The following is a 71,040-nucleotide window of genomic DNA, read 5'->3' on the forward strand; positions in this document are numbered from 1 at the left end:
ATAATGGAAGTGATAAAAAAAACAGTACAGAAACCAGTGTATACTTACCTTTTAGGCATTTTGGTGGCATCCCTCACCCCTTGCCAGGGCTCAGCAGGCTCAGCTGGCTGCGGGGCAGCAAACCTCAACGGTCCCAAAGATGGATGATGCCTAAAAACTCCTCCACCTGCTGCTCTGAACCTGTCCTGAAATGTCCTCGCACATTGCCTTTTTTTAGCGTTACCACAGGTCCAGACCTCTCTAACTAACAGAATCACAGATTTGATCAATCCCACATTTTCCTCTAATATAACCAAAGATCTAAATTAATGAATTAGCAGTTCAGTTCAGTGACATTCCTTTTTGCGTTTTGTTGAGATTGTGTTGTATACTCGCCTGCTTGAGCCAAGAAACAGTGCAGGAGTGCAACGTTCAAGAACAGCTGGGGAAGACGTTTTCCCATAATAAACAGATATCTGGTTCTTTTAGCAATAGCAATATTTCCATACAGGAAATACAGCTGAAGGTATAATGAGTTACAGATAATCTTACAACCGTGTCCCAGTAATCAAAGTATATAAGTTTGCTGTACCTTTAAGGTGGGCAGACCACGCCTCTTCCATAGCTACACTGCCCTTTGAACTCCAACACTTCAGTCTTTAGTAAATTCATATTTGGTATACCTCAGTCACTGTAATCACTACAAACAAGTGCAGACTAAGTCTTGTAGGACTAATATGAGGGTTAGAATAAAACACGCAGAGCTGTGGAGGCGTATTTTGAAGGAATTTATTGGCACAGTTATAGCAGCAATGTGTTCTTGTTTATTTTCAACAATGATCCCAAAAGAGTTTGTTTCTCTTTGACAGTTAAAGTTCTCCGGCTATTAGTCACTTCTAAAGAACAGCTAATTCAGTTGGCAAAATGACAACACTTGGAGCTCAGTTGTGGGTGATTGTCAGAACAATTGCATAAAGTGCATTTGCACACAGCGTAAAGAAAGTGAAAGAGAATATCTTAACTTCGATCTGCTTTAACGGCTGCTTTGTCGCTACATTCTTAGTGGTTTAGTCTGAAGATACTTGCTGTTTATAAATAGATGTAGTAATGCATATTAAGTAAGGTTCTTAGGGTGATGATATTTAAAATAACATTTATTATGATTATTTTAAATGCTGACACAGCTGTACCAAGTTCTCAGTGCTGTACCATGATGTTACATTGTAAGTTGTGGTGTTGGAAAGGGTAATATACTGCAATACTGCGCTTCTCTGCCTTTTTACAGATAAATATGTTAAATACATTCTATGGAAGTATTTTCAAAGGACAGCGTTAACAGCCACCAAGCGGATTTAAAGAGAAAAATTCTGGCCAGTATTGCACACCAGTTTTTAAAACCAGTTCTGCCACATCGGCCGCTGAATTCTGCCAACTCCATCGCAGGACTATTACAACATCCACTTGTCAGAGGACCAGTCGAGGAACTCCCGCCTCAGTAGAAAGCAGGGTTTGTGTGCTCGATGACGCAGCGCCGGCAGTGGCGTCTGACGAACCGCAGAGCGTCCGGCGACACCTCGCAGTCTTGCACGTTGAGGAGCTGCAGCTCGCAGCAGTTTGCTGCCAGAGCTTTGAGTCCTCTGCCAGTCACGCTCTCGCAGGCTCTGAGGCTCACTCGCCTCAGGCCTTGGCAGTACATCGCCAGCTGCTCCAGCCCGCTGTCCGACACGAGCGGGCACTTACCAACGTCAAGGGATTTCAATTTGGGGCAGCTCCTGGCTAAGTGACTCAGGCCGTGGTCTGTCAGCCCCTCGCAGCCCCTCGCGTTCAAGTAGCGCAGTCTTGGGCAGTAGCGCGCCACGTAGCGCATGCCCACATCTGTGATGCGCGTACAGTGAGCCACGCTTAGGTAGCGCAGGCAGCCTTCAAGGCGAGCAACCTCGCGCAGGCCGAAATCCCCAACCAGGCGGCAGTCACTGAGGCTAAGCTCCCGTATTGAAGGGCAGTGGAGAGCCAGGTGGCGCATGGACTCATCCGTCAGTCTGGTGCAGCGCCGCAGATACAGATGTGTCAGACGGGGACAGTGGGAGGCGATAGTTCGCAAGCCCTCGTCCTCGAGGGAAAAACAATCGGTCATGTCCAGGAAGTGGATGGAGATCTGCTGGCCGTGCAGAGGGGACAGCTGGAGTGAGGCCTCCTGGGTGAGGCTGATACATGTGACCTTGGAGCAGCCTGGAGGAAGAGGAAGCGGAAGAGGTGTCAGCTTTAAATAATTATCCTTTCCAAAGTAGTTCCAATTTGTTTAACTCTGTCTTACAACAAAAGTCGGAATGCATTATTGAACAAATTAACAGACAGCTGCCTTTATCATTTTGGCCATTGATAAATCTATTCCTTGTCTGCTTCAAATTTATAGTTGGGATAAATCCAACACAACCATATGCTCCATGGAAACCAAGCTTACCTGAAGCCTCAGCAGAGAAACTTACAGCCTTTTTTGATTACCGTCACCCCAACACAACCCGGCAGAGAGTTTGGCATTTGATTATTGATTTAAGACAGACTTACTGATTAATATATCCTTAAAGAAAATTAGAAGAATAAGCTCAATTATGTGAGCTGCCACTTGAGGGCGCCAGTGTAACCTACTGTATGTGTATTTGAGCGCAAACAACTCCAAAAAAACTGAATTGGGGTTCATTTTAAGGGGCAGAAATCAGAGGCTGATGGCTCTACCAGTTAAAAAAATATACTTGAATTCATTATTTTGTTGCCACAAGTTTTTTTTAGACGTTATTTTTACAGAAAAGGTCTCATTCCTTGGTGCTTATTATGCAGACCTTGCTCTGCCACTGGACTCCTGTCCAAGTCAATGTTATTTGTGTCACTTCCTTAATGAAAGCAGCAGACCGCTGTCCTTACTCACGTTGAGGTAAGTTCTGCTCTCAGCTAAAGAAAGCCTTTCTTCTCCCACATGGGAGCTTAAGGTTGGCAGAGCTTCTCCTGCTCCTCTAATGATTTCACCAGCTTTAGTAGAAATGACTGAGAGGAGGAATTCTTTGAGGTAAATCCAGGGCTGTAGACCCTCCTTAATAAAACTGAGTGAGCCAACCGTCAGCATACAATTAAGGTAAGATGGCTTTGAGTTTTTGTAATAGATTATGTGTATTTCTTCTTACCTGAGAGGTTCAGGTGCTCCAGGTTGGGGCAGCGAGACACCACCTCAAACACAGCGTCGTTAGAGATGTTATAACAGCCAGAAACCTCCAGGCGACGCAGCTCCGGGCAGCACTGAGCCACTACATGCAGCCCACGGTCGGTGAGCCTCTTGCAGCCGTTCACCATCACCGTCTCCAGGGTGAGACACACATTCGGGGTGTCCTGGCACAGGCGGTGGGTCAGCACCCTGATGGCACGGTCGGCATGAAGCAGCTCTCCCGTTAGCCGCACGGTGCTCCAAAGCCGCGGGTCCCACGCCAGGTTGTACCAGCGGCGGCATACTCGAGCACAGCGGCACAGCTGATTGGTGGGGAGGTGGGAGAAGATCTGAAGGAGGGTGTGGTCTGGGAGGAGGTCGATAGGGGCGAGGTGGTGGGTTTTGGACTGGCGAGAGCGCGTGTGGGTGCCAGGTTGAGGGTGGACGACTGCGACGGTTTCGGCGGGGGCGGAGGAGGAGGAAGAAGAGTTGGTCTCATGGCCGTTGCTGGAGAGAGCAGGTGAGGAGAGGGAGGAGGACTTGGATGGCAGGATAAGACCGGGGCTGGGGGTGCTAAGGGTCCGTGTGCTGGAGTCTAAACCTGAAGGAAAGGAGGACAAGACAGATGCCTTAAATGTTTTGTCGAGTCTACTGATATAAGACCTGCTCTAAAGTCATCTATTCAGACACAATGTTTTTTAGTATCATCAGTGATGTTGAATGCATTCCAGGAATAACTTTGCAATGAAAAATTGCTATTTCCCTCTCTGCTGTACTTTCCTTAAATCTGACTCATGCACTTTTCATTCCCTACGTTTCCCTGAATTACTTCTGACAACTTGCCCTCAATGACTGTAATATCATCCATGAACAGCTGATGGTGATTCTGTTAGTAAGTTACCGAGATGGAAAAAGTTTCCATGCAAAGAAAAAAGTAGTTTTGCATCTTAAAGTCGTACTACAGTGATGGGGCATTGCACTTCTATTTGTCAGAGTGTCAAAGGGCTGCGCATGGACATGTACCCCGAGCAGTTGGGAGATTCGGTGCATTGCGCAAGGGCGTCGTGTCAGTGCCCAGGAAAGGAACTGGCACCTCTGTCCGTGCCGGGACTTAAGCCAACTACTCTCCGGTCCCCAAGCCAAATCCCTACGGACTAAGCTACCTTCTACCCCCAATGTTAGTACAAGTACTAGTTCCTAGCACCTACAGAGGCCACAATCCATACAAACCACCTATCTGAAATGTAGGTGTGTTATGCTAGTAGCGGCTAAAGTAGCTTCAAGCAGCTAGACTCAAGAAGAGATGGAAGCGGGCTGCAGAATTCTGGTAAACCCGCTTCTTTCAAACTCAACACCGTCACTTTTTTTGTTATCAAATTTGAAGTCTTCAGCCCCAACCGAAGCTGACTCCAGTGAAGATTTTTAAAACAATTTATCCGTTGACACAAAGCTCCTTTTGAAGCCGCAAAAACTTTAAACATTTAAACTACTTTTTTTTCCACATTCAGCAGAATTCCCAAAGACTTGTAAACAGCCTTTGATGTGTTAAATTGGTGGAGTTCCCCTTTCACCAGTTAACCAACTTTAGTGTGATAAATTGGTGGAATACCCCTTTAAAAAAAGTTTTTTTGGCTGCTCTCCTTTACTTTGCAGTGATGAATTTCTTGCTCAAACTCAAATAGGTCTATCAAATGCTGCACTTTACAAAAGTTGTGTTAGATCCCTTTACTTTGCTGTCTTTTGGGAAAACACATAAAGTCATTTGTCTGATATTTCTGGGGAAAAGAAAAAGCGACAAAAAGAAATTGGGTTCATCCTACAGCCACACCGGGTTTTATCATCAATGAAGATGGGTTTCCGTGGCCCTCGTTATCATGTCTTCAGACGTCGGGGAAAAATCGAGTCACATTAATCTCCCCGGTATTCAGGCAGCAGCCTCCTCATCAGATGAACTCTGAGGCTTCAAAGCGACCAGCTGAGGAGTTTGGAGCTGGAGCTGACAATGCACGCTTTGCACTGTGTAAACACTGAGGCCCGTCTGACAGATGTGTCCTGATTGCTGCCACTTTTCAACACGCAGCTGTGAGAAGCGCTGGCTTGATCCCATCACTGTGGCGTGAGACCATTCTTCAATAAGCCGGGTGCGTTGGATCTGTTTCGCTGAGGTCGACCCCTCACACTGGGACACTGAGTGCTCTCTGATGCTATCTGTGTCTCCTCGTCACCTCTGAAATCTGTCTTGTCCATGCTTGAGGATTTTAGCTGGATTGAGTCATCACTAAAAGCATTTCAAGATAATGTCACGTGCAGCTATCAAAATAAAGGTCATAGCTATGAGCTGATAGGCGAGAGGCGGGGTTACACCCTGGATTGATCGCCGGTCAATCACAGGGCAGCGTTTAGATCAAAGGAAATAATTTTGGTTATTCTTGTTAAAACTCTTGTGACCAAAAAAATCCCCCAAAAATCCCCAAGTGAGGCGCTTTTCCACACCAACAATTAACTTGAATTTATTTACCTAACCTGCTCCATGGCTGTTAGAGTCTGCTTCTGGTCTTTGTTCCTGCGCTGTCGTTTCGAAGCCTTCTAATCTTCCTGTAGTACCTGTTTGATGTCCAAAAAACTTCCAGGAGAGTTCTGAATATGAGACTTTTTTTGTATGTTTTTGAAATTTAACCAAAGTATAGGGAAGTAAAAATGAATCCTTTTGTTTTCAATCTTTTTAAGATGATTCTTTTGGCCTTTTTCATAGAGAGGACAATGGCTAGTGTTGGAAACAGGGGACGTGAGAATGGGGGATGGCATGCGGCAAAGGGCCGATGGATGGAGTTCAACCCGGGGCCGTCACATCGAGGAATGTTTCTGGTTCCTTCCCCTCAAAGTGTTTGATCTGAATACTTTATATCGTTAGGTGGACTCGTACTTTTGTTGCCCAGCATTCCCTTATGATTCTTTATACATTTAATGTATCCACGATGTGGCACTAGCCCCGGTCATGTAGATTGAACCATGATGGTTAATGATAACTTCAGGAGCGATGGTCAGCTGGTTCCACACGGTGCACGTCAGCATCTCCATGACAAATGTACAGCATCCTGCCTGTCATGTGGATTTGTGTGCAGGGACTGACAGCTGGACGGTGACAGCGTCCTTACGACTGTCCTGCGGATCTGTATTCCAGACTTTGGCTCGGCAGTCCGCCTCTGATGACATCCACAGACCCGTCGTCTTGGGAGCATGTCCACCGATTCACGGCTACTTTAAAACTCTCTCTCGTGTGCCTTAAACTTCTCACTCATTCGAGGAAACGACAAGTCCTGCTGTCAAAACTCGGCACCAAACTCATTTAATGTAGCTTAAAAGAGGATATTGGCTTTTAATTGTTTTAATTGTGGGATATGATTGATCTTAGTTTGGGTTTAATGCATCAAATGCTTCCGGGTGGTCCGCCTATGATTAGCAAAACATGAAATATGTAGGATAATTTCCTTGTGGTCACCTAGCTTATCTTGGCCTTCATATTTGCAGCCTAATACAAAGGCTTTAATGATCCGAGGTCATTATAAACACATCATCTATTATGAATTTCACACACCTGTCCAAATATGTCATGACAACAGCGGTGCAGTTGTTGATTCAAGCACTCTGCAAATATTGCAAGATTCCTGAGTTAAGACCAAGTAAATGTGGATTTATCCATCATGGCTGAACCACACACATCGCAACACAGAGCTAGACAAACAAGTGGAAATCATCGCTCTGTTTCCAGCTGATTCTTTCAACTTTTCCATGAAATAATAAGAATAATACCGCTCAAATATTCATGGTTACACATCTGCATTTAAGGATCATTTCTGTTGCACCCCTACAAAAATGCAAAAATCACAACATCCAGGACAAGATCACATTTTCCATCGAGCCGTGTGCAGCCATGACACAGACACATTTCTTGAGTCGTTAGTTTTGACGGACGAATGAAGCATTTCTTTATCCTTCAAGTCCGAGCCACGTAATCTGCATGAGGAGACAAACTCTTCTGCCACTGGCTCAGGAGCGACTTCCAAACAGTGCTTCTACATGTGTCCCTGATCAGAAGAGCGCTTTAAGCCAGCAGAAACACGGTGCTAATAATCACACAACACCCACCTACTTCCCCTCTCACACGTCCACAGCTGTTGGGAAACTTTAAATGAAGACAGCTCTACGGTTAGGATTTCGATAGATGGCACCTGGATCTCTTTAAGAGCATCCAGGTGCTATCAATAAGGCATCTGTTTACCCAATCACCATTGACTATAAACACAATAACACTGTTGACGTTGATTACAGTGATCCTACGACCAAAGTATTCACCTTTCTTTCACTGTGTTAACACTTTGGCTTGGTTCAGACTGCAGGCAAATCAGATGTCTTTCCTTTAAGTTGGTTATCCACATTGTTCCAAGTGATCAAATCAGATGTGTGTGTTTAGACATCACCACCATCTGCATGGGTTGCTAACGACTAACTACGTCTGCAGGCATGAAAGCATAAGAAATGGACATCCATCATCGCCAAGTTGTGGGGCAGAAGGCCTCTGTTGCAGAGGAGGCCGACCTCCATCACTCTGGATTTGAATCTGTTCTTGTATTGCAGGGGTACTCAATTAAACTTGAAAGAGGTCCAGTTAGAGATTTTTTTTCTCAAGCGAAGGTCCAGAACATCATAATGTCTGCCTTCGTTATGATTCAGTACCATACATTTATACATTTTGAACGTCTGTCAAATCAAATAAAGAAAGTACAACAAGGCTAAATAGTTTTTACAACAATGCTAATAACTTTAACACAGAGCTCTCATAATTTAACAATAATAATAATGAACACTTCAATATTGGTAAGGAAATATAGTGCGTGTTTGTATGTTGGGGGGTCTGGGGTGACAGAATTGATTGGCTAAGTAGCGTCACGTATGATGATTTACAACGAATTCATTGGTCTGCGAGTTTCTTGGACCCCCAACTCACTACCACAAAAACAAAAAAGCTGCACAGGTTAAATAGATGCGCTTGTCAAACTGTAAATAGGTCCGGGTCCTGAGACGACGGCAGTTGGGTCCGGATCTGGACCGCGGTCCGCCGTTTGGGGAACGCTGTTGTATTGCATTGCAAATCTGTTTGAGCAGCCATAGCGTCCCAGCTAAGGAGCATCTGTAGATGTCCGATTGAATTCATTTCAAGCAACTTCCTAGTTTGTAAAAATCACATTTCATTTTGTTCAAACTTCCTGAAAATAATTCTGGATACAATCTGTATATGCCAAAAAGTGGATATTGGCAAAAAAGTATGAAGGCCTTTTCACTTCTACATATAACCCTAACAATAACCTTTGAGCCTCTGATGTTTGCAGTAAGACACTCTTACCCTGACCCAAACCCAGGACCTGCACAAACACCTTCTAAATCCGACTTCTTTAATCCGACTTCTTTAAAAATTAAAAATAACTTACGACTACAAATATTGTTCTGTCTATAACCTAAAATTCAAACTAATTCTGGGAAACAAAAACTGCCAATAGCCTCAACTATTACCTTTTAGCAGAAAGGTTCCCCCTTGGAAGCCCAACTTCAGGTCCACTTACTGTACTAGTTTTTTCCAGAGCGTTTAACTGTATTGCAAGTAATTTGGCCGTAGTTGGGTTTTAAAGACTTGAAACTTTTAAAACTTCCAAGGTCAAGAATGAATTTTCTGCTTTACTTTTAAGCCAACAGACATGAGAAATCCAAGATGTAATCATCTACGGATGAAATCATAACTGCTATGGAGCATGAAAGTCAATAAAAATATCTCCTAGACAACCAAGAAATCTCTGTCCACTAATAAGGTCCATCTGATGCAACGGAAAACCTCAGATAAAGCTAGTTAATAGATCTAGAGTTCGGATTGTTGGGAATATGGACAAGTGCAGATATGGGTCTACCTGCAGTAGGAATGAATACACTTTGCTGTACCTCTCAGTTACTTCTGAAGCTGTTTAGGTTTACCAGCGGTGTCGTGTTTTATATCTCTGTATCATTAACAGAACAAATACCATGCAGCTGTTAAAGTGCTCTTGGAGAAACTGTAAGTGCAGATGGTGAAGGATTCAGTTGGGTTTAGGAAATCAAAGGAGAAACAGTGGAACATCTGGTCCGTACCCTGGACAAAGAACAACGAGCAGTGGTGAAATGAAAGAGAAACTCATGCATTTTGAATGTGCATATAGCCACAGCAAGGCATACTTGGCTGAAATCATTTGCCACTAATACCCAAATCTATGCTGATCCACAGCAACGCCGCAGCAGGAACCTATTAACATCGACTTAGCTGTACTTCTGAGACACATCTGGATCGTGCTTTGATACCAGAGCGTAAATCAATCGAAGTGATCACTGAGAAGACGAGATGCCTGCGGGATGAAGAGGCGCAGCTGGAAGTTCGGAGCGATGTTGCCTTAATGACAAAAACCTGATGAACTTTGTAAAAAAGCAACCGCACAAAAACAGATCCGAGGGAGTCATTCAAGGGCCTCTGAAAGAAAATAGGGGCAAGAGGAGAAGAAAGAGGGAAGATAAATTGGCAAAGGAGTCTGCAGACTTTACCAGAGACGGAGACAAGTGCACCGGCAGGGTCAATCCGGACTTTAACGCAGACTGGTCGTAAACTAAAGCTATAGGGATTCTTTTCAAGACCTTGCAGTGCCGTGAAGCTCTGCTAAGACCCTGTCTGGAACTCGTAGGATTATTACCGCTGCATCTGGCAGAACAGACCAATCCATTACCTCAACGCTATTAGCCGTGTGACATGTTCCTTTCTCTGCAAGCTTCGCTGTGCTCCTCCCTGCCAAGGCAATGACAGGGCGGTGTGGAGAATATGAGGGAATTACCGATGCTCATTTTCTACTCATAAGTAGGAAAATCAACTCCAGATCAATACAAGAGGAGTGAGAATGAAAAAAGAAGCAGTTGCCTCTAAAAAGCGACCAGGCAGCAGCAACTGAGAGAGAATCAAATTGATTTATCAGGACTGAACGGTTACGTGCTCCAGATTTTTAAAGGGAAACATCCGACTGAGAAAGAACTCTAGGGATAAGAAACATCTGTCTGTCCTGGGTTTTATTGAATACATGGAAGTTGATATTACCGTACAGTGTGGCGGCTGGGCTATCAGCAAAGCCTTCACTACAGGAAGGTGTTACGTCACCGGACAACTGGAAGACAATAGGGCCTTCTGGTTCCTTTACAATGTGCACACTTGGACAGGAAACAGGCTCCTTAGCGCCACACAACCCCCATAGCTCCACTACTTCTGGACTGCAGTTACTCTCACACTTACTTAGTTTGGAGATTCATTTTTGACGCTTGTGCAGCTACAGATTCGGCCATGCATGCGCCAGGAACCACAACACGACTGATTTCCTCAAGGGAGTTTTTGGTCTCTTAAAGCCGTTCTGTCAGTTCAAAAGAAACAAAACGTCTCCACACTCTGCCCTCGTCACTTTATAAATCCTCCCCTGAGGAGGACAGCAGACGCTCGGATGTCTTAAAGCCAAATCTAAAGGCGTGATCTCCTCAAAGGCCTTCAAATGTGAGCATTTGTGTGCGTCCATTCATAACAGCACCAGTTATCCAGAGTACAGATGACAGTTGAGACCACAAAGGCATCAAGAAAAACCGACCCAGCCTTTGGCAAATCGGAGTAATTCATGATGATGTAATTTTTTACAGGTTGTTAAACCAGGATGTCAGATAGAGCGACAATCACGAGAATCATATGCATGAAATACCTTCTCTGTACCGTCGATGCTTCCTGGCAGCAGCTAGAGAGTGAAGTGACAGTCACGTTGAATGACAGGGGAGGGTAACACACAACACCGCGAAGAGCACGTCAGACAGGAGCGGAAAAGCCACCGCTGGCCTGGACGGTTGATTTGGGTTGTGATGAGGAGCAAATGTAATGAGATCATGTGGTTGAAGAAACAGAGCAGAGGGAACTTTTGTGGTTACAAACTGACAAAGAAAACGGTAACTCCCAAAAGAGGTTGTTTTGTCTCGAATGGTAGAAGTACCTTCAGAGAGAGGAACAGCTCCTCACTCAGGCGACATTCTGATAAAAGTATGAAATTTGAGTAAATATGCTCTTTGGTTTCTTGCCAAGTGTTAGATGAGAAGATTTATACCACTCTCATGTCTGTAAGCTACAGCCAGCAACTGGTGAGCTTGTTAGCATAGGACTTGAAGCAGAAAGAGACAGCTAGCTTCAACAAATGACTCATAAAACCACAATTTGTCATTTATAATTTCTGTTTGTATACAGCTGAAGGAAAGTGGTTAAGACTCAAACTTTTGAGGCACTGGTAGGCAATGTTTTTAAAACGTAGCATGTTTCTTCTACCTAGCCTTCCTCCTACTTCCAGTAGTTATGCTAAGCTAACTGGGTGCTGGCATTTGGACATTAGAGTGGTATAAAACTTGTGATCTTGGCAAGAATAAGCAAGATAGCGACAATTTGTGACCCCAATCCTTTCATGGAAGCTTTTCTCTGTGTCAGAATCAGGCATGTGTCTTTGTTACAGTCTTCCTCCTGTCACACGGTCGAACAGCAAACTCTCTAATAATGAGCTAAGCTAAGCTCTGTTAGCTTGGAGAACTTTTTTTACTTGAAAGAAATGCTGTACGATCCCGAGGACAAAACACCTACAGATAGTAGACTGTAACCTAACACTAAGAAAAGCTGTTGCAAGTACCGCTAGCATATTTTCAGTGGGCTAGTTAGCAGTTAGCCTTTCAGTGGCACCGAAAAAAAACACCTGATAAAAACCTGCTAGAACCAAATATTTCAGAGAGACACAAAATAATTTTGCTAGTCCACTTTCAAACTTCAAAAGTTGATAAGAAGATTGACTTAAACTCTGTACCAATTAAAGTTCGAAGGGGGCTAGCTAGGGCCTGACATGTTTGGTGGAGGTAATTAACTATAAATGATTAAGTCTCGCTTTAAAAGAGCCAGGTATTATATGCAACCACAAATTCAAAGTTTAGTTCTGGTTGTTTGAAACACATGGCTCAGTTTATAACCCTTCAAGAACACTGTCTAGATTTTCCTCTCATTTTTCAACCATTGCAGCTTCAGCAACGACTGACACTTCCCTGCTTACGTAATGAAACCAAACCACAGAGTGAAAAGAGGGGAGGGGAAGTCCAATGTGTCAGTTCAGCTGGTTCACAATTGTGGTCATATTGCCACATGAAAGCCCAGAGACCCAGGTGTATCGGAGTAAAAACATCACGCTCGAGCCAAAAGCGTACAGGAAGCAAGCGTACGTTACGGGCCAGGTGGCGTCTTTCCCAACTCCTGTCAAACATGCTGCTGTAGTAGAGCTGAAAAATGTGACCCTGTTGAAGAAAATGGCACACGCATTCAAAACAACAGGCCCGGCGCTTCCTCCCTCAGAGAGAGGACGAGAAGACGGAGCGGTAATCAGAGAAGAGTTATGAGATGGAGCTCGCTCAACTTCCCCTCCTCCTCTTCATCCTTCGCTAAACTGCTTTCACTTGTTTTCTGTTTTCTTTCGCCGCCTTGTTCTGTGCTTTTTCGCTCAGATTTCCTGGCTGCAGGAGCGGTAGAGAAAAGGACGGGGGGGAGGAGCGAGGACAGCTGATGGAGAAAATCTGGGGGGAAATAGCACTGGCATTCTTTGCCTCTCTGTCTTCTCTCTTTACAAAGACAGTTTCCAATGAGGATTAAAAGAAAAGCACTGATATTTCTCATTTCAAGTGCTTTAGGCTACTTGAAAGAGTCTTGGATTAAGTGCTGGCTGCAACTTTGCGTCCAAATTGAAAGTAAAATGGTTAACAGATTTTTCTTTTGAGCACAAACTTCTTTTTAGTGTAAAACGAGAAGTATCAACAACACTATTTCCTCTAATCCTCCAAAAGATAGGCAATCACCTGCCTGACATCTCCCTCCAAAAACAACGGCTTCTTCTTCCCAAAAAACGTCTATGCCTGTGTGAGAACTTCCAAATCGGCCGTAAGGCAGCAGAACAAATGCAGCGTTAAGTTCCACAAAGATAAATTTGTCACACGAGCTTGAAGTTTGCCCAGAGTGGTTTGGCTTAAAAGAAATACCGCTGAAACGGCCGCTGATGTATGATAAAAGCCACATTTACAACACAAGTGGAGGATAACAACGTAAATCTTCTCCGTGCGCCGTAAATGTCCCGATGGTAATGACACACACAAACACCTCGATGTAGCCTCTCGGTTTTTTGGCACGGCAAAAATCAACAGTGAAACACTATATATCTGCCTGGGTAAACAGAAGTAAATGGGTCATCAGCGCGCCGGTTTGCAGATGAAGTGAGAGGAATTTGTTGCCTTTGGGAGGGTGAAAGTATTAACATGCTGGAGACAGCAGCTTTCTGGAGAGGCTGTTTAGACTGCACAGCTGACCCTCACACAGATAGGTGGGAATACTGATGAATATTAGCAGAGTGTAATGCCATAATTTTATTAAATTAGGGTCGGTGACTCCATCATTATCAGGCAATAAAAGGTTGTTATGAGGTAGAGATTGAAAACATGTGTGGGTGTGTAGAGCATTTAATTTGTAAAGTAAGTTAAAATGACCGATTATGGTATTTTTTGTCATTGGTCAATGTTACAATAATAAACTTGTGAGCACCTTATTAACTGTAAAAAAATGGGGGCTTCAAGAAAAAATCAGTCATGATACATTCACAATGTAAACTTTTAGGATAAAGACAAAAAGTTGCAAAGAAGTCATAAATGTTAATAAAATATTAGAGGTAGGGATGCATGATATTGGATTTTTTGCCGATATCCAATATGCCGATATTTTACAACTAATTTAGCCGATTACCGATATTTTTTCCCCGCACACTTTATTGCAGAGATCATCAACTCTCTTCTGTATTGGAATTAGCGTACAGTATAATGGTGATACCCTTATCACATTTGTTACAACGGTCGGGGTGACGCTTTACGCCGGCATGGCCTGGTCCGATTTAAAATGACAAAGGCAGCATGACGGTGGAGTTTCGTTACGGCACTGTGGTGGAAACACAGTGTAAAACAGGCTACTGTCACCTCAGAGCTAGAAGGTTCCTGGTTCGCATCTTGGTTCGGAAATGAAAGAAGTTGAAAAAACGGAACAAGATAATTCTGTGGCCACTGAACTGTGATTAAAAGTCAAGTAAACCAAAAAATTCAAATACGACTTAATTTGACTTGGAAAGTTTATTTGTCTGAATCAATACAAATTCATCTCAACTCATCTATTCAAATTCAGTTAACATAAAATGTCATTCATAACTTCTCAAGCCCCTTTTACAGTTTGAGGTGGGATTATTACGCCTGAATCTTGGGGTGAAGTCATTCCGCCTCTGAGCCGGCATCGAAGGTGGTATCAGAGGCATAACAGAAGTGAAACGTTGTCTGTGCAAATGGCAGAGCTGGCAGGGCGGAACAGCGCCGTGTGTGTGTATGTGAAGGACGCGCTGTTTCTTTACACCTCGTGCACGTTTTGCTTGCGCAACGCGGAATTGCTTGCTCCAGTGTAAAATGGCAAAGGCTGCCTGTGGGCGGAGCTTCGTTACGGCGCTGAGGTGGAACCGCAGTGTAAAAAGGGCTTCTGATAACCACCGATGGGTTCCAGGATTGCAATCCGCCTCTTTTGCCCTCCACATGGACTGTTTTCCTGAATTCAACCAATTTCCACAGGACGCTAGTGGATGGTACCAGGAGAACAAACTCAAACTATAAAACTTCTGGCATAAACAATCATGTTACATACCTACAGAATCTCCATTTAGATGTCTGTTTGTAGCCTACATATTATTCCTACACAGGGTATGTGTCCCCCTCTCCCTTTTGGAACTTTAGACCTCAGTGTAAGCCTTCTGAAGCTCTATCGCCTGACGCCCGGAAACTTATCTCATACAAACTGTTGCACCCTGCTAAATGGAAGCGGCATCAATGTCTTTAAAAGGTCTTCAAAATGTTGTTCCTCTTCAACATAGAGAAACCAAGCATATATCATGGCTAGCTAGCTAAATGTGACACAAAATGTCAAAGTCGATGGAGGTTCTGCTGGGTACCAAGCTTGCTTGTCTGTTATTGGCGCACAGAGCCAAAAGGGGCGGGACAGGAAATGTCAATTGAGGCCATGCTTTAAGAAAAACACCACAAACAGCAGTCTCCCAACTGCAGTCAACCTGCCTGGCATGCAAAGCTGAATGGACAGGAGCTTATAGCCATGTTTACATTGGTGCTCCAGAGACCTGACCTTGTACAACACTAACAGAGAAGCAAAAAGCATGCTAATCTTTGTGTAAGGGACTTCCTACATGTACAACTGGTTGTTTCTATATGATTAAGCGACAAATTTACGTGCCTGATGCTTATTTTCACTCCAGACGCCCCATGACCGTCTGATTGACTTGATATTTTTGGTATGATCCAAGAATTAACATCTTGTGACTAACACATTAATTGGTGTAGAAAAAATCGAAATGTTTTACTGCTTTTGACAAACATAAAGAAATGCATTAAAATCATGAGATGTTTTGAGTGTAGTTTTTTCCTACTGTGTTTTCTGGTGTGAAAGAACAGAGTAAGCTTTTCCCCTTCACTGTTATCACTGCTTCTTTGTACCCTGGCAGACAGAGAGGAAGTCTGCTTGTTCATTGTTTCCACCATTCCCTGTTTCTCAGCTACCTTCCTGGTGCCTTTATAAAGCTAACTTCTTCGACATTATCAACGCCCCTGTGAATCTGTGTTACATCACTGGCTAAAGCTCGGCTCAGGTTCCAGCTGATACGGTCGAAACAATACGGCCTTGAAAAGTAACAACAGTTGTCAGTTTAGCTCCTGCCATGTCTGAGCCACATTCCTGTTGTACCCTGAGTCCGGCTGTGCCAAAGCAAACCCCTGAGGCCCCGACGGGGTCACAGTGAAACCCCCCGCTGGGAGATACTCAGCTTCATCCCGCAGGAAGGATTTACAGTCCAGGATTGTGCCGTTCAGTCTGCAGCTAATAAGCAACTGGGTCAGTCCACCACAAGCCCGTCTAAATAATAAATGAAAACAGAGACACGTTGTAAAAAGTTGCCAGAAGACTGCCCGACCAGGTTTGTTTTCAGGAGGAGAACGAGTGTAACTTCCTAAAGCGGATTTTGCGGGAACACATATTGGATGGGTGAAAGACGACAGGCTGTGGCCTACTTTCCATCTGTATGCTGATATTAGGGCCGGACAATCATTCAATAATATGATTTATTGACTTCAGGGCCGTTATTTGAAGGGTTTTGAAATGATTACAGCGTCTTTCAGATTCTTCTGTTGGCATAAATATTGATTTTTAAGAAAACAATATTGGTTAGGATTCATGCAGTCTCCAGTCTGTCTGGCTTGGATTTTGGATCTCTGGTTTGGAGGATTATTTAACTTTTGTAAGAGGAAATAACTTTTTTTTTTCTAACAGATGAAAAGTTGAATCACCGAGCATTAAAGGGCACTCTTTGTCAAGTCAATACACTTACTACTTTTGCCAATACAACCTCATTTGGCCTTGGATGACCAGCAGCTTATGGTGGCTAATGTTAGTTAGCCTAAGGGGGTTATTTATTGACATCGCCGAGACAGTTTGCCGATGATGACTTTTCTCTTCTTGGGCTACTATGTTTTTAACATTCAACATTATCTAATTGTTACTCACCGGCAGCTTTATTTTATTGGTAAGTGGTCTAGTCTTGCGACCACTCATTCACACACGGATTCACACACTGATGGAAGAAGCTGCTACCTAAAGTGCACAATTGTCAATCAGTTATCACATTCACACATCAATGGCTATGCCACCGGAAGCAATTTGGGGTTCAGCGTCTTGTCCAAGGACCGTTTAGACTGAGGGAGGTGGGAATTGAACCACCAACCTTCCAATTATAGGACGACCGACTCTACCACTGAGCCACAGCGCCCCATTATCTGTTCTGATGTCCAAAATATAACTTCAAGCAAGCTGTGTTTATTAGTTTTGAAAGTTTTCATCTGATTTTGGATTTGTGTTTTATAGCCTGAAGAGGAACAAAACAGAGAGAAACTAAACAGCTCTTTTTGGGTTTGGTTTTTATTGCCTTGCTCTATCTAAAAGACAAAAGTAATTTTCTCAACAATACAGACAGGATTTTGTTTTCTCTTTCTTTTTGTTTAGTCAGATAAAAATAGAGATAAAACTGGAAAATTCACAAACCCACAATTCATGTTAGCTATTAAAATCCCAAGACAACTGACAAAGAAAGACGCCATGATGAAGGCTTGGTGCCCAATTGTTACACTTTTAAAGGTCTAAGATGACCACGCTCTGACAATAAAAGTTTTTAATAGAGCCTTGGAGATTTTCTTGTGATTTTATTTGCCTTATATGTGTATCTCTATTTAAAAGCACCCCAAGCTAGGGGCGCTAGTTTAGCTCAGTTGGTACAGAAGCTACAGCCTTCGACGCACCGATCGCAGGTTTGACTCCTGGTCTGCTGATCAGTTGGTGCATGTCATCCCCCACTCTCTACTCCCAGCATTTCCTGTCTCTCTTCGGCTGTCTTATAAATAAAGCCAAAAACATAGAAGCACCTCAAACTAACCCAGTTTGAGTCAAAGATGTGCAATTTTTGCATAAGCGTTAGCCACATGCTAAGACACAAATCTTGGTCTTGTAGCATACTTCTTCTGTTATGTGATCAATTTATGTAAATTGTGCATAATAGCATGTTACTTCCAAGTAGCTGTATGCTCTGCTAGTTTTTCTTAAGCGTATGTGTTAGCAGAAAATGTCTTGTTATACCTCCATGTTTGATAAAGTGGTGTCTTGACATTAAAAGGATAAAAACTAAATGAACTCACTAACTAATGCAGCCGGACATTACTGCAGCATGAGGAAGCTGTATAGGACCCCCTAATATGAATACTCCCAGTGTGTGGTGGGGAAACAGCCCAGACTGCTTCCTGATTAGTTTAGTGGACCACAGGACGAGGTGGGGAAGGTCTGTGTGATCTGCAACTATGTGTGTGTGTGTGTGTGTGAACGCGGGTATGCATGTGTGTGTGTTTGCGTAAGTGTCTTTTTAAGGAGGGGGGATTTGACTGTGGCCGTGGCGGTTCCAGACCATGTAATTTACTCCCACTTAGCGTGGAGAAAAAACTAACAATTTCAGTCATAACACGGGAGAGAAATTATGGTGGGGAAGCTGCTGGTCTTGGTCCATACTCTGTCTATATATTTCTACGTGCACAGGTTGTTCTCCAAGCTGACACATTCGGGGCAATTATCAATTTCACAAAAATAGTCTTGGTGCGGGAACGAATGTGAGTGAGTCAGCGTTTCCAGGGAACTCGAATGAGTCGCATTAATCTGCCTCTTCCCAATGCACACTCACAGGAAGGCAGTACATCCCACTCTCTAATTACTGAGGTTAATCAGTGAATTAACCTCCCTCAAACAAACTAATTGACTGCATCTTGCACGAAACCGAACGTGCGTCTGATGTCTCGTCACCAGTTCTTTTCTTCTTGTCTTCTCTCTCTGAGAAACACCTTGAAATCTCCGGCTGACTGACAGCCATAAACACAGGCTGGAGCTCGGATCTGTTTTCTTGTGGGCAGCTCAAAACCACAAGAATACTACATTCATCATGCCAGAGCAAATTTAAGATTGGTGATGACAATGCATGAGAGGAACAGGGTTGGAAGTATATATGAGTACGAGCGTGCAAAACAGACGGTGAGTCACTGGTCAACTCAGAGAGACCGCAGCATAAAGACAGGGAGATAAGAGATTAATGAGCTGTAGGATGCTGTTTGTTGTCATTTTACTGATAATTAGCATTAGCTGAAGAATATATACAAGGGGCTATAAAAGCTAATGATGAGTTAGCAACACTAAAATCCTTCAAGCTCACAGCTCAACATTAATAATTGCTAATATTATAATGAATAAAAGGAGTGGCTTGTAGCAACATAAAAAGACAATTAGCATCCAAATCAACAATCATCCTTCGATTCACTCTGATGGATCTCTTCAACCGCGCTTTCAGGCGCAACAAGCAACCATTCTCAGAAGAAAAAGCTCTGATAAACCAATAGTACACTACCAACCCAGCACCAACCAGCAGACAGAACAAGTTAGCGACTAGCTAGCAAACAGAACAGAGCATAAGCAGCTACAGACACAGCTAGAGCCGCACATATCGTCCTCTAGAGCTGGTGGAGACCAAACACAGTGCTAAAAGACAATTTAGGATTAAACTTAGAGATGGACTGAAAGTTTTTGAGGCTGCACAGTGGTGCAGTGGTTAGCTGCACAGTTAGAAGGTTCCTAGTTCAAATCCCCGTTTGAAGGAAGTGGGCCTTTCTGTGTGGAGTTTACATGTTCTCCCTGTGCATGCATGGGTCCCTCCGGGTACTCCGGCTTCCTCCCACAGTCCATGCTCATTAGGTTCATTGGTGACTTTAAATTGTCTGTCTCTATGTGTCAGCCCTGTGATTGACTGGCGCCCTGTCAAGGGTGTACCCCGCCTCTTGCCCAATGACAGCTGGGATCAGCTCCAGCCCCCCAATCCAGGGGCTGCAGCCTTCGAAGGACGCGGTCTACAGAGGATGCTCCATTCAGAGCCTGCGTAGACCGCTAAAACCAAACTGAAATGAGACAGAGGATTTCCTGTTATTGTCACCAGCTGTTCCCGCCATTACCCTTGCATAACCCAATGACACTACTGTCGCCTAGCAACAGGTAGCTAAAGTCACATAACTTAACCTATTATTTTAAAGATCATTTATTTCAAGGGCCCTTTCGTTGTGTTTAACATGTGTAACGCTAGCTATTCTAACTGTTCGTGCCATCCCCTCAAATGGCAACAAATTTGATGAATTCAGGTTTAAATTTAGAATACCTGTAGTGATATCCTACAACAAGTACAAATGTTTACCGTAAGGATTGTTGTTGTTTTTTAAGTTTGGGAATGAAGGTATGCACACACAGTCTTACAAGAAACAAACCAAAAAAGTGAACCACTTCCAAAAAGAAGGTCAAGGTGTGGTAGGTTTGTTTGAGTTAACATTATGTTCAATGATTTTGTTAAGTAAACTTAAGGTTAAAGGATAACGATCATGGTTAGTCCTGTGGGCGGGTTTCGCTCGGTAAGCAAGTTTATCGTAAACACAGAAGAATGGATGTTTTTACAAATACACAAACGTCATAACAAACTAGGATTTCCCAGAGAGCACAGGCTGAAATATAATAAAACAATGGGGATGAAGCGCTTGGCATTGCTCTGCTTTTTGATCTGTTCTTTTGGAATTACAAACTTTGCTTTGACTGACAGGTTGTTAAAAATGTATCGGACCTTTCCACCTTTAAGACAACTGCTGACAAGAGGCTTCAAAAAGACATTCGAGAGGATCCCTACAGTCCGTGTGACAGGCTTGAAAGACGAGAGGGAGCCACGGAGTAACAACAGCTCCTGAGCAGAAGGTGAACCTCTTCTCTCCCTACACCTTCTCCAGCTAAATCCCTCTCACCCTCCTCTCCCGAGCCCACGTACTCTACCTCCCTCCCTGGCAGCGCTTTGAGCCTGATACGACCACAGTTTAGATAAGCATTCTTCCACAATGAGAAGCCAGAAGTGTGTTTTTTTTTCTCCTCAAACAAAGCCTTAGAAATTCCTTTGGTTTCTGCGTTCTGATGGGAGCCGTGAGTTTGTTTTCAATTTAGGGGTTATCCCAGGAACACGCAGGTTTTGTCTCCAAAAATAGGCAGCACAGAGAGTGGATGAGGACGGAAGAAAGGGAGGAGGAGGAGGAGACGAAGAAGGGAGGGGAGTTTGGTTAATGAGCACCAGATGCATTACCTTCGGTGGTAGCCACATTCTTTGGAGCTTTAGTTGGTGTGTGATCTGTGCTCGAACTTATGTCAGAGGAGATGCTGGAGCTCCCTTTACCTGCAGGGACGAAAAACAGAATAAAGCAAGTTTATCACGACAAACTGTAGTTACGATTTGTTGCTTTTACCCTTTAACCTTTTAAAAATACTCTTGCTAGTAGAATTTTAATGCTTAATTCCTGAAGAGTGTGTCAGAAATACGTTGGAATCTCACCCTGATGATGCATTCAATGACGTGTAAGGGAATATAAACCCCATTTCTCTGTGCTTTCCTCACTTTTGTGCCTTTATTTTGCATTAGCCTTTGCACAAGTGGAAAGTCTCCGCTGGTTTGTGAGAGTAAGTGTGCATTTTTGATACGTGGAGGAAGAAAAAAATTCCCCTCAGCCTTCAAATAAGTGAGGAAACCCTCCTGTGCAAGACACAAGGAATCTGCCTCTAATGAATCATTAGAGTACTTCTCAGGGCGTACAGTCCGTTCAGCTGCCACATCACTATTAAATTAACATGAATTTACAGCTCTAACTTTATGAGCTATCCTTGTTTTCTTTGATTCAGAGATATTCTTTGAATGTGCTCCTCCTCTGCTGGAGTACAACAGGCCACACTGCCATGCTGCCTGCAGGCGGCCTGTGGAGTCGTTGTTTATGGCATTTTCATTCCTCAGTCGGATCATAAATGCAGCTTTGTGGCTTTCCTGAGACTTAAGTATGCGCCTTTTTCCCAGCACGACAGGCCGGAGAGGTATTCCCGAACAGTCACGGCAACATGCAAATCAAGTGCAGCCTCCTAAACAGACCAGACAGTTCTCAAAATAGGTAGTAAATGGTAAAGTAGTAAAGGGCAGGGATTAGAAAAGCAATCTGTGACTCCGAAGCCAGTCTCACTCCTAACGTCTGAAAACAGCAGCTTGGTCAGAGGCCCAACACGTCGAAATATGACGGAGCAGGTACCGCTCTATTATCAATCTGTGAAGCTATCCTCGAGCTTCGGTGTTCGAGTCCTGCATTAAAAGAGGGTATTATGCTGTTTCACATTTTAAGACATATATATAATGTTACAATGCTGGATGTTCAGACTGAACGTGGGCGAAGTTTCAAATCTGTAGGTAAAAGTATGTTGGAGTAATCCCCAGGCTTCTCAGCTCAGTCTGCTGTGAACGCCAGGTTTCACACAGTTTTTTCTACACGCTCCAATTTGTGACGTCACAAAGTGCAGCATCAGCAGGCTTTGGAGAGCTGGCCAATCAGAAGAAAGTGGGCTTTTAGGGGCGGGGTTTCTTAAACCGAGTCGTTTCAGGCAGAGGCTGTACGAGGGCCTGCACAGAGCACCAGTGTGAGCAACATGATGACTTTCATAAACTGTAAATTATGCTAAGCTACTACACAGGTATCACAGAGAGAAATATGAAGCTTCAAATTAGCATAATACTCCCCCCCCCACCTTTCAATTTGTAGTAAATGTTGACTACTTTTTCAGTTACATTAGCTACTTTGCGTAACATAAGTAACTTGCATAACTCACACGTGATTCACGTCCAAACCAAAATATTTTTACTTAACCTAACCACGTAGTTTTGGGGCCTAAACCTGTCCACACGACGAGTTTTGCAAAGGTAACTACGAGTTAATGATCGTTGCACATCCAATTTGTCTGTGAGCTTTACTTTGAAAATGCGATGATGTTGTTCACTTACGTTTGCTAACTTGACTACTTTATTTTGAAAATCTCACCTGATGTTGCATATTATTATTATTTTGACTGCGGGGCCCTACGAGTGTCAAACTAGCACTAAAGTGGTGCCTAGAATCAGTCAAATTCTGAAGCCTGGCGTCACAGACTTTGCTGCTGTATTTGCCAAGTTGGTGGTGAGAAACTGTTGACACAAACGTAACAAAATAACAAAAATACATATAAAATGATTTTAAGCCACTGCAGCTCATATGTCTTAAGTATGAATGACATGTAGTGGTGACATCACCAAGAAACCACATCTGCTCCATCTCCCCCAGTCCAGAGAAATGACTCAGACTTTCATGAGCAGCTCTCGGACTTCAACCTGAGAAAACTTTTCTAATATCTTTGCAGAGCAGGAAGAATAAAGTCGGCGCAGACAAGAAAATATGTTTTAATATTTCTCTGGTTACAGCATTATTTCCCTCAGCATGAGGAACTCTGCGGGGCTGTTTGTCTGACGCATGCGGAGCTGTGCGAACGATTGTTTTCTGTGTTTGGTGGAAAAACAAGTTAGAGAAAAGCTCCGGCTTCCTGTCTCATGTGCTTATATAAGTGTTAGATGGAGAGTTGGTGCATAGTTGTGACCAGTGTGGAGGTAATTGCTGAGTCACACTTTTAAACAGATGTGGACAGACTGACTGCAGAAGTCTGCGCATGTATTTAGATGTTTGTCTTTGATAATATCAGGATGAAGACAATAAACACTAACAATTGATACTCGAAGTGAGACAAAAAGCTCATTATTGACTGACTTCTTCATTAAAACAACTAAACCTGAATAAACATGTTGGTTAAACATTTGATCTCGAGCTGTATGGTGGTGAAGTGGTTAGCACTGTCGCCTCACAGCTACAAGGTCCCTGGTTCGGACATAAGGGGGCTTCTCTTTGAGGAGTTTGCGTGTTCTCCCCGTGCATGCGGTGGGAGGTACTCTGGCATGCTCGTTAGGTTAACTGGAGACTCTAAATTGCCCGTAGGTGTGAGAGTGAGCATGAAAGGTTGTCCCTGCCTCCCGCGACCCTAAACAGGATAAGCGGTCCATCCATAATATTAATCACACATATTTTTTGATAATATATTTATCATTTAAGAGAAGTTATTTTTGAAGGGAAAAGACCAAAATTCTCTTGTTTCAATATTTGCTTATTGCTTCTCTCTTTTATGACTATTAACTGTATTGGGTTCGGCCATTGGTGAGGCAAACAACACAATGACAAACAACAATCTGACAATTTATCGACAATAATTGTTAGTTGCAGCCACAGCAACAACTTTGAGCTTGTGTGGCTGCACTGTAAAAGCTGCTCTTCTGCTGAATATCTGAGAGAGGAGCTGAAAGTAGTTAAAATGCAGTGTCACCAAATCAGCCAGGACTGAACCTGTACACACTATAGCTTTTCTTTAATACGGGTAAACCCTTTAGACAACTGACTCAAGTCTGTTGAGTATTGAGATGTTACACACTCAAACCTTGAAGACCTACATCATCTGATGACGTTTGAAATGTGCCTTCTATCTGCAAAAATGTTAATTAAAAGATGCATCATAGTGCTTCATGTTACTTTTGCTGTAACTCATTGTTGTCTTGTATCCCTGCACTTCAATTAGAGGCCAGGAATCTGCATCACTGGTGAATCATAGAAGAGATGTTTCAGCACTCCAAAGATCACAGTTTGAATTGTGGGATTTAGACGGCGTCATCTAAACATGTGGCGTTCTTACATCAACAGAGAGGACAAGCCTACGCTTGCACTGGTAATTCTACTGAGTTTGTAGTGTGATGCCTGGGTTTCTTCACCAAAGGATTGCAAACTTGTGCAGGGCCAACCATCAAAAGCTCTTTTAACTTGCAATGAATTATCTGTATTTTCCCATGAAACAGATAGTATGAGAGTATAAAGAACTTGGTCTAGCTCATAGAGGAGTCCTATCTGTGTTCGAATCTGTTCCTGTACCTTCACCGGCTGGATTCTTAGGTGTGGCTGATCCACTTGTTATTTTTAACATCGTGAGCTCCAATCTTTTCTGTGCAGATGTTGACTTAGGAAGAGAGCTCACTGGAATGTTATTTATACAAACATTTCTGCTCCGGAGACAGAAGGGATGTGTTTGGGAGAGTCGGACCGACGGTCATCTGAGTGTTGGAGATTAGATGGAGAAGACAGTGTGCAAGAGAGGAGGCAGGAGGGAGGTATTACCGTTATCTTAGTGCTAACTGATTGAAGTCTAACTATGCGTTTGACGGTCCTGGTTATTGTAATATCACATAAAAATGTCTAATGCTGATTTACACCTGGATTTAAGCTGCATTCCAGTTGGGTGAAACAATTGTCTGCATGGCCATCAGTCTTATGGACCGATACTGGCCCATTACTGATTTAAGGGCCAAGATGGTGGTGTATGACTTTCTCTCCCTACTGTACATCGAATTTCTCTAAGAAATATAGAAATATATGTGCAGGGGAGACCATATTTGTATTTGTACTATGACTATAATCTCCTTAGTGCTTCTTCTTTGGCTCCGCCCAAAACCAGCATCCAACAACCAGCTGCAAGAGAGCACCTTCAGGTCAAAAATACCAACTAATCACAAAGACGACTATGAACCATGAAGGAATAAATCACTTTTACATGTCTCCTCTATAGTAAACAATCGAACAAGGAGCTGTTTCCATTAAAACTCCAACACTTGCATTAATATAGCTATATTGTAAGTGTGTCCAGCAGTTCTTTGTTTACATAATGATCATATGCCATTGACCAATATGCCCAAAATGGCTGCCAAATCAAACAATAGGTTGAGGGACTGAGGACAAAAATGTCTGGAATTGGCTCTTATCAAGATCAGAATGACTGAGTGCCCCCAACACACTAGTCCTTTCCACCCACCTCCTCTAAACCTTTAAAAACTGTGACATAAATGAGGCAACTTGGTTTTGTGTGATGAACTCACTGTCCTGCCAACTCAGCTGCTAGTGACTCATTATGTGAGGTGATACTCGAATTAAACTGACTTTATACTGGCCACCTTTTTCTACTAAGACTCAAGAAGCATACTAGCATGTCAAATTATAGCCTCCATTTGCATGTTATAAGACATGCAGCCTGTATTATTATAAGTTAAATACCTTAAAGTGAAGGTAGACTATGAAAGTTTCTTTCCTGCAGAAAATGCTGGTAGAAGAAAATCTAAAAAAGTCGCTGTGAGTGTTGTTTTATATTTAAACTTTACATGAAGCCTATAGTTTAAAACTGCTCATTTTTAACGGTTTAAATATGACCACCAGATGTCTCTCTATCGTATACGAAGAATATAAACGTTACACATCGTTATAAAGCATAAAAAGTATTAAATGTAACGTCACACGTTGCTATCAGCTCCATATCGGCACATATTCTCTAAATTGTTAGATTTTTGAATGGAGTCTGGTGTGACTTTAGTTCTACACGAAGAGAGGAAACCGTTAGCCTGAGTTAATAAGATATAGAGGGAATAGTGCTGGTTTTAAGCTAGTTGGAACACACTCGGGGAAGCTAACGACCCAAGAAACTTAACTTATAACGGTAAAAAGTCATCCTTTGAGGTGTCTGCTTCGATAAAAGAGATTTCCTTCTGATCGGAATTCAAATAAAACGTGTTTAAAAGTCGTGATCAGAGCACTTACCCTCGCTTCCATACTGTTTTCCATTGTTCGCACCCATTTTAAAGAATACATAATCTACGCACAAAACTCGGTTTATCAAAAGGAGTTAAATTCCAGAGAAAAAGGGCAGTCTTTCCATAAAGAGAGGCTAGACAGGCAGAGGTTTGTGCAGGGCCGCGAGCTCTGACTCCAAATAGTTAATCCAGATGTTGAAGAGAGGACGCCTCAGCATTACGCAAACCGAGAATCCAGCGGTGCAGACTTTTCTATATCTGAAAATCCACAGACAAACATTGAAAGTAGTAGACATTAAAAAAAAAATCGAGGAGTTTGGAGAAAAGTTTCCTAAATGGTAAGCAGCTGTTTATCAGGATGAGTGCGGGCAATCACAGCGTCCAGACAAGTTAGTGAGGACGCGCAGCTCTCCTCCTCTGGACCTGGATTTAAAGAGACCGCAGACCAGAGAGGGAGAGAGATGTGGATATTTAAAGAAAGATGAGCGAGAGACAGGCCAAGTGTGACTCAGAAACAGGACAATTACAACATATTTCTGTGCACGAGTACCTCTTTTTACAATACAAATGCTTTGTAAGGAAGTTAACTTTATTTCCAGAATAAAACAATACAAGTCTGTAGCTTTAAAAAGACAAGATCGAAACACTCCCCTTTAAGTTGTGTTCCTGGTAAGATATCCATATTCTCGCTATTCTTTAATTTCAAAGTTACTTCTTTGTGATTTAAGTAATGTGTACATTTTCTTCACAATAATTTTCATGTAGATTAGCTGTTTTAAGATTTACAGGTCATACTAGCAAATGCTTGAATTCAACTTATGAGGAAAAAGGAAACAAGAGGTATTCATAAAAATAAAGAAAAAAACATTAATTTGATAAAGAAAGGGGGACAACGAAACCTAAATAAACGTATATACTTAATCTATACCCAAGTATGTCATCACAGGTGTGACTTTTACAGACTGACACTCAGCCAATCAGAGTTGAGGACACATAATCTCTGAAATATTCGAGGATAGAGGCCTCACGCTGAAAGCAGAGAATGGTTTAACCACACGTGTCGGAACGTTTCCATGAATAGCAGCCGTACAGGTCATCGGATACCTACAAGTGAAGGCACTGGACTAAAAGCAGTTGTCTGCTGCTGACAGGTGACTTAATATTCTAGATACATGTGGAAATTCTTTTCTAAATGCATGCAGACTTTGGATCTATGAGGAGAGCACAGTATTTTTGGTCTTTACTGACTTAGGCTACGTGTATTGGTTTTAAATGAAATCTGCTATTTACAAAATGTCAAGTTTTCTTTAGGAGAGCTGCAATGATTAATTGATTGTCTTACAGATTAATCAACTAAGTTGATATTTGTTTAGAGTAATTTAAGGTAAAAGTCACATTTTCAGCCTCCTAAAAGTAAACATTGTTTGATTTCTTTACTCTTAAAATAAAATGATGCAAATGTCAATGCATTTTTTTATTTTTTTAACCAAATTACTCATCATTTAATCAAAGACATAACTGACAAAAAGCATCCTATATATTGGGATTTTGTATTCCACTTTCACACCAATTGCCACTTCATTATTGCACAAAAAAATGGCTTAAAACATTAAACATTACCAAGTGTACCAAAAGTTATAACACAAATGTACAATTTTCATGTTAACACAACATCAAGCCCCACCCTTCATGTTTTTCATGCATCCAGGAGAGCTACTTCTTACTTCAATGTGTAGTGTGTTTATCTGTTTTACTCTTACAAGAATGCATCATGCGCTCGTGCAGCGTTTGATTGGCTCACATGGTACCAATCAAACCTGCTCTTGGCCGTCTGAGCGAGGTCAAACGCCAAACCTCAAAGCTTTACAACCGGCAATCTCTGCAACGCTGGAATGCAAAGTAAGAACACTTTTTTCTGACCTACTAATGCTTTACCAAAACATTTATTCTACTCAAAAACAACATTTTAAAGGCTTATCACATGTACAGCTTCAGAGCATGTCTGATACTTGGCCGTTGCTGGTCACCCAGTGTGAAAACACGCCCACAGGAGGAGTGAATGTGTAAGGGGTGACAGCAGGACTTGTGTTTATTTCAGGAAGGAGCTCAGATTTGGATACAGACACGGCGTAGCAGGCTGATCCCGAAACGCTGAAGCCGTCCTCTGGCACAGAAGCACTATGGGAGAACGTGGTGTCGGTCACAGCGGCGCTCGAGGGAGGCAAGTGGTCATTTTCAGCCTCTGTGGTGGCCGAGCGGCGAGGAGAAATTGGGGCAGAGGTGATCTCCTCTAGCTTGCTGTATAAAGCCCTCAAGGTGACAGGGATGGACATACACCTGAGAGACAGTGTGACAAATGATCAGGAAGAGTAGGCATGGTTTTTCTTTTTTTCTTATATCCAATCAGAAATGATCTGCATCAAATGGTAAAGACAGAAGGGTTGATAAAAAGCCATACCTCGTCAACACAGAGGAAAGATATTCATCTGTAGAGGGTTCTGCTATTCCAACTCCAAACAAAGTGCACGTAATGTGATGAGAATCAGCTACGTTAACCAGCACTGTTGAGAAAAACAAAAAGTCATAATTCTGCATGATAATTGTACACCATCTTCAAATGATACAAATCAGAATCAGATATACAAGACCCTTTGTCTGGAAATGTGGGTAAGAAAAGACGCATGTAAATCCAACATGTAAATGTCGGATCCTGATCAGATCTGACTGGTGTAGTTTGTCTCGCAGTGTTTTTGGAACTTATGAAGGTGTAAAAAATAATCGTCACAACGTGCTGGCATCCGCACCTACATGATCATTCTGCTGAAGAACCAAGATCAGATCTCAATGAGAAACGCCAGAATGCATAACAAACTTAGGTGTAAATGCAAAGGAAAGATTAGATCATTTGTAATCAGGATACAGATTACATTTTAAAACAAGGTGTAAATTGGGTGTAAAGGCCATTCTGCTAAGTCACAGCGGCGGGTCGCAGGCTGTCCCATTTCGGAGGCTCCTTTAGATGCGGCCGACAAATGCATCCTCTCTATCCCAGGATGCGGTGGATGCATCCTTCACGGTGCAACATATCCAGAGATTCACTGCACGCCAATTCAAACGAGATGGCGGACTCTTAAGCAGCCGGGGAATGCACTTTAAATGTAAAAGTTTTTGGTTTCAACTCAATCGAGAATCAACGATACAAATGTTAAAAATAACGAAACGGGCCTTGAAACAAATTCTCTTTAAAATAAAAGGTTAAGTTACATGACGTTAATTATGATAGCTAGTTAGCCTGTTAGCTACCTGTTGCTAGGCGACAGGGGTTTGCGTTTGGTGAAGCAAGGGCAAGGGCGGGAACAGCTGGTGATGCTAACAGGAAATCCCCCGTAGACCAGACTGTCTCATTTCAGTTCGGCCTTAGTGGCTAAGCAGGCTACGAAGTGAGACAGATTATTTCTTTCAGATGTTCCTTAGAACTTGTATAATAAAGAAACTTCAACCTCAGAAAATAAAAACTGTCGCAAATGCTCACAAACAGCGAGGGAGTCGGTGTCAGGTCGCTGGAAGGTCACAGAAAAGCTGCTCTCAGATTCAGGAAGGACTTCGAAGTGCAGGTCACATGCTGAGCCTGATGGCAGAATCCATCAATAAATTAATCACATAACTTCCTGTTTTACATCCACAACAATTCTGTTTCTTTTGTTTGATTTTGTGATGTTTACAATCATCCCACCGGTTTTGTCACATTGAGAACTGAAACAGCTCCTCAGCAGGGTGTTAATGGCACACTGATGTCTGAGCAGCTCCAGCAGCACGGGGACGTGGGCGGGGTGGGTGAAGGGAACACTGTCCACTAAAGCCGCTCTCTGGGCTGGTTCCTCCCACGCAGCTCCAGGGAGGACATAACTGTGCGTCACTTCACCAGGAAGTGCCTAGGAAAAGAGCAGATTCATTTTACGTCATCAGAAAATGCTAAAAATTAACTGAACTACCTTTTAGGACGTGTTGATCTGAATAGAAAACATGCATACCACTGTAAAAATAGCATCCTGCTCTTCTAATGTCCCCTGGTGGCCGATTGCACGTCTCATGAGAAGCTTGGGTAATGGTGCCCACTGCAGGTCAACATCTGGTATGGCCACATCTGAGGAATATCACACAGGGAGAAAAAGTGGAAGCTTTACTTCATGGTTGAAAAGAAAGGAAAAAACAATTTCAAACGATATTTATGGTACAAAACTTGCCCGACCTGTAATTTGGCTTAGCTGCTTCACAAACAACGCCATCATTGGCATCTCTGGCTGCAGTTTGAGCAGAAAGCAGGCCGGCAGCTCCTCATACGACGCCTCGCTCAGCGGCAGGAACACAGGAAAACTGCCACAGGACATCATTTAAAAACACCACAGGCATTCACATTCTCCGTGGGGTGTAAAATGAACAGCGTCCTACTGAGTGACAGATTAAACAGTAACATGTTACCCCCGGGGGTCCAGCTGTGCAGGCTGCAGAATCACAGACGCCGTCAGAAGCTTGCGAGTCACATCACTGACTCCTACAGTGACCTGGGCTGCATGCACAGCTCTCTCTGTGTCTGATATTTAGAAACAAAGGAAAGAAAGCATTTTAACACTTTACATGCATATAGAAGCAGATCCATCAGGAAGTATTTTATTGTTAACAGCTTACGTGAATCTGACGTATTCATTGCATCCTTCGGGTTAATATAGAATTGGATAATCAGAGGGCAATCTAGAACCAAAGATTAAATATTTATAGCAGAATAATAATTTATGCTGAACTTTTGTATCTTTTGTGATTTACCTTCTTTTCCAGCTATCAGACACCCAATCCTGCCGTTGTTAATTGTGTCTACCGTAGTGTCAGAGTCCTTTGTCACCCTGAGATCAGAAAAACTGTTTAGTTCAGTTTTATTTAAAGCTGCAACAAACGTTGATTTTCATTATTGATTTATCTGATGACTGTTCTCTGGATCAGTTAATACAATATCTAAATTGGCAATAACAACTTCGCAGAATTAGCAGCCGAAGAAGAAGCAGCACAGAAGAAGACGACGAAAAAGAAGAAGCACCAGAAGCAGAAGAAGAAGACGCGGCAGCAGAAAAAGAAGACGAAGAAGAAGAGGCACCAGTAGAAGCAGAAGAAGACGCGGCAGAAGAAGAAGAAGTAGCAGCAGCAGAAGAAGAAGAGGCACCAGAAGCAGAGGAAGAAGCAGAAAAAGAAGCACCAGTAGAAGCAGAAGAAGAAGCAGCAGAAGAAGAAAAATAAACAAACAGGACCCTATCAACATGTATTAATGGAGAGATGTCAGAGTGAAGCGGCTGCACATGGACATGCGCCCCAAGCAGTTGTGGATTCGACAGTGCCCAGGAAAGGAACTGGCACCTCTCCAGCTACCAGCCCCTACTCTATGCTTGGTCTTTACCAGAATGTGCCACCCTCCAGTTCCCAAGCCAAGTCCCTACAGACTGAGCATGACTCAAAATCTTTAATATTTCATTTAAAACATATTTTGGAAACGGGAGTTAGCACAGATTTGGAATTTATACCTAGAAAAAATAAAAAAAATAAAAAACCTTTGCAGCTCTTAACTGTAGAACAAGTCTCACAGGCGTTCTTGTTTTTAGGTCACTCACCTCGGGAAATCTGATATTTGCTGCAAGTCTTTCCCCAGACATTGTAGAGTGGCAAACAATTTCAATTTCACCTCACTGAAACAAAACAAAGACATGAATAGAAGCCCAAAACTGTTGAAAGATTAATTGTATTTTAAGAAGCATGTACTTGTCTCCTGGCATGTTGTACTGCGTGTAGAGGGCGGCCAACTTCATGGAGAACTCTGCAAAATTTTGCAACCTGTTCCGAAGAAAACAGCATCTATAATTTTTACAGCACTGCGATCAGCATTTTATAAAAGGATGGAACCAAATGCCAACCTTTAATGTTACTGTTGCACTAATGCTCACCTCAGCAGCTGCAGAAGGGACTCACTGGGCTGCAAGACAAACTCATTTTATTATCATGCTGAATAAAAGAGGAGTAATGTCTGAAGGGCATGTTGGGCAACTTACAACAGGGGATCCTCCATGTGGGGCAACTTTTACCTCCTCCACCCCGCCACATGGCAGCAACACCACCTCCAGGTAGAACAGATCAGCTGTCAGGTAGCAGGTGGCCTGAGTAATGTGGAAACCCATTCTACAGATGAAAAAGGAAAGTAAAATATATAAGTCGCAAAAGTAAACCGCAAATCTTCCCGGGAGCTCTTGTGCTCCCTTGTCTTGAAGGTTCCTGGGGATCGTTGCTGCAGACCACCTGCTGCTGTGGACCTGCTCGACTGCACAACTACTAACATCAGCCTTCCCCATAGTATCATTATTGTTGCTGCTATCATTATTGTTGCTGCTAATGCTAATATCCTGTTGACTTCAACTGTTACAATTACGATTACCTCAGCCTTTATCATTACTCTGCTTCTCTCGCTAATTTATTTATTTAGCCAATCTTCACCCTAGTCTACCACTATTATTGGCATTGTACCCATAAGTATGTGTCTGTTGTTGTTCATGTAACAAGGACATATGTTGTTGTGGTAACAAGAACATATGTTGTTGTTGCTCTCTTTGCCTGTCTCTATCCTGCATCTCCTTCTATCCCATTTTCGGCCCATCCAGTCGAGGCAGATGGCTGTTCAACATGAGTCTGGTTCTGCTCGAGGTTTCTGCCTGTTAAAAGGAAGTTTTTCTGCCAATGTGCCGAATTGCTAAGTGCTACTCATGGTGGATTCATGTTGGGCCTCTCTTTAAATAACTTAACAAAGAGTCGGTCTAGACCTGCTCTTTCTGTAAAGTGTCTCGAGATAACCCTGGTTATGATTTGGCGCTATACAAATAAAATTTGATTGATTGATTGATTTGAAATGGAAGTCAACTTTTTACCGTTGTTGTTTGGCAATCGTTTCCAGACGACACTTCATGGTGTTCATAGAGGACACTGAAACATAAAGAGACAGACTCTCGCATGAAAAGTAAAATGCATGCACTACAAATCAGATAAGGAATAATTGGAATACTGTTTGTTTACCATTTAACACTTCCTGGAGCCTTTCCAGGGATCTGACGAGCGGCTCACAGGGTTTAGATTCATCTCTGGGTTTGTCCTATTGGGGGACAAAGGGCAGAAAAAAGGCAACAATGGAGCGGTTGTGTGACAGTGTCACCCTTGTTTAAACAGTCTTTGGTCATCCCGGCCCATCCCGCAAAACACAAACTGCATGACACCCTGCAGAGAGAGGTGTTGTCATTTGGATGCTTTACACATTTGGATGTCTTTATAAAGTCCTACAAAAATCCTCTTCTGCATCAGTGCTGGCAGGAAACTGTACGACTCGCCCCAGCTGCTTTATCCCTTTGGACCACACATAATTTCAGACCACCAAGTAATCTTTACTAGACTCCAGAGACTGACCACTGCCAAGCTCCACTTTGTTTTAATCCAAAGTATTATCTGCCCCACTGCTCCACCCATGACAAATCTAAAGAAAGCGAACACACCCTCTCATAGCCTCTGCATACAAGTTAGTATAGCAGTGTTGAATAAACACTGAGGCATTGCATGTTTGGATGTGCAAGTGTAGCATCTTCAAAGGAATGGGAAATAAAAAAAGGTCCATGAGGGTAAATAATGCATGATGGAAGCTGAAAGATAGTGATAATCTTGTCAAACAAGATAGTGCCAAAGCCACAAGGCAACCTAAAAACAACTTAAAAGGCTTCCCACACACTATGCCATGTGGTTGAAGTGCATCCAAGTGACAGTCAATGCAGGGCCTGCTCATCCAGCAACAAAGACCCATGTGTTCCCGGATGATGATCTCATTATCAGTGCATCACCACACCAGTTCCTGATTCGTAGCACATCATCATATTAGAGAAGCCGTCCAGTAACAAGTCTAATAACTTTTATACAAGCAAGCTTAACATAGAACTACTTTCAAATAGCCCTACCAATGGAAATTGTGTGTGATCCTAATGATTTGCACAGTGGTATGAAAAGTAACATGCAAAGCAGATAATCATTGATAGCATTCATGGGATTTGTCCTACCATGCATCTTCGGACAAGCTGAAAAGTCTCATTCCAAGTCTTCTCTGCAAATTTCAAGTGCAGGTTGGAGATAATGGACTTTGCTTTCATACCTAAAACACAAAAAAGGAATAAAATCGCATCAGTATCCACGCAACTGAGATTGTTCTGACACTGTTTCAATTTTAAACTGTGTTTTTTAAAGTTACAAATCAAGCAGTTACTTGTGTGTCTGCCTTTAAGCAATCAGTCGTTTATTTTAAGACATATTTAATCCAGAATTACCTGGCTCTTGAACGTGTATTACAGTCTTTCTGACTTGTCAAAGGGTCTTCTCCTGTGCAAGCATGCTAACATTTATGCGGATTAGCTAATTAATCAATTATCATGCATGTTAAATTCACTCCAATCAATCTGTATTGTATGTTAAACCACGAAGCAAACAACCACAGTAACGCAGAAGTTATGTTATTTTTCATAACTGTAATTGAAACTTCTTATTAGTGAGAAATTAGTGTAAAAAAAAAAAAGGAAAACAGAGGGTTGTCTGGTTCTCCCAAGCGGGCGGGCGTTGTCAGACAGAGCCAAGCCCACAAGACGTGCAGTCAGTCTGCTGCTAACAGCTACCAGTCTGTGGAGTTAGCCAGGGAGCTAGCCATGAGCTAACAAGCAGCTAGCTGAGTCCTTTTATTTTGCCACCATAATTCAACCTTCGTCAAACGTCGTGCCAGGGTGAACACAGTTTAATTAAGCGGTAGGTAATGTTATTTACATAAATGCAGTAGTTGTTAAAGGTCACGGTTGCTCTCTTTTTTACGTCGCATCATTTTAGTTGTGATTAGCTGCTTGTTATCGCTTGCTAGCCTTTTTGCCTGTTTGTGACTGTCCACCCCAGCTCTGCTAGCAAGGAAGCTGCTGAGTTTGAAAGGATCGACCGAGCATCTGTTGCAATGTAACCGATGTTTAAAATGTGTCTTTTACGCGCTGCTTTCATGTCGAACTTCGTCCGACGTTAATTAACGGTCAGGTGACGTCAACATGCCTGGTGGGTTAGTAAGCTTGTTAGCTTCGTCGCCCACTGTTATCAACCTGCTAGCTAGTTTACCTGCAGGTGACACATAGCCAGCTAACTTGCTAATAAGTTAACATGACTATTAGAGTGTTGTGCGTTATTACTTGTGATTTAAGTCGTCTTTAGTTGTAATAGTAAGCTGTAAATGTCACTGTAGCCCATAATTAGTATTCTTGACGTGCAAGTGTTGTTAACGTTAGTAAGCAGCAAGTTTCTTGATCCACCGTTACACCTGTTCAGCGGGTATGATGACACACCTAATTACAGTTCCACCTCATTCTGAGGTCATCGTTTAAACCCTAAATACGTGTTATTGTCATTGTATATCTATGTCCTTTACTTGAGACTATTCCTGACTCTTGAAAGCAACTTTGTTGAACATTAAAAACGTTTCTCAAGGGCTTAGTCAGACCCATCTGCAGTCAGACTATTTAATATCAGCATCACTATCTGATAATACTTTTCTGTAACTTATCCATCAGTCACTACATGGCAGGTATTTGTTATTCATCATTTATAACTACACAAATTATATTCACACATATTTATATCTTACTATCATCTACTATTTTAGCATATCTACTGTAATAAATTATTATATCAAACTTTGCTACATATATTTCAGCATTTTTATTACGTCATCCATAACGTGCAATTATGTCTGTGCAATTACTCCTCATGTACAATTATTATTTATTCTGCAATATTTCACATTACACATTAGCAATGGACACAAATTTAACTATTCATAATAAGTGAAAGTTGTACATGGCGTATATATTTATTATTAATATATTATTATATTAATACATACAATTATTATTATTGTATTTTATTATATTAAATTTTATTTTTAAATCTAGGCTTCGCTTGTTTTACCCTGTCCCTTACTTTGAGCTGTTGTAACAAGTGAATTTCCCCCAATGGGGCGATCAATAAAGTCTATCTTATCTTATCTTAAACTTTCATACCTAAACTTAAAATGTTATATGGAAAACATAATGTCTCCTAAAGTTAATAAACCTCAACAGAATCATGTCCTTACCATGGGTGTCTAAATGGTTAAGTAAAGACATTCCCTTCAGTAATAAATTGACTTTTAGTGCAGAGACGCCTTTTTTTATTCATTTGTATAAAGACCTATTGGCTGCATTCCCATCTTTTTCCCTGATCCCCAGAGGTCTGCCTGCCATAGGAAACAGCATTAACACACACTTGAGGACTTCATGGTATTTCCATAGTCTCTTTTGAAAGTCTGGTGTGGGAAAATGACCTCTAAATGGCTTTAGCACATGTCAGATTTTATCCATTCCTGTCAAAGTTTGTAAAATACTGCCAAATGCTTCAAAAACAGGATATATTTCTTTGCTGAATGACTTCTGCAGGTTTGTCTCGTGACAGTGGAATTTGACTACTATTTGTTTGACATGGTTTACACAAGTTAGGTTGGCTTTTGCATATGTCATTAAGCTTGTTTGTTTTCCTCAAAGGATGCCAGAGGCGGTATTTTCCCATTGGTTGTAAATGTAGGCCATTTGTGGTGTTCTTCTGACACATACAGCCGTGTGAAAGCTGGCTGTAAAAAAGAATTGCATGTTCAAGGTAGCCACTGATTTAGCCCTATGATGATCTGCAAAATTGTGTGTGAACACACTTTTCCAGCAGACTGCTGTCTTAAGTTTTAATCTTCAGGCAGATCTCTAAAAATATATTTAAAATATAGAAGTACAGTATAATGTTTTTAAGATAACCTTCATATTTTCTGCGTAGCATATTAGGGGTGTAAGTTTATCGATACACTGAGTAGCATTATGTTTTGTCATACTGTATTGATTCTCCAAACGTTTGTATCAATTTTTTAGTGTTGTGTTTAAACTCCCAACCACTAGATGGCAGTGTTTCAGTATATCTTCTGCTATTTGACACTTCCACCCCAAATAAGGACGTAAACAGAGACCGGATGACGTAAGCACATATTGCTAGCATAAACACCAAGCCTATAAAACAGGCAGAGTCATGAAGGCAGCAATATATTGCCTTGCTAACAATATCGCAATTTATCTAAGTGTATTGAATCACAACCCCCATATAGTGTTACTGGTTATATTGCCAGATTCTTGCCTATAGACAGCTATGTATTTTACAGGGAAACACTTTTACATTTTCTAGTGATTACATGTATTTATATGACTTTTTTGTAGTCGATCTTACATTTAATCTATCTGCAGACTTGTAGCTGCATGGAGGAGTGGTAATAAAAATACTGATTATACAGCAGTTTGCAGTGCATCAGTTTATTGCCAATGATTCATTTCCGCTTTATATATTGCTGCAATCTTAACCAGGTACAAAAATAATCTTCTGTGCACTGCATTTGTAGTCTGAAGGCAGTTTCTCCTGGTTTTATTATATTGCCATGAGACACAATGATGGCTTTGCAATCTAACTGCACAAATGGAATCTGGAGACTTGGAAATGATGATGAAATAGGATTTCTCATCTCTTTTCTTTTTTTTATTCTCCCCAGGACTTTACGGTCTTCATTTCACAATCCTTCCCTCCACCTGCAGCTCCACCTCGACTTTCTCCCCTTCTACACTAGTGTCTCCAACTACACCGAGCCATGGCAGCTGCTAAGCCAAAAGGGCAGAACTCTCTAGCCCTTCACAAAGTGATCATGGTGGGCAGTGGCGGAGTGGGGAAATCCGCCCTCACGCTCCAGTTCATGTATGATGAGGTGAGAAACTACAACACAGAAGTCAAGTAAAACCAATAAGTTGTTGAGAGTAAGAACGCTCCTCTTTTAGGGGGTGATGAATGACCTGCTTGAGCCAAGTTGTAAACATAAACAGTCTTCTGTTTTTCTGTGTAGTTTGTGGAAGACTACGAGCCCACCAAAGCAGACAGTTACAGGAAGAAAGTGGTGCTGGATGGAGAGGAGGTACAGATCGACATCCTCGACACAGCTGGACAAGAAGACTATGCAGCCATCCGAGATAACTACTTCCGCAGTGGCGAGGGTTTTCTCTGTGTATTTTCCATCACAGAACAGGAATCATTTGCAGCAACAGTAGACTTCAGGTCTGGGAGCGTTTCAATGAGACTCATTAGGAGTTAATGACAGCAACCATTAGGTTATTTTCCTACATAGATGTATGCTGTGTAGACCATTTGAAACATCCTCAAAGGCAACTGTGTTTTCTATTATTTTACATCATTACGCTTAAAGCTACCTAAGCAAGCAGTAGTAGTGTGTTTGTTTGCATAATTCATGGCTGATGGACATTTCCTGTTTTGCAGAGAGCAGATTCTGCGAGTGAAGGAGGACGAGAACGTGCCCTTTCTCTTGGTCGGCAACAAGTCAGACTTGGACGACCGACGGCAGGTCAGCGCGGACGATGCGAAGGCACGTGCCGAGCAGTGGGGCGTGTGCTATGTGGAGACATCTGCCAAAACCCGTGCCAATGTTGACAAGGTATGTTTGACTAGCTGAAGGTTGACATGCCTTGGCTAGATAAGGATACAGTCACACTGCAAGCCTTCGTGACCAATTTGGACTTTTTTCAATTTGGCTTTTCCCATTTTTTTTAAAATGTCAGATTCCTGCTTGAACAAATGAGCAATTTCAAATTCATCACAAAAACATGGAGGCGCGTTCCATTTATAAGTTCATGTGTAGTGGAAGCCAGCAAAATCGTGTGCAGATGACAGCGGGGATGAGGAGAACGATACCTATTTTTGAAGATGGCTTTTTGTGGAGCTGCCTCTTCTGTACGGAGGTGTGCGTTTGTGTGTATGCTGAGTCGGAGCCAGGAGTGGTGGGATCGTGACCTGAATGGTTTTACAGGAGCAGATATCATCCAAAATTTCCAAATGTCATAGAGCCTCTTTCAATCACATCTGTCAGCACCTCTCAAGAACACTCTCGGGTCGTATTGACTAAGAGACATGACATTAAGCCAATTTAGGACCTCGTATGAAAGTGGCCAAAATCAGAATTGAAAAAAATCCGTGCTGTTCACCCTGCTATCAAAGAAAAGAGTTCTGAGACAGATATGAAAAAAAAAAAATCTCATTCTGACCCATTTTGGAATGGGACAGATTTTAGGGTGGAAAAACTTAATTGACAACAAATATTGATTTGGAAATGATTTTATAAATCTAAAAATGATTATATTTCTGTTTTCCGTTTAAAAATAGTGTGTTACACAGTGAGAGCTGCGTCCATAGCAACGGTTAACTCTGTAGCCTTCTTAAAATAAGCTAACTGAGCTGTTATTACTCACATTAAATGGAAACATGTCCACTGATGGTGAAGTATCAGTGCAGCACCTGACTGAGGTTTTCTGTCTCGTCACTGTCAGAGTCTATTGACGTCGTCTCTTCCATTCACCGTCTTTAAGCACCGCCGTAACACCTACTGGGTTCTGTTTAATGTTTACTTCATGCGCCGTCTTCAGTTTTGTAGATCTCTCTACTGTAGCCTACACTTTTTGCCAGATTTCTTTTGGTGGATTGATATGATTACAGTTAGTTGTGTGGTTAGAGCCACATCCCTAGCAACGGTCTGTTCTTCATAGCAACGGTCTGTTATCGAGAAATGGCAGACCTTGGAATGCAGTAATTAGCCAATCAGAATCAAGTATTTAACACTGCTGTGTAATAAGGGATAATAATACATTGTCATCCCACATAGTGTCAACCACAGTTAGCTTAGCTTTAACGCTCTGCTATATGTGAGTATCTTAAATAATGGAGTTGGAGCATGCTCTGTTGGACGAACTACATGATGACATCATTTTTAAGTCACTCCAAGCATCTGCATTATATGTTCTGTAAAACAAGGTTTCATATCGTCACATATCAGACAACACATGAACCAATACATATTTCTGTGACATGCCAACATCAGCTGACCGATATATCCGTCGACATGTGATCTGAACGTCACTCAAGTTCATGTTGACATGGAGCAAAGTAACATCAACCCAACTTTTTGGTGTTTTTTTTAACAGGTTTTCTTTGACCTGATGAGAGAGATCCGGGCGAGGAAAATGGAGGACAGCAAAGAGAAGAACGGGAAGAAGAAAAGCAAAAGTTTGGCCAAGAGGATTCGAGAGAGATGCTGTATTTTATAGTGGTAAAAGAGAGCAGGGCAGCTGCTTGTGTACATATACATTTCTCAGACTTTTGCATTTATTTTGTGCCGATAACCTGACCATGACTCTGTCTCTGGCTAACAGGGCATCTGACCGTGTGTCGGGAGTAGTAAGGTGGCACTCCATACACCATTTATAGCTCTAACTTTTTATGTGCTGACACTCCAAATAATTTATGTACTCTCTCTCTTTCTCTTACTCTGACCACATTACAGAGTGTAATACATGGATGGTGTTTATTTAGGCCGAAGCTTGACGATGCTAAGCCCTGAAATGTTAAAAAAAAAACCTTTCATTGTAAAGTTTGATGTGTATAATATATTCAGACAACTGTGCATTTCAAAGGAAAAGAGAACATGAACGTATCAGAGCCAAGGTTTAAATGGGGAACTGGATTGTGGGTAGGAAATGAACGCTAACAGACTCAGTGTCAACCCAGAATTCATCAAGTGCCACTGAGGAAATGTACACTACACTGGTGAGTCTATGAAGCATTTTAATTGAAAGATCTAAATTTGATGCCATTCCTATTTGTTGTTTTTGATCTCAAGTTTACAACAGCGAATGATTATTAACATTTATTTCTATCTGTGGCATTTTTCTTTCACTTCTCTAAGATAAGCGCACCAACGTCTTTCCGTTCCCCTACGATTCACTTTCATCGAGTCTTCTCAAATGCACAAGCATTGATCATTACCCTTAAATTAGTGAGGGATTTTACAACACTTCATCTTTCTTCAGTTCTAACATTTCATAAGTTTTACCTCACTTGGCTAATGGCTTTCATTGCCTTTTAGTTTTTGCGATTAAGGAATCCCTGGTGCTCTGATAAAAGGTGATTCCTCAACACTACATCTTTTACATGGTGTCGTTAATCCTACAGTTAAAACATGGAAAGCTTCCAGTCATGTAAAGATTTAATTTGCCAATTTTACTTTTTTCTGGCTCTGATTTTTAAACCTTTTATCCACCCTTTTTTGTTTACTAAAATTTGATTCGTGATTGATGAATTCAAAGAGACACAAAACAAACGAATGCAGACTTGATTGAAGTGAGGTGATACCTTTCCAAAAAAGTTGCTCTCCATCACCAAAGAAAAATGCTAGCTAGCACAAACAAGTGCCCACTTATTACTGGAAGTGAATGACAACTTGCTAAAGTGAGCATCAAAAAAAAGCACTGCAGTGTTGGTGTACAAACTATCTTTGTAAAACTGATGGCGGCAAAGGTTGAAGTTAAAACATTTCTTTCAGAAAGGCCTGAGAGATAAACGCAAAGTTTACGAGGGATTTACTGTTTCATGTACAGCGCATCACTGTTGCCTCTCTGTCCATTGTGAATGTGAATAATCCCCCACCCTCCCCCAATTCCCATCCTGTTTGCCTGTAATCTTAGGCTGCCAATGATGTGCAGAGTTTGGAGATGGTTGACTACTGCTTTGTATACTTTTTTTCATTTCCTGTAAGGCTTCCTGGTGTTATAAAATTGTAACATCACACTTACGTACATGATAAGTTAATTTCACGTCGCTCATGTTTTAAAAGTTTTACAGACAAGTAAAGATTGAAGCAGTGTTAAAAAATTGGCAAAATGAGAACACTAAAGACCAAAACACACTGTGACATCAGCCCCTCCCTCTGACTTTTTCTTAATGACCGAGCCACTCTTTACTTTTTAGCTTCAAGATCTCTAACTTATTTAAAATAACTTAATTTATTATTTTGAAATTGTGACTCCCTTCAAGAGGCTGTTGCCAAGTTCCACTCTGACCCAGTTTAAGTCACTTAAAGGATTTCCTCAACCAACAGGATGCCCAACACTGGATTCTATGCAAAAGTTATTGTTGTAATTGCAAAGAGGAAGAGATATGAAACACTTCAGAACAGTGTCAAATCCACTTTGAATAAGACTGAGTGGAGTAGAAGCATTTAAACCCAACATCATTCAAAACTTGGGATCTGTTTTACAGTTCAAAATATGAAACACTGATCTGAATCATTGATTCCCTGAGTTAAAACATGAACACTAAATAATGGCTTTGATTACAGGCCATAATATTCACAAAGACTGTGTAAAAGAAGTGGACAGACATATTGTAATGTCACCCATTCGCTTTTAAAGCTTCGAGTTTGGCACCTTGGCCGTCACCATCTTGCTTTTTAACAGGAAGTGACCATATTTGGACGACAGGATCGACGTACATTGTTACCGCTCTATCCCGGTAGACAGGTTTCCAATAGCAGTGACTCAATCAGGCAGCCACACCTGAAAGCATACCCTCTTTTAATGTAACCATTATTAACTATATAATAAACAAGCTATGTTGCTATGTTGAAGAAGACTTGAAACTAGCAACTAAGACATAAACTTATCTATAAAAGGTTAAATAAGGTAATAAATCAACTGAAAAGTAGAGTCAATTTCCCATCTGGTTCTATTGAATTAGACTTATTTTAACAAGTGGAGTCTCCCCCTGCTTGCCATTAGAGATAATGCAAAAAGAAGGCTTTACTGTTGAAACCAGAGGCTTCTTCCACTTCTTTTATACAGTTTGTGGTTTGTCACATAGTTCATTGTCTTTATCTTAAACAGACAATAATGCAAAAGAATGTCCGAGGCATTTCTTGTCGACTGAAAAGCACACAGTAGAGAGCGTATTGACGAGACAAACTCTTACCCGAATTTATAGGACGCCATGGCAACTGAATGCTTTGAACGTAGTTTAAGTTGATATTTTTTAAGGGCTAACCTCCAGTACACCACACCATGTTCGAAACACCCCTGGAAGTTAAAGTGACAGGTGCAGAAACTGACACATAGAGTAAGAATAACAGTCTGTCTTTTGCTCGTGTCCATAACATTTACTGCTATATGTACTCATTGTTGAGGACTGCAGAAGCTACTATACTGACAGTGACCACCGTAGTGCTTGCTTTCTCTAACATCAGCTTAACACAGTCTAATTCTTGTTTTGATGCTTTTTCTGGAGCAAACAATACTCATAATTCTTCTTTTCTTCGTCTTCATGTATAGTTTACTAGACCTGATGGCCCATATATTTTCAGCGGGATTTAAGAGGTGACACTAAAACAGATATTTGTGTGAAAGCTATGAGCGAACTGTCCTACTGGGTATTCAAATAACTTGTTTTGCCTTTTTATATAAATACCCTCGGATTAAAAAGTAGATATATAAATGTCTTTTGATTGGATGGTTGTATGTATGCCATCAATTCAATGTTAAATCCTTCATGTTTACTTATGTTGAACATAACCACTAATGTAGCCTATCTGTTTGTGAATGCAAGAGGCGAAGCTTACATTTCAATTCATTTTTTGTGAGTTACTTGGAAATGGCAAATAAAGTGGATATTACTAATAACATTTTCTAAATGTTTTCGGTTATTCTTTGTGGGAATATGTATGTGTTGAATTGTAGTTTTGTACTGAGCAAGCAGTGTCTCATGGGAAGCCATTTTTACATTTACACCAACCCCACTGCTATCTGTAATTACATTTTGGATATCCGTAATAGAATTCCTAGTCAGAGTGGTAATTAACTATACTCACAGTATCACTCTTAGTGGCACAACTTTCATATTAGTAAAATTACATGTATCTTTTCTAAAGAATTTAAAGTAGCTTTTTTTTTACACTGAATAGCTAAACCGGATACATATACCAGATAACTGTAATTAAATTCCTTCTGGTCAAAAGGAACATTTCAGATATACACGTCGTCACTCTTCCAATAACAAAGGGCATCACATGTTCACGGCTTCCAATTTTGGATATCTGTAATTAAATTTTTTTGACAGTCTGGATAGAATTCTCACTAGAAGAAACTCCCATTTCAGATATCTACAATCCAGTTTTTACTTGTCATAATTTAACTATCAGGTATCCAAAATTTAAAAAAAAAACATTCCAGATATCCATAATGGAATTTTGAAAATCCAAAATACACATGTACAAACGTCCATATTTTTCATCAAGACTTACAAAAATCAATCTCAGACATCTTGTTAGTTAGAATTATGACTTGAAACAATGCAGTTGTATATGTATTGTGGATTTCTATCGGCGGTTAAATGGGAACAGTATTTCATTATGGATATCTGATATTTAATTTATACTTTGTAACAATTTGATTGTAGATCTCTGGAATGGAAGGATAATAATGTAGGTAACAGAAATGGTCTTTTCTTACTGGGAGGAATTGAATTACAGATATCTGCTAAATATATCCAGCCCAGCATGTAAGTGTTGAAACTGCTTGCCTCAGACTGTGAGACGTGCTCATATGTCCCTGAGCTTGCTGAATTCTTGTTATCTTTAACACCGTAGAAACATGAAACTGCGTCATTGTGACATCAGCTGTTCCAATATCTTTTGTAGTGACTTCTGATGATCAGATAGAGAAACATTTAAGGAATTTCATGCCATATTTACACTGTGAGTGTGCGGTGAATACTCTGATAGCATATATTTTAGTGACTTAATGTGTTGGCCGGCAGTTATAAAGCAAAATACTGTATGACTGCACTGCAATTGTTCTTGCAGTAAATTACACGTGCAAGCACAGACAGCTTGGCGCTTAGGGATTACACAATCATTCTGATTCTTGCACTTCCTAATGCTTAGTTTTGCTAATGTAAAGAAGGGCAAAGGGATAGTATTGATTTACCATTAAACAAACATGAATATTGCAGTTGGACCTTGCATGCCGCTTTTAACTCTGGAACTTGAGCCATAAAACATTCAGAGCTTTGACCTTTGAATTTTAAATCACATATAATTACATATAATTGGCAACAAGCAAACAGCTTTGATACAGACATTCTTTATGTTTTTATGACAGTGTGAAGTTACTGTTAATCATATTTGAATCAAGTCTTTAGAAACAAAAACTGAAAGAGAAAGACAGATGGCTGAATGTAACCACATAGTGTTAAAGGTGTACAACGGCATTTCTATAATATGACAAATTCCTCCAATAATTAAATTTGACACAGCTGTCTATTGTTTTCATATGTGCACAAGACTAATGAAATCAAATAATTGCCAGAGTAACTGGAAAGCCAGAGAAGACACTACATGTAGAAAAAAAACTTTCGAAATCTTTATTATTGGTTTATATATTTTGATAAGGGTTTCCCTTTGCGGTGACGTAACCACTGATCTGGATTACGCATACGGGTACCATTGGTTCACACCGACGCACCAGGCCTGTAGTTTGAAAGCTGTCTGGGCCCAGACGAGTAGCCACATTGCGAACAAAGTTACAATATTTTGAAAAACATTCAAGGAATTTTTGAGTCATTTTATCCGGGATTACGACTTTTGGACCATGCGGTGGCAGTAACCTGGGACGATACGTGGAAGCAGACGTGTTTTTGAACAGTATTGTTTAATTGCATCTTGACTGAGTTGCATTGAACTCCACACAAGGAGAAAAGAAAGCTAGCTGGCTAAGGTGCTAGCGGCTAGCTAGTTAGCTAGCTGTGGCTAACCGTCCAACTCGTGTGCTACTCACTTCCTTGTTGCACATTGGAGTGTGATGGGAGGCGAGAAGAAGTTTGGAGGAGGGAGTTTTTTTCTTCAACTTTAACACTATCCGGCTCATGGATTTACACACTTTAACGAACCGCAACATTTCCACAAAACTGGATTTTAAATGTACAGCGGCTTCGGGCCTTTGACCATGAAGTGGAATGCGTCTGCCTAGCTGGACACAGTTAGCTTTTTGAGGCTAGCTGGCTAACACGACTAGCAAATCCTGGAGTACAATGGTTGGATACCGACTAGCTCTTTAATTTAACTCCATATTGTGGATTTTGTGCGACGGAATCAGCAGACGCTAAATGTCATGACTTGCCGTCTGGGGTAACAACATTTTCTTGAACCTGTACGCTAGCTTTGTAATGCTAACGCTAAGCTTGTGATTTAGCTTGCTAGCTAAGCTGGCTGTCTAATTGTGAACTAGCCTGTAACATAGCTAGTCCAATGTTTTGTTCCACGACACGACAAGAAACATAGCTTAGGTGAAGTATATAGTATATCCATTGTTATTAAGAGGCGACTATCTTTTGTAGTTAAATGCCTAATTCAGAGGTGCTTCGGGAGGGTCGGGGTCGGAGCCCCTCTGCACAGAGGAATGCTAACAGGCAGGACAGGCGCAGTAAACCAGGGAGCGGTGCTGCTCAGAGAGACAGGCACCGTGAGAAGAGGCGGTCGTCGGCTTCTAGGAGAAAGAAACGCAGACAGGCCAGGGAAAGAGACTTGTGGCTTGCAGGTACAGGAGACAACCCTGTCAATAACCGAAAAGGCACTTTTGACAGAGAGGCTGAACTCCGGACATTAGTGGAGTATGATGACGTGAGCTCCCAGTCAGAGCGGTTTTCAGGGAGCCCCTCTCCTAAACTTGACCCGCACGCTGACAGCCTCTCTGTGGACCGACTGAGCGATGTAGACTTTGGTGAATACAACGGACCAGCAACACCAGACAGAAGTCAACCGAAGGACCGAGAGGCTTTGTGTATTAGCAAGGACGAACAAACAAGAGGACCATCTGAGAGGAGCAAGCAAGAGAAGGAGTTGGGCAGGAAAAAAGACCGCCAGAGCAAGGAGAGAGACTCCTCAAAAGCTCGGAGCGGAGGCAGCCTCAGTGGCTCTAAAAATCATAGAGACACTACAAGGAGCAGTGACAGAAACGGTAAGAAGACATCTACATCCCAGTCCTCACAATCTGCAGATAAGAGGGATTCAAAGAGACACAGAAGTAAAACAAGATCTGACAAAGAGCCCCCATCTGCATACAGAGAGGCTCCACAATCTTACAGAGATGACCGTGAAGAGCTCAGGGCATACAGGAGAAGTCCTGGTTTCAAATCAGAAAGTCCCTATGGGACATCATATTCATATAGCTACCAGTCTCCTAGTGGTTATAACCAGCTAATATCTAGAAGAAGTCCAACTTATGGGAGCAAAAGACTCTCTCCCAGTTCCACATATTACAGCCGGGATGCGGATGTGTATGGGGCATATGGTATGCCAAAGTCACCCAGTTCATACTCCAGCAACAAAAGGAAGAGATCCCCTGCGAGCCCAGTGAACTGGCGCAGGTCCCCAAGTTATGGGCGTCACAGTCCGTATGAGCAAGGAGAGTTTGGTGCAAGTCCTTATGGGAATCGAAGGAAGTCAAGAAGTCCATACAGAAAGTCGCTGAGCCCAAGTCCAGATGTCAGGTGAGTACTTGTAACTAAGGCAGATAATAGGATGATGTTTGTTGGATGTAGCGTAATCTTGTAATGTAGCTACACAACGGTTTATAATAAGTTAGTTGTGCTTCAGATTTAAGGGTTTAGGCTTATGTAGGAATGTTGCATCTTGAGTAATTCTTTGTAATGTTATGTCTGGTATGTTTGACCAGAAGGGCACTGATTCACATCAACGGTAGTAGAAATTTTCAGTGTGAAATAATTGTGCAACCCAAAGAAAGACAGAGTTTTTACATTTATATTTTTGACCTCATGTTTACTTTGAATATTTGCTGTAGTGCCTGAAAATGTTAAAAGACTTTGACCAGTTTGTCAAAGTCCTGCATGTTAAATTGTGCAATATGAAGCTTGCTTGAATAACCTTCTACTTTACAATTCTTGGCCCCGTATTCTTCAAATTTACATATCTACTAGAGTTCTTTATCTCATGCAAATGAGTGAACAACTGTCACATGAAGTGTGTAATGCTAACGGAGTCTAAAAAGCTGTCCACGTCCTCTTCTTTTCAGGCGGTCTGCTAGGTCACGCAGCAGAAGTCCATATTCATCCTCAAGGCACTCACGTTCTCGTAGCCGTCACCGCCACTCTCGCTCCCGCAGTCGCCCCTCCAGCCTCTCACCGAGCACGCTCACCTTCAAATCCAGCCTCGCTGCTGAACTCAGCAAGCAGAAAAAAGCCAAAGCTGCAGAAGCAGCCGCCAAGGCCAAGAACTCCAGCAACACGTCAACTCCAACCAAGGGTTCCTCCTCCTCTCACCAGCCGAGCCCCAAGTCCAATCACTCATCTCGAAAGGGCCGCCCTCCCTCCCCACCGCAGCCAGAGAAAGGTCCCAGGACTCCCACATCCAGCCAGCCTCAGTCCCCCTCTGACCGGGCGTCCAAGAGGACGGCTGAGCACCAGACCATCAGGGACAGAGACGGAAAGGGGAAAGATGACTCTGTGCATCGAGATAAAAGGAAAGCACCCACATCTGGACAGAGCAAAGACAAAGAACGAGCCGCCGGTACACTTATCTCTGCGCTATCATCACTACCGTTGCCCCAAATGGTTATCGAGCACATGGACAAAGGAGACAGGTATGGGTGGGTTTATTTAAAGAGTAAAAATTTGATGACAGTTTATACTTCATTTAAAAAACTCAATGCATTTTGTTCTATCAGCTTGAAGGACAGCTCGCTCTCAGGGAAGAAAAAGATGGAGAGAAAGGGCCGTCAGCTTCTTACCGACTTGCCTCTACCCCCTGAACTTCCTGGCGGCACGTCTTCCCCGCGCAGCCCACCTGACGACAAAAAGTCAATTCGCAAACGACCTAAGTATGTTACAGTTCACTTGGCACATCATCATCTTTACCACAGCCGTATGTTTAATTTGGTTCTACTTAAATATTTTCTTTCTCCCAGAATCTGTGGCCCAAGATATGGCGAGATTAAGGAAACGGAGATAGATTGGGGCAAACGCTGTGTGGACAAGTTCGAGATCATTGGAATCACTGGGGAAGGCACCTACGGTCAGGTGTACAAAGCTAAAGACAAAGACACTGGTGAGTGTTCATTCATACTAATTGTAAACATGAACCTACTTTAGTTATATTCGGCGGCTGATGTCTTGACTTGCTGTCATTTCCTCTGTTATAGCCGAAATGGTGGCTTTGAAGAAGGTCCGACTGGACAATGAAAAGGAGGGCTTCCCCATCACAGCCATCCGAGAGATTAAGATTTTGCGACAACTCAACCACAAGAGCATCATCAACATGAAGGAGATCGTCACAGACAAGGAAGACGCTTTAGATTTCAAGAATGACAAAGGTACATTGTGTTTTCACTCCCACAAACATCTATTTGTGTATATCTGAGCCTTTTTTTTGGTGAATTAATCATTTTCCGCTCATTTTAGGTGCTTTTTATCTCGTATTTGAATACATGGACCACGACCTGATGGGTTTGCTCGAGTCCGGCCTGGTCCATTTCAACGAGAGCCACATCAAGTCTTTTATGCGACAGCTGCTGGAGGGCCTCGATTACTGCCACAAGAAGAACTTTCTGCACCGAGACATAAAGTGTTCAAATATTCTGCTCAACAACAAGTGAGTCCTTGATATTTTTCTACTCAAAAAAGGGAGGTTTTATGTGTTACTACAGAGTCAAACACGTTTTCTTTTTCTCTTCCCTCTTCTAATCAGAGGTCAAATAAAGCTGGCAGACTTTGGTCTAGCTCGGCTGTATAACTCTGAAGAGAGGTGAGCCTCCCGTGTTCTTCATAGATACGCACCACAAGTGTCAATCTTGACTTTCTTTGTATGTGTGTGATAAGACTAACAACTTTACCCTTGTCTTCTCATTTTCAGTCGTCCGTACACCAATAAAGTGATTACACTTTGGTACCGTCCCCCAGAGTTACTTCTGGGAGAAGAGAGGTACACGCCTGCTATCGATGTGTGGAGCTGCGGGTAAGAACAGGACTGATATGATGTAGTTAAGTGTCATTACTGTATGTTACTGGTAATTGGGACATTATAGGCAAAAACTTCAATTACCGTAAAATCCGGAATATAAGTCGCAGTCTGTTTTGGGGGTATCCCAGAGGCAAAAAGGTTTTCTATAGCTGTTTATTAATAAAATCGTGTATGCAAGTTATTTCATCACTATTTCAATTTAATTTAATTTAAAACACACTCGAAACGCCTCCCATCTGTTTTCACCATGTCGAGTTTGCTATCCTGCTAGCTAACGCTGCTGTAGCTAGCGGTAGCATGCAGCCTACGGTAACGTTGATTGTTGTGAGGGTGGCGGCTGCATGGGCGATCATGACGGTGCATGTCCGTGACGAAGCGTTAGCAACAATCAAGTTAGTTTAAAACAGCGAGGAAAACACAAAACAGCACGTTGCAGCGGCTTGGACCTGCAAACGGTTTAATGCAGAGATGTGACAACACCACGTAACAACTGGATAGCGCCACCGTCTTACGGTAAAATACCATAAAAATAACATAACTCTCTGCATTTTATACTGGTATATTGGTCGCAGGACGCAGCCCACTTTTTAGATGAAAAAATGTACAAATGTACATAAAGAAAATTAATTTGTTCCAAATTTATGACTTAATCTCAGAATATTAATTCAAACAATTCAATTTGTTTCCCTGTAAATTTCCCACTTTAATCTCAGAAAAATCTCCAAGTGCTTTTCTCCTAAATTTTAGCTTTTTAATCTGTGAAAGCTTTTTTCATTTCTGTATATTGACAGGACCCAAGCTCGTTTGTCTTGTATTCAACAATGTCCCTTATACATATTAAAATATACCCTATAATCTGCCCCCTCAGTATTTAGTTTGGTCTGTATAATCCTGATCTGTATCTTTCACAGATGCATTCTGGGAGAACTGTTCACAAAGAAACCAATTTTTCAAGCTAATCAGGAGCTTGCCCAGTTAGAACTCATCAGGTAAGTTTTGTGTTTGTCAGGTAAAGAACTTTCTGTGTTGAGTTGAGATTTAATTGTGAACCCATGACTGGTCCCCAAGGTGCAGCTACTTAAACTAGAGACATAGACTAAGATGGGGTTTCGGCTCTCTAAAACAGGAAGAGAAAGCGGCACTGAATTTTTCCACTGATTGCCTCAATCAGAAATATTGCTGAACAGCCGCAAGATGTGTTTTGATAAACAGGCCTCACTTGTTTTGTTATGACTGCCCTTCTTAGAGGAAGTGTGAAGGTGGTAATTAATTCTGTGGAAGCAGCCGCCTCTGCTCAGGGAAATCATAAATGTCATGGTAAAGATTTTTTTTTTCTGTGTATCGCAAAAACAAGGAAGTAAAGCAAGAAAATAATTTCTATCAGCAATTATCGTGCGCTTTTATAGAAACAAGTCAGGCCAGTTCTCTGGGTGTTGTCAAAATTCATTATGTTAAGTGTCAGGAGACTATTGCTGTTAATTTCCACACACTGCTGCGTTCTGCTTTAACAAAATGAAATCCTGTTCTCTAAGCCGAATATGTGGCAGCCCCTGCCCCGCTGTGTGGCCAGATGTGATCAAACTTCCCTTCTTCAACACCATGAAACCAAAGAAACAGTACAGGAGACGCTTACGGGAGGAGTATGCTTTGTAAGTGAACGTGTAGTCTTTCTAATTGAATATCTAAGGATTGAGCCCTCTCTGTGCGTTATAATGACATTTTATGCCTCTGTTGTCTAGCATCCCTCCGTCTGCCCTGGACCTGTTTGACCACATGTTAAACCTGGACCCCAGCAAACGCTGCACAGCAGAACAGGCGCTGGGCAGCGAGTTCCTGAAGGATGTGGACCCCGACAAGATGCCCCCACCAGAGTATGTTCAGCTACATGTTACGTCGATACGTTTATCCTCCAGTTAACAGGCAGGATTACAGCATTCTTAACATTTTCTCTCTCCAGTCTCCCACTGTGGCAGGACTGTCACGAGCTGTGGAGTAAGAAACGCCGGCGACAGAAGCAGGTACCAGAGGAGCTGGCGGCCCCCAAGGCCCCACGTAAAGAGCTGGGCCTCGACGACAGCCGCAGTAACACCCCCCAGGGCTTCCCTGCTCCTGGAGGTGCCAAAGCTCAGAATGCAGCAGCTTCTGCTCTGCTGGGTGAGTTGTGTGTAATTGTCTTATTATTTTTAATTGCTCTTACTGGTATGAAAGGAGCGCTGCACTGTGATCCAGCCGACACAAGTACAGCTGCTGTACATGATAAAGAGGTAGGACTTTTTATAATGGCTGCTGGAAGAATTTAGTTGCCCTTAAATAATTTATGTTTCCTAAAAGCTGAGCCGATTTGCAGTTAGGAAAACTGCTTCGATCCAAAATCTTTTGTTTTACTTAAGTTACATAAATAATTTATTAAAGGGCCAGTTCACGGATTTTCAACCTCAGTCCTATCATGCTATTATGGGGAGCTAATGCCATTATGGTAGGGAAAAAATGCAGTTTGACTCTGTGCCTTTGGAGGACGCTATCCGCTTCTACAATGGGCCCTAGAAAACCTCCACCAGAATACGTAAAACGCGTCATCTGGCGGAGGCCAGGGAGCTCGCTAAACTACAATTCCTCTATCTAGGACGCCTGCCTCCGATGTCGTGTAACATTAAAATCGTCAGGTTTGAAATGTAGACTGCAGACCTGAAGATTTTTTAGACGTTCCATCGGAACAGTCTGAGCCATTGCCTGCAGTGAAACGGTAGTATTTCACTCCAGCGTCTCTCGCTGGCCCATTCCTTTCAGAGGGAGGGACGCAATGCATGCTGGGTGTTGTAGGAATGTAGAATTGGTGAAACAACAAGCTGTTTGTACAACTTTCTCCACAGCTATGGCGCCAATTTCAAATGTTAGTGCTTCTATTGATTACAGAGAACACCAGCATTTTTTTCCAGGGGTGCTGGTGCTTTAAAAGTATGCTGCAAAGGGTTATTGTGTGTGTAATATTAATTGGTATTAATAGGTTAATATTTGGTCAACTTACTGTAATATACAGTATGGTTTCGGTCAAAGCCCAGCTTTAGTAAAAAGCCCAGTCGGCCTTCCAAAGGTTAAGAATGACCTTCAATGCTCAGGTTTGTCTTCTGTCTTCTTCCAGATCCAAAAGGTCCAAACTCCCAGCTGACCCAGGAGCAGCTGGCAGTCCTGCTTAACTTCCTGGGCCAGCCCAAGAGTTCTGTCAACACGGCCCAGTTTGTCCAGTCCATGAGCACAAAGGTCAACCAGGAAACATTACAGCAGCTCTCCAAAGCTCTAGCACCCTCCGACCCTGCTGAGCCTCCTCCTCAGCCTACACCTGCCAAGCCCCCACAGCCCCCAGCTCCTGCAGGAGTGCCCCGCACACCCCCGATGCCCAAACCTCCTTCACCGCCCATGTCGGCACCGTCGGGTATTCCGGAAGGAGAGGCCGCAGCCGCCACGCAGACGGCCATGACGATGCTGCTGGCTCAGCTGCTCCAGGCTCAGCAGACTCAGAGGCAGGACGCTGGTGATGGTGGAGAAGGAGTGGAGAGTAGCAACCCTGCAGGAGGAGCAGCAGGGCCGCCTCCTCTACCTCCTGAGGTCAAGCAGCCGCCAGAGCCCAGCCCCGTCTCTCCAGGTAACCCTTCTTCAACTTCAATAAAAAGCATCAACATTTAGTTTAAAGCAAAGAAAAATACTAGAAACAGAACAATGACAGAGATGGCTTTTTTAGTGTTTAGTGATTAGCTCCTAGAATAAGCTAATTACACACTTATTATAACACCTATTTTAATGTGAAAATGCTTTGTTCAGTGTTGATCTGACTAACGAAGAATCTACACAGGCAATTTATTTTAAGCGTATTTTTTGACACGCGTGTGCCGGGACAGAACCGCTCCAATGTTATTCAGTGCTGCAATCTCCACCAGCACGCATATGCTGCATGTCAGTGAAGCGTAGAAAGCCGTTGACTATGTAAACACATGCCCACAACCAAGGAATCCATGTTAAACGATGTGATCTCTTCATTTTGGCCATCTTCACTTTCAGTTTCCTATTGAAGTTAAGTTAAGAAAAACAAATATGTAGGGTATATTTCCTCAACATCTGGCTAAACAAATCCTATTGATTAATTCTCATTTGACTTCTACTTCCTATGCAACTACCATTGGCTAACTCTGAGACTCATCTTTGCTGTAGTTGCAGCCGGAGTAGATTGCCAAATAGATGCTGCCGTGACGCTTACGTGTCGCGCACGTTCGTCTGACGCTACAGTGTTGGTGTAGATTCCCGGTTAGGCTACATTCTCAGCAAGCACAGCACTGTTGGTGTTTGTGTGGCAGCCACCTTCTCATCTCAACGTCTCATCTGCATATTTAACACCAGTGTTGTATTGGAACAACTGTAGAAAAATACAAATGAATAAATAATACAATAATACTTTCTCATTTCTTTATTTCAGTGTCTGAAGTAGGGGGAGTTTCCATCCTGCCCCCAGACCAGAGACCACCTGAGCCTCCAGAGCCGCCTCCACATGCAGACCTGGACTACCGGCAGCCCCCACCTGAACCCAAGACTGGCCACGCTCCTCCTATTGCCTCTGCCGGTGGAGGTGATGGAGGGAGACCCCCAGAGCCGGACTACCCACCCCTCCCTACAGCAGAGGGTCCTGGATATGGGGGAGACTACAGCCACCCCCCTCCCCCACCCTTCACCCCCGCAGGGTTTGGTGATGGCTACATGGGTCACATGTTAGGCGGAGGCCTGCCGCCTCATGCTCTCAGAGAAGTGTTCAGCGGACCCGGCCAGGCTGCCGGCTCCTCGTCAGCCCACCCAGACCCCTTCCCTGCAGGCGCCGGAGCCACAGGACCCAGCAGCATGGTGTTCACAGGGGACAAGGACCACCGTTTTAAGTACAATCACAGCCCGTTACCTGTGGAGGGACAACCCAACCCCAGCGCTATCCACATGTACAACCACGCCATGGCTAGAAAGGACGGTGTGCCTCCTCCCCCACCCATCCAGGCACCAGGACAACCTTGGGGCTCCCCCTCCCAAGTCGGGGCTCCACCACTACCCCTCGGCTTTGTCCCACACGTGAACTCGACGGCAACAATCAGAGGACGAGGCCTGCCTTTCTGAAAAGACTGGAAATATGAAAAGTAGACAATGAACAAAAGGCTGGAGGACTCCGATTTGAGCCTGAAGCCTCTCAGGCTGAACCAGACGGATCTGCAGATGCACACTCAGTTTGTAATAACTTAAATCTGTGTAAGGCATTGTTTTCCTCCTCAGTCTGGAATGTGGAGTATGTTGCAGAAGGAAAAAACACAGGCGGAGCTTTTCTTGCTCATACCATTTTCATATTTTTTTGTAATCTATTCTGCTGTCTTTTAAATTAAACTTTTACCTTTTTTGAGTGTACATTTATCAGGCCGGGTACATTTTAAAATCTCTACCTTCGCCTCTCTGTAACTGCTCCAGGGCAGACTAGTATTAATGTTTTGCACTACTGACTGAAGTAGGCGGAAACTATTTTAGCTACGAGAGGAAATGGATGACGTGCTTTATCTGCACAATTAGGAATATGACCAGTAATGTAGTGTCCTCTTTTTTTATGGCCATGATTATGTTGAAACAATAATGGCTCACTTGATCGGGTTGATGGCTTAGCTATCAGCACAGGGAGCTATTGGAGGCAAAGGACTGTTAGTTCCACTGAGACTGGTAGCACTTGGATGACCACAGCAAACGATGTGACGGAGAAAAAAAAAAGGCTGTTTTCACTTAAAATTCCACACGCCTTTTTGCCGGTAGGTGTTGTAAAATCATGAGCAAAACAAAAATAACCCAAGTTCAAAAAGGAAACTGTCTTTTTTTTTTTTGTACTAAAATGATTTTGTCCCTCTCCCTCCTCCCTTTGGCAAATGTTTATTAAAGAAATGCCAACAACGCATTATTGTCTGTTAAATTACTACAAGGTTTGTGATTGAAGCTCTCACAGTTATTGACGGTATAATCTCTATTTACGTGATAGATGGAAATGTAGAATCTGTAGACGGGGACGTCGATTTCAGGATTTTAGTCTGAGTAATATTTCCCAATCACGTATCGGCAGGCTGCAGCGTATGCGGGAAAAGCAGTCCCATGTGGAGAGCAAAAGCAGTGTGCTCTAATGCCATCCCGGCTCCCATCAGCGGTCATCTGATGATGATTTATCTTCTACTTAATCTCTATAAACAGACATCTGCATGAAAGCTCAGCTAACAATCCGTTGTAGATCTAAAATTCAACTGGAGATAAATTCCCTTGACGCTGTGTCTCGAAAGCCGTTAAGCGTTCAGATTTCCCGACTTCCTCGAATGCATCAGAAACGATCGATCCGACCTCCGTTCAACAATCGAGCATTTTAAAAGTTGGTTCTTCTCCTCTTGAAGACAGACCTAACAAAGCTTCATTTTTACTTTTTACTAATCTGTATCATGATGTTGAAATGCAGCACGCGGAAAAGGAAGTCTTGGCCGGAAGCCGTTAAATGCTAACCGCTAGCTACACAGCTGGCATGTTCACCTTTGCCCCCAGAGGCTATATCGTTGTCAGACTATAGCCGATAGGATCCGAGATTGTAGTCCGTGAGTACAATGACTTCATAGACCCAAAGATAGTTGCTGGATATTGGACATGCCACTTCTAATTGTACCTCCCCATAATTTGTGGGTACAACAGCAGTTAGAGTCTTAATGCCAAAAGTACCAGTTATTATTTTTCATCACTAACTGGTGCAAAAAACCCCACCAGACTACAGGAAATAAGGCAGTTTGGCGCTCAAGATTTCCCTAGATCCCCTGCTTACCAATAATGAAACTAAGAATCCACCTTTGCATATCTATAACCACAGGATGGCACTGTCATGTCAAATATAACTACTCTCACTTCCCTGCAATGTGCACTCATTGCAACGCATGAATGTGACTTCTGTCAAGCAGATTGACATTCAGTGCTGTGACTGTAGGCAAATGTACTCGCTTGCAAGTTTCACTCAAAACCAACAGACCACAGCAGCCACGATTTCTCCGACTCTAAATCTTGACACTTAGAGCGTTTATGAGATGACGAGCTCCTCGAGTAAGTCAGCATAATACAAAAAGACTTCTTCTGTAGCATGGAAACCCTTATCTTCTAAAAAAAAAAAGGTAAGCAGTGCTGAGACTCTTTATCAAGGGAGACAACATGGCTAAGGAGATAGCAGCACACACATCAAGCTTCAGACAACTACGACACAACCTCACATAGAGATACAGAGCAGTGCGACTGTCAGGAAGAAAGTAAAACGTTCCAATATCTGACAGCTCCCAATGGACTCGATCTCCAAGCACTTTAACTCAAGCTTTGAACTTAATGGAAAACAGTTCCTCAGAGATCACAAACCCGTCCTCCTGAATGCTCCCTCTAAAAGCCAGCTTTGATACGAGTTTTTCAGCATGTCAGAAGACCTTTTTGCCATTTTCACCTTTTTCAAATAAGATGTTGCTCTCAGATACAATCAGATTTTTCTTTTATGTTTTCTCTTGCACATCATGTTGAAATGAAATGAGTTTTTCTAAAGCTGTCTGGCTATAAAGAAAGTTAGAGACACAACTCATGTTTATATTTAGAGCCACACCTATATGAAACCATTGAGCCAAGTACCAATTATGGTGGCCAAAATAGTGAATGTTTGAGCTGGAAAAACAATAGATCTTTTAAGAGGATTGTCCTAAGATTTTGCCCCAATATGCCTATGCAAAGGTAAAGGTCAAAAAGTTGCTTTCGTAAACAATTTTATTGAAAAATTTAACTTTGTCCTCCAATTGTAGTGTACGGAAGCCCTTAGCGGACATGCATCGATACATTTTGTGTACTCCATTTTCCCCTGATAACGAGTTATTTCTGGTGGTTTTCTCAAGATCTCGGCCTATTTTTTCTTGTTAAGCTGCTTTACCCATTATAACAGATTAATTTGGCCCATTATCTCAAGATAACGAAGCTTGTTTTCTCGAGATAACGGGATAATTTTCAGGCGATCTAGAAAACACAACAACAGGCTGGTCACTGTGATAGTACAGACAAGGACATGCCATGCTGGCATTGCCCACTAGGGAGTTAAGGTAAACCTGTTTCTATGTTTGTTTTGTGCCTTTCCAACTCTGGGGATACGAGTTATGATCATATGACGTTAAAGTGATGCTGTGCCGTTATCTCGTTATGATAACGTGATACGTCGAGATCTCGAGAAACGACCAGAAATTACTCGTTATCACTGGAGTCAGTAGGAACATTTAATTTACGATATTGGAAGCAGTTTGCGTCTGAAGTCACGCTCGTATGCTGCTTACAAAACAATATTATGTTACCATTGATGGCATTACACATTACCATAAGAAAGGTGTAAATTCCTAGCTAGCCAGGAAATTGTTGAATGCAAACATAGCTAGCCTATTCTCTAAAAGTGTCTGTTATCATTAAATATCTTGTTTTAATTGCTTAAACTCTGCTGGGTAAGCTAATCTCTACTTAAAACTAAATTAATTAATTTAAAAACAACATGCTAAATTTTCCAGGAAATGTGTCCAAAGCAATGTATTAATAGATTATTTCCAGTTGTTTGATTAGTGCGGCTATAACAAGTCACGGCAACTCAAATGTTTGGGTGTTAACATCATAAGACTTCATATAAAGAAAAAGTTTTGGTAAATACTCTTGTTGGCTTTCTTGCTGAGAATTAGTGAAGAAGATGGATGCCACTTTAATGTCTTTGGGGTAAAAATGAAGCTAATGCTAGCAGCTAGTAGCTCATTTTAGCTTAGTTTGGGACTTAAACTAGAAACAGCTGGTCGGCTTGGTCGCATGTTTTTCCTTTTAGATTTTTAATAGGTTAAACCAACAGGATATTCTTTGAGTTTTCAAGGTTTTAGCCTAATCTTTGGTCATTTTGCTTTATTGCTAGCGTGCTAAATTGCCTTTGTTGTTCTAGACAATGACAGCAATGTTCATTTGGTGGCTCTTTGCTGTTGCTTTGCAGTGGTGTTCCCAAGACTTAACCACTTCAAGCCAAGAATGTTTACACGCCTTCCTATGTCGTATCCACAAGCTAACAAGCTCCATTTTAAGGCAGAGTCACTCCAAGCTAAGCTAACTTGCCAGGCCCACTGCTGCTAGCTCATATTTAACACACTGATATTCAACATTTTTAACCCTCAGATACAAAGCATTTTCTTTCAAGAGGTAGAAAATACAGACTAAGAAATGTATTGTATAATTAATTAGTAAATGTTGAACGCTAGAAGGCATCAAGTTTCAAGAGTTTAAATTCTGTTTGTTCATTTTGAACAACCAAAATAAGGTCAACAGACAAGAAAGGATTCTGCACAAAGTTTGTCAGCCCACTGTCACTTCAAATGTAAGATTTAGTCTTTTTAAAAGCTAGATTTATTCCCTTTTAAATATACATTTGGCTAAATGTGAAGAGTAGTGATGTGTTTAAAAGCCATGGTTGAACATACGTCTCCTGTCTTCTCCTCATCTCCTCTTTAAATTGTACTCACTGTTGTTTCAATCACTCACACATAAAATATGATGCTGCCAGTCTCACTGAAGCTACCGTAAAGTCTCTGCAATCCATCATCCACGCCGTATTAATCACAGACTAGCTGCCATGCACGTTCTGAATTAGCTTTGCAGAACGGAAACCCCTCTGAGATAATCACTTTTTCATCGCCAGCAATGTGACGTGGGGCAAATTCAGATGTGGATCTGATGGGTAAAACAGAGGACAGATGAGTGTATCTTAGTCCAGCGGCATGTTGAATATCATTCAATGGACGATGCTTCTGCCTGTTGTAGCTCCTGTGGGGAGCATTCAAAGAGGGGGTTTTGTGCTGTTTCACATTTTAAGACATATATATAATGTTACGATGTTGGATGTCCAGACTAAATGTGGGTGAAGCTTCACATCTGTAGGTAAAAGTATGTTGGAGACTTCTCAGCTCAGTCTGCAGGCTGCTGTGAACGCCAGGTTTCACACAGTTCTTTTTTACACGCTGCACTTTTGTGACGTCACAAAGTGCAGCCTCAGCAGGCTTCAGAGAGCTGGCCAATCAGAAGAAAGTAGGCTTGTAGGGGCGGGGTTTCTTAAAGGGAATTAGCCGACTGAGTCGTTTCAGGCAGAGGCTGTACGAGGGCCTGCTCGGAGCACCAGTGTGAGAAAAATGATGAGTTTTTCAAACTGTAAATTATGCTAAGCTCCTGCACAGGTATCACAAAGTGAAATGTGAAGCTTGAAATTAGCCTCTTATTCCTTAATACTGCCTAAGGGAGTGTCATGAAGTTTTGTAGCTTTGATGAACCTGAGAGTTAAGAAACTGACTTTACATCTTTTTTTAATATACTATGTTTTTATCTAGGTTTTAATTTGATATACATTATTCATCACATTAACATGGCCGTCATTTTGTTCAAGGTTATCATACGGATAATGTTGCATGCTGTGTTCCAGGTTGCAAGTCCTATAAACTTAGGGAATCGTAACATTTTTATCATTTTCCTGCCTCTTAATTGACAAACAATCGAAAGCACAATGAATAGTGAACACCCATAGACGCATCCGGCCTTATTTTCTACTTGCATCGTGGTTCCTCTTTTTCTGCTGCACGACAGTGTTTACTAACTCCTGGTAGTTCCTCTCATTCTCCCACTCTCTGCCGCTCACACACATTAGCATTGCTACACGCTAGGCCTCAAATTATCTAGATCAATTCACTAACTATGTGCCTAACCTTAAACCTCTGTAAAACAGTGGCGATCAGCAAAATGCCACACACACTTTAGCTTTAACACACTTGGCTGGTCTTTGCAGTGCATGCACACACTCTCTCTAATAACTGCACTTCCCGTTAGAAGCACAGTGTGGCGCTAAAGGACTGGAAAGAAGGAAACAGAAGCATCTCAGTCCATCAACTAGATTTCAGAAAAGTTGCACAACTGAAAAATATGACCAAGATATACCTTTCATCCTTGAACCAACACCTATAAATCTGGACACATGAACATTTATACTGATGTTTGACATGACTTGACAGTAAATTCATTCCTGTGGACGCCTTAAGAAGATAAAGTGTGAGGTTTTTTTAGCTGCTGGCTCCTGTTGTAAGTGGAAAACAGCCAATTTCATGATGACCCACTGGCTTATTATATTTTGCTAATCAGAGATTTACCTGGACCTGATCTTGTTAACTCATTATTGTTCCAAGGTGCCCTGAGGACAGAATGAGGCGCTAACTGTGCTAAATGCTAACAGTGGAATAGGCACGGGGAATAATTAGGAGTTAAAGATGATTTATTAAAGACTCAATGTGCTGACTTTGAATTAACCTTTGAGATTTTGCAGTAAGTGAACCATAATGTGACCCGCAGTGCATCACGGCGCCGTGGGCCACAGTGCTCCTTGAAGAGGTGAGTCAGCTCAACTAATGTCTGTTTAATAGCCACTGGTTAGACCTTGTTTTCTTTTGTGTGCGTGTGTGAGCGTATTTAAACAGAAAATGCACCGAGCTGACATTTTTAGATAATGTTTTGTTTACAATTTTTGTTTCTTTCTGACTGATTTCCTCCCGGGGCTTCGTTCAAAGTAGTTTTTAATTAAAATGTAAAAACGTAAAAAGTCGTGGCAGGGAAACAACAATTCTTCCACATGCGTGCACAACAAAACTTTCACAGTGTCAGTGATTACGCCTGCAGCATATTACTTAAGCTTAGGTGGAACACCAACCATTAGCGTGACTACATTACAGGGTGTTAATCTCCCTTAATGAGAGGTTTCTTTTTAAAGACTCGGCATTAACGGTGTCATTTCAGAGATACTGATTCACAGAACATCCACAGAACGAGGAGGGTAAAGCCGTCAGAGCTGATCTATCGTGATGGAGTGTTAAAGGGCAGCTTTTCCGACCCGCTGCTGTGTGTCGGGTGTGTGTGTGTTCAGCAGCAAGGTGACACTCTGCCCAAAGGTCAAGCTGCATTGACCTTTATCGTGCTGTTGTCGCACATGGTGGCAAAGATGGGCATTTGTAACTGACACCATCAGATTAGAGAAAGACCGTCACCATCGCTATGCTATCAGTAAGCAGTGGTGGAATGTGACAAGGTTTACACAAGCACACATTTGTTTTTTTTATACTACTTTATGGTCGAGCATATTTGTTGGATAACTTATAGTAAAAGTCAAACATACATAACACACAAAGAGCTTCTAAAATATGTTTTATTATTAATTGAACTACTGAAAAAATTAAATTCAAAAATTCCAATTTTAAATATTTGGTTGATTCATTGATTGAAAAATAATTTAAGACACTCGTCATTCAATTTCCAGCTTCTCAAAACTTTAATTTTATTTGTATAGCATCAGATCATAACCAAAGTTATCTCAAGACACTTTGTAAGACGAGCGGGTCTAGACCGTACTCTTTTTGTTTTTTAATGCTATTTAGAGAGAGACCCAACATGACTCCACCATGAGTACTTCGCAACATGTGGCAGCAGTGGCAGGAAAAACCTCCCTTGAAAAAAAACAACAGATAACACAGACTTAAGGTCACAATGTCAATAATAATGGTAAAAATGTGTAATATTAGGAAGAACAGCATTTTAATGATAAAAGACAATAATAATAATACATAATCATGATAACGATATTGATGATGATATTTATAGTTTATCTATAGTTGTAGCAGTTGGAGTCAAGCAGGTTCACAGCAGCAGGTGGTCTGCACTCTTAAGAAACATTTTGTTATTATATATTGTTAAGAATATATTTTAACTTTTAATTGTCTTAATTTTAATGTATTTTTGATAATTTTGTGGTTTTGACTTTAACAAAACAGAATTGAATAAAATTGTATAAACTAAACAGTAAATATAATCAACTTCTCAAGAAACTGAAGGGCAGATTAACCTATGAGGGAAATAATTAAGTGCAGTTATTAAATAAATTGTAATTAAAAACCTGACCAAAAAAGTAAAATCCTGTTTAGATTTAAAGGTAGTCAAATATATGTCATCAAATAACTGTCAGTCTTACTTCTATAATATTTTATCTAATCATACTTACACACTTTTACGAGGGCAAAATTTTCAGCACAGGACTTATTTTTGTAATGGAGAATGTTTACAGTCTGTATTACTACTTTTACTTGAGTAAAGCATCTGAATACTTCATTACTATAAAAATTCACATTTGTTATGAAACTGCTGATTTCATATCTGCTATGAAACAAAGAATCAACAAAATTACATTACAGACAAATATGTAACTTACCACATAAACGCGTTCACCTCTGTGTTTCCTCTCCTCCACTGTGAGGAATGCGGCCTCACCTTCGCCCCCCCCTGACGTCCCCATTAACTCCGACCATGAAGACAAAGGACGCACCAATCATTTTCAGCAGATATGACCCATAGATGTCACGCTCGGCTTCACTTCACACCTTACCTTTGACATGGAAGGTCAGGATCCAGTGAGTCATTACAAAAGAGAATCTGTCTTTGACAGTCAGGACCGGCCGGCCTGACCCCCAGACTTCTTTAAGACGGGGGCATCAGAGCTCAAGGTAACAGAGAGCATTCATTCAAAAAGTTTTAGCAGACAGATACTTCTGTAGCTCGGACCCATTGTTCTGTACTTGCAGAGAAAGCTGTAGCTGAATAACAGTTCACGGTCGCGATTCATGCAAGCACTTTATTACAACCTATATCTACTAGGCAGCTTTAATTATGGTAGGAGAAAAGGAGGAAATCAGGTGGTGAGGTATAAAGAGCAAGAAAGTCTGCCTTGGCACGAGGTCTGGGTGGATGGATGGTTCAACACAAGGTGGAACACAAGATTTTCACCCAGGCGGACAGTGTTCTTGTCGTCGTTAAACCACAAGTTAACCTCGAATTTTGGAACGTACTTAAAGGGGAATTCCTGTATTTTTCAATCTGGGTCCCAAGTTTTATACACTAAGGTGTGAAAATGACTTGTAGGTTCAAAGGTTTTGGAATTGCTCCAGTAGAGATCTTCAGCCGGCAGCCACAACACAGCTGTAATGGCTTCAATGTAATCCTTTGGGGCAATTACAAGCAAGTTAAGTCCACTTAAAGCGCAGGTTTTTGCCACTGACATGCTCAGATTGTTTTTCCAAGTGTCTGCCAACAGAAAGGAAAGCATTCTAGTTCTGAAATGTGGCCGTGGGGAAACTTATTGCAGGAAAAGGACGTTTAAAAATGTGTCTCGTAAAAAAGAACAAACATGAGATGCAACAGGCTTTCAACTAACTCCAATGTAAACCTATTTTTAGTAATATTCTAGATGGAAGTTTGATTGACATCAACATCCAACACTGGACAGACACTGCATTTTGATTTGGTTTAATGTCTTCACTAAAAGATGTCTGAAATCAGCTCCAACGTTGGACAGATTTTGTTTGGAAATCAAAATTGAATATCCGTCAAAACCCATTCGAGCATATTTCTGCTTTAATTATTTCTGTGTTTAATGAGTTGTTGAAAAATGAATAGGGGAAAGCTTTGCTGCTCATTGTCAGCTCAAGGACAGACCTGGCATATTTTGACATTTGATTTGACGATTTCAAAGAGCGTCATCCTTGACAAGTAAAATCCTTTTCCACCACTTTTTACCTTTTGTCAATAGCTGTTTGTACCTTTTCTGCTTGACTTTTATTTCTCTGTTTCTGTGCTTCTGTCATCGCCTCTTAGAATGTAATTCAATTATACTTTTGGCACAGTAGTTGTCAGTAAGCTGAGGCTCTGACTGCAGCCGTGACTGGTGGTTGATCTGCCCCTGAATGTACTGTATGATGCTGTGCATCAACAAAAGAATGGGGAAAAAAACATTGATAGTAGCAGTAGCTGGAGCAGTGATTGTGTTTTATTTTTTATAACCGTGTCATAAATGTTTTTTTTAAAGAATTATGGTAAATAAAGTTTGCCGAGTGGACAGCCTAATGGCAGAACATCTCTTTTTATGCCGTGTAAGATCTCATACCTCCAAGGTGAAACAAAGCTAGATGATCTGTGACAAGGATACAACTGTTTTTATAAAGCAACATCCCGAACATTATAGCTGTCCGAGCCGTAGCGAAAACAATCTCCAGAGCCATTAGCGTAAATTGCATAAGCAAACACAACTGCTTTTCCATAAATGTGGAGAGAAATATGAAATCAAGCGTGAAATGTGCGAGTCGCAATCTAGAGAATTATTGTGGCTCAAATTGAAATGGCGGGGGGGGGATAGTGTGTACAAAACAGGCAACCACTCAGACGTGTGTAAAGGTCGATAAGTCAATGAGACATCTTGTTTATGATTCATTGCTCGTGCTGAAGATTAAGCCGTGCCCAAATACTGCACACTGTGTACTCAGCACTTCTGTTTGCAGCACTGTAAAACCTTGACACCGCACTGGAAGAAGAAGCAGATATTTATAGTGTGTACATCTTGCTCTGCAGCATGTTTCTGCACCGACTTGTGCAGAAACATACAGTTCTCAAACACAAGTTTTCAAAGCGAATCTGTGTCAGATGAACCGCTGACATCTTCCTCTGCAAGCAACCTGTCAGACAGAAGCATATCCCACCTCGAGGACACATTTATCTGGAGGGGAAACTCACCCTGAAGACTCTTGAACGCATCATGATGAAGAAATAAACAGACTGTAGCTGGTTGTTTTTTAGAAAATAAAATACAACAACATTAATGATGATTGACAGTGCTGAGGGAATATTAATAGAATATTAATAGTGCAGTATGGAGGATTATATATAAATACTGGCTGGTGATTTTTAACGGCCACTGAGTCAGAATAATAAAATAGCTTATATTTTATACAGACAACCATTGGGTAAACCAGAAGGAAAAATGGTGTACTTGTACTACTACAATAATAATAATAAAGCTGACATTCCAACACACAACATTTTATATTGTGTGGAAAAATTATATTTACTTTGAGACTTTTGGATGACTAATTAAAAAATCCAGTACAATAGTTTAACTCAGTTGGGTGCTGACTAAATCCAGGCAGTGAAAATACAGAATAAAGTGGCGATTTATTCAAGAAACATATTTTTTGTTTGAAAGAACTGTATGTCAAGTTCCATGTTACATAAAATATGGCAGCTGATTTATTTGGTCATCTTTAAGATTTGCTCTGAATTACATTTTAAAGTTTATGGACATATCTATCAATTTATTTGTAATTTTAATTGAAGGTTAGACTATTGCTGTGTCACAATTCAGGGGCTGCATCCTTCGAAGGACGTATTTGAAGGCTGATTGTGTCAAAGCAGCGCGTCGAAGGCTGTCCCATTTTGACGCGGCCGACAAATGCGTCCTCCAAGAGATCCATCGGGGCATCTTACAAGGCCCAGTGTATCCCGAGATTCATCGTGCGCCAATTCAAATGAGATGGGGGACTCTTAAACGGTCGAAGGAAAGCACTTTATATGTAAAAGCTTTTGGTTTCAGCTCAATCGCACAGCTAGCGATACAAATGTTAAGAATGACGAAAGGGCCCTTGAAACAACAATGAAATAATAAGTTGCGTCACGTTAGTTAGCTAGCTACCTGTTGCTAGGTGAAAGAAGCAGCGTTTGGTGACGCAAGGTTAAGTGATCGAACAGCTGATGACGCAAACAGGAAATCCTCCGTAGACCAGACGGTCACATTTCAGTTTGGTTTTAACGGTCTACACAAGCTCCAAATAACTCATCCTTCGCCGGCCACGTCCTTTGTGGAGGATGCAGCTCCTGAATTGAGACACAGCTAATATGTTACTGAAATTCTGTTATCTACACTGCAGTGTAACTGTCACTACTAATAATGTGATACACCATGGATCCTACATGTTGAATTTTGGTATGGAATTACTATCTGGTTGATGTCATAACCTCATGTTGTCTTTAAAGTAAGCGCCAATATTGGACGGATGTTTAATTGTTGACCCTACGTTGGCGGACACAGACCCCCAATAGTGGTAGAGGCTGGTGTGTTGAAATATAGATCCATGACATCACTTTAACAACAGAGAGACATTGAGCTCTACAATTGCCGGATGTTGAAATATGATTTGAGATGAACATACGGTTGGTGTCAAAATACAACCTTTGAAAGACGTTCCTTCAAACTCCAGACCCCTAGCTTTAGCGCATAATGTCTTTTAAAAGATTAAACAGAAAAAATCTAGTATTTACTTTTTCCCAATGTGTAGTAAATTGAGTTTGGCATGTAATAGTCAGTGAAGTGCTCCTTAGAGGGCCACAATTCCCAGATTTCCCAGAGGAAATGGATCTCACAGCCGTTTCATTTCCCAAGAGACGCGAATTAATCTTAAAGACAGAACTGTTCACCAATTAAGGCTCACACCTGCAGCCTTCTTATCAAGAGTTAAATGGTGTTTGAAATCTTTAGATTGTCAAAGAGCAGACGTTCAATAAGCAGCACAACCCTCATACACTCACTTAGCGGTTAGACAGTCCTTAGACTCAAAACAATATAAAAAAAGGGTTTGAATTTCATAAGGGAAGCCGCTGCTCAGAGCTCATTATGTTGGAGGTTTCAGGAAATTATTGCCTTTACGGTTTTTCTTTGAATGCAGCAGCATCCTAAAGCTCAGTAATTAGATACAAGAGGATAAAACAGGTCCCGATCACAGTGTTCCTTTTTATCATACACTTAAAGTCATGTATGTATCACATGGTAAAGTACATTTCTTATCCGTGCAGCTTCTCCTCCAAGAAGACCAGACATTTCTTGGCATTTGAGTGGTTAAATACTTCCGGCATATACCCAATTTATCTGAAGTTTTGGTAGCGTGTTGGCGGTCTGCTGAACAGATGAACGTTCTCTTCTGAATCACAAACATCCTCCTCCGTCTTTAAAACTGTCGGAAGTTATTGGTACCACAGAGGCTAGAGGGGTGAGCGCTGTCTGCCCTTATTAATGAAGCTGTTTTAAAAAAAATATTTCTCTCATGAAACAAAATGTCCTCATTTGCATACTTTTCCACCTGCAGGCATTAAAGTTCATTTATGGTACTCAAGGTTTAACTTTCTTATGATGCAGGAAGTTAACATTCAGTCTTTTCTAGGGATAAAAAGGGATGATTCATCTTAAACAGAGAATAACTATATATAACTACTGTATATTCCCTAACACCTCTAACTAGGCATGGCAGGCCTGTCGAGCATTGGAATTCAGAAGTGTTAGTCATAGGGCCATATTAACATGATATCAGGCCAAGTGCACTTACTAATTATACAGAATGTGCTACCATCTTGGAAATGGTACAAATGACAAGAATAGCCTACTGGTCTATCTGCTATATTGTAGCTTTCAGTTGTTAGCTTGATTAGTACATTGGTTGTTACCTGACTGGGCAGTACATCCGAGGTCATGGCTAGTCTATCATTAGGTCATAAGCTAGGCTACAGGTTAGCTAGCGCTCGTTTTAGTCACTCAATTTAACATTCTGGGCTTAAAAGTAATAAAAAATCCTCAACACAACAGTTAGCACATCCACCGTGTTAGTGTAGTAGTTCAGATTAAACGTCATTAAAAAAGTTGGTATTATGTATGTTGAAGTATTTCCGGGTAGAAAAGGAACGGCTAACGGGACATAACTTTGGGAGGAATTTGATTTGAAGCTTGAAAAGTTGCTGAAGACGCTCTGGCATACATTGTTGTTACTTGCTAGCGAGCTAGCTAACTAAGAAGTATTAGCTCTGTGCTGCTTAATGTTGAAGATTGATTGATGTCAGGACATTACTAGTGGAAATTACTTGATATCAGTGACATCCTTGAAAAAGCCTTTTCTTTAGTGACATTGACAGAGACTGTTTGAGAATACAAACAATAAAAACTCTGCCTCACTTGTCAAAGTTAGCACACAAGCTAAGCAGCCAAACAGGATTATGTAAGAGCAAAACTTTCCTTGTTGTCCCCATAGGGATAATAGGTTTACATTGCAATAAAAAACAACAAAAAAAACCTTTTAGTATTATTTTATTTAAATGTTTTGTACATAAATCCAACTGGCACAATGCTAAGTCGTAGCCTGCCTTTTTATCACCTCCATTTGAGCATTATAGTCCCTCAATCTCAAAGATTATCTACATGCTGTTGTAGTGTTTTATGGCCATTTTATTTTCTTTGCACTTTGTTGTACATTATTTTACTGCGTTAAAATAAATGGACCTGAGCTGTGAGTCCTGAGGGAGTTTTAAGACATATCCAGAGACATTTCCAGAGTCTGATGTTTGACAATACAAAGTAGTATCCATTAGAGACTGTATCTTTTGGAAATAACTAATAAATATGATGAAGTTGTTGTGTACTGATAAGACTTGTGGTGTGTCTCGGGCATCAGCTCTAATACTCTTGATTCTTATTTACACTGCCAGGAGATTTTCTGTCTGCCGCTGTAAGACTCGCCGGCTTTAGGAAGAGATGAAGATTGATAGAATCCAGATACACATTTCCTCAAGACGAGGAACAACAGGGAAGTTTCCTTCGATTTATTCTGTTCATTTAAAGTTTAGGAGTTAGTGGGAACTTTTTGCTCAGAAAGGCACAGCAAATACACTGTAATGAAATGGTAATGTACACGGAATATCTGGGCAGCCCCAACTGTATCCATCATTTTGTTTTAATGAGAGAAGATTTTACATAAATGGTGGGGAGTCATTGTTGCCTTAAGTATCTGTGGGGTTACAGTAACGATTGCAGGCCAACCTGAAGCCCTGCTTATGAGTCATTTCTGACCCTGTGTGGTTTTCTGCTGTAAGAGCACTTTGTGTGGAGTGCTGAGATGAGGACAAACTGTATATTTAGTGTTGGAGCCTGGTCTCTCGCAGCGTGATTAATGAGCAGGCAGACAGACAACCAGGGTGCATTCTAATCACCCACAAGGACAAAGAGTGATAGAGAGAGACAGGGTGGGGAAAGAGCCTCCTTGCTAATGGCTCCAACAGCCTGCAAACAACAGGAATGATCAACGGTAACTAGAATGAAAATTATACATAAACTCAAAAAATTGCCCTGTTACATTTCTTGACATTTAAAGATGTATCCCTTTTTCTTAATTATTAAAAGTTCTTGCACTTAAATTCATGCTTGTACCGTTGTCTACGTCAGTCCCTCCAGGATTGATCAATTTTCTGATTGTTGCGGCAAAAAATGCACGATATTACCTGAAGTTGCAATGCTAATTGTGATGTTTTGAGGCTTTTTTTCTGTTTCACACATGACACATCCACTGTCAGCGACTGGGACAAACGCTCCAAAAAACGTCATATATTGGCTGAGCGAGCTGTTTGTCCTCTGACATCGCCTCCGGTTGATT

General features: G+C 41.7%; 4 protein-coding genes across 5 annotated transcripts; 2 read left to right on the plus strand and 2 right to left on the minus strand.

The window, feature by feature from the left end:
• Positions 1-763: 763 nt before the first annotated feature.
• On the minus strand, positions 764-26,887 carry LOC138596038 (F-box/LRR-repeat protein 7-like). The gene is made up of 4 exons (XM_069667614.1): positions 26,546-26,887; positions 21,112-21,201; positions 3,156-3,773; positions 764-2,208 (listed from the first exon to the last, which is right to left on the minus strand). Exons 1-4 carry the CDS (start codon positions 26,580-26,582, stop codon positions 1,472-1,474), a joined length of 1,482 nt encoding a protein of 493 aa, XP_069523715.1. The 5' UTR covers positions 26,583-26,887; the 3' UTR covers positions 764-1,471.
• Positions 26,888-28,529: 1,642 nt separating this feature from the next.
• Positions 28,530-34,981, minus strand: med1l (mediator complex subunit 1-like). Its single transcript, XM_069667927.1, has 17 exons — positions 34,926-34,981; positions 34,662-34,753; positions 33,640-33,715; positions 33,495-33,549; positions 32,628-32,754; positions 32,523-32,551; positions 32,341-32,412; positions 32,193-32,267; positions 31,360-31,436; positions 31,225-31,287; positions 31,018-31,129; positions 30,788-30,912; positions 30,570-30,682; positions 30,284-30,470; positions 30,071-30,166; positions 28,997-29,099; positions 28,530-28,875 (listed from the first exon to the last, which is right to left on the minus strand). Exons 2-17 carry the CDS (start codon positions 34,749-34,751, stop codon positions 28,530-28,532), a joined length of 1,746 nt encoding a protein of 581 aa, XP_069524028.1. The 5' UTR covers positions 34,752-34,753; positions 34,926-34,981.
• A 269-nt stretch (positions 34,982-35,250) lies between these two features.
• Positions 35,251-44,246, plus strand: ralaa (v-ral simian leukemia viral oncogene homolog Aa (ras related)). The gene is made up of 5 exons (XM_069667087.1): positions 35,251-35,394; positions 38,240-38,449; positions 38,585-38,793; positions 39,013-39,187; positions 40,728-44,246. Exons 2-5 carry the CDS (start codon positions 38,336-38,338, stop codon positions 40,848-40,850), a joined length of 621 nt encoding a protein of 206 aa, XP_069523188.1. The 5' UTR covers positions 35,251-35,394; positions 38,240-38,335; the 3' UTR covers positions 40,851-44,246.
• A 1,859-nt stretch (positions 44,247-46,105) lies between these two features.
• Positions 46,106-56,559, plus strand: cdk13 (cyclin dependent kinase 13). Of its 2 annotated transcripts, XM_069667362.1 has the most exons (14): positions 46,106-48,117; positions 48,660-49,226; positions 49,311-49,463; positions 49,551-49,690; positions 49,785-49,955; positions 50,044-50,233; positions 50,330-50,386; positions 50,495-50,596; positions 51,514-51,591; positions 52,135-52,251; positions 52,342-52,473; positions 52,560-52,756; positions 53,742-54,242; positions 55,068-56,559. In XM_069667362.1, the coding sequence occupies exons 1-14, from the start codon at positions 46,970-46,972 to the stop codon at positions 55,745-55,747; spliced, it is 4,233 nt and encodes a 1,410-aa protein (XP_069523463.1). In that variant the 5' UTR covers positions 46,106-46,969; the 3' UTR covers positions 55,748-56,559. The 2 variants fall into 2 exon arrangements, with proteins under 2 accessions (XP_069523463.1, XP_069523464.1); XM_069667363.1 differs by lacking the exon at positions 50,330-50,386.
• The last annotated feature ends 14,481 nt before the right edge of the window (positions 56,560-71,040 follow it).

This window comes from Semicossyphus pulcher, unplaced genomic scaffold, assembly GCF_022749685.1.
Source record: "Semicossyphus pulcher isolate SPU_LCO1_2020_fin unplaced genomic scaffold, fSemPul1.0.p SCAF_18, whole genome shotgun sequence".
Taxonomy (NCBI): domain Eukaryota; kingdom Metazoa; phylum Chordata; class Actinopteri; order Labriformes; family Labridae; genus Semicossyphus; species Semicossyphus pulcher.

Bases quoted from the DNA above. Each gene is read 5' to 3' on its own strand.
- LOC138596038 (XM_069667614.1), bottom strand. From the start codon at position 26,582: ATGGGTGCGAACAATGGAAAACAGTATGGAAGCGAGG. The intron at 21,202-26,545 runs GTAAGTGCTCTG...TCGTCCCTGCAG, and splicing joins AAAACAGTATGGAAGCGAGG to GTAAAGGGAGCTCCAGCATC. The intron at 3,774-21,111 runs GTAATGCATCTG...CCTTTCCTTCAG, and splicing joins GAATGTGGCTACCACCGAAG to GTTTAGACTCCAGCACACGG.
- med1l (XM_069667927.1), bottom strand. From the start codon at position 34,751: ATGAAAGCAAAGTCCATTATCTCCAACCTGCACTTGAAATTTGCAGAG. The intron at 30,913-31,017 runs GTAACATGTTAC...GTCCTGTGGCAG, and splicing joins GCACAGCTGGACCCCCGGGG to TTTTCCTGTGTTCCTGCCGC. The intron at 30,167-30,283 runs GTGACAAAACCG...TTCTGCCATCAG, and splicing joins GAGCTGTTTCAGTTCTCAAT to GCTCAGCATGTGACCTGCAC.
- ralaa (XM_069667087.1), top strand. From the start codon at position 38,336: ATGGCAGCTGCTAAGCCAAAAGGGCAGAACTCTCTAGCCCTTCACAAA. The intron at 38,450-38,584 runs GTGAGAAACTAC...TTTTCTGTGTAG, and splicing joins TCCAGTTCATGTATGATGAG to TTTGTGGAAGACTACGAGCC. The intron at 39,188-40,727 runs GTATGTTTGACT...TTTTTTTAACAG, and splicing joins CCCGTGCCAATGTTGACAAG to GTTTTCTTTGACCTGATGAG.
- cdk13 (XM_069667362.1), top strand. From the start codon at position 46,970: ATGCCTAATTCAGAGGTGCTTCGGGAGGGTCGGGGTCGGAGCCCCTCT. The intron at 50,234-50,329 runs GTGAGTCCTTGA...TCTTCTAATCAG, and splicing joins AATATTCTGCTCAACAACAA to AGGTCAAATAAAGCTGGCAG. The intron at 51,592-52,134 runs GTAAGTTTTGTG...CTGTTCTCTAAG, and splicing joins GCCCAGTTAGAACTCATCAG to CCGAATATGTGGCAGCCCCT.